Source organism: Miscanthus floridulus, chromosome 13, assembly GCF_019320115.1.
Source record: "Miscanthus floridulus cultivar M001 chromosome 13, ASM1932011v1, whole genome shotgun sequence".
In the NCBI taxonomy this organism is placed as follows: Eukaryota; Viridiplantae; Streptophyta; class Magnoliopsida; order Poales; family Poaceae; genus Miscanthus; species Miscanthus floridulus.
In genome coordinates this window covers 39,492,187-39,563,552 of record NC_089592.1, presented here as the reverse complement: position 1 = coordinate 39,563,552, position 71,366 = coordinate 39,492,187, and the positions used below count along the sequence as shown (strand labels likewise).

The window sequence follows — 71,366 nt, the reverse complement described above, 5'->3', positions numbered from 1 at the left end:
CAGGACTCCGATAGAAGTCGAGTGATTGTCTGTCACTCGCGAGATATAGGAAATATGTTACTATATGATTATCACTTGGAAAATATAAAATGGTGGAAAGGAAAAATGGTGACCGAGCAGGGATATGGTTTGGGTATTGGTGGGTGTAAGAAGTTGTGTCGCCGCGGAGGCGGGTCATAGCTTGGTTACACCGTTTTTCCCTGTCTGGTCGGTTAAGGGCCGATCGTTGCATATGACTCTGGGCAGGTCACAGACTTATTATCCCGAGCACATACTTGTGTATGGGCGCTTGGAAGACTTGTTGCTCTCTTGTCGCGGATCCGGCTCTTTTCGGACCGACTGTCAGGGTTTGTTTTTGGTGGAGGAGGTCCTTGCACCGCACTGAGTCAGGGACTCAGGGGTGGGGGCTTGGAGTCCTAGTTTGGACAGGGACCTAGACACCCGAGATAGGAGAGTGATGGGTTGATCCTACTTGTGCCTGGGGTACAAGCGGGGCATGTGTTTTTAGGGTACCCAGCTGGGGGCATTGATTCACGAATCACCGGGCTATCCGGTACGGCTTGTCTGCGGTTTAGCATCATAGTAAGAACTAAAGATGAAAGATGGAAGATGGAAAATGAAATCTGATTGCTTACTACTTGCTTGAAAGTAGCACAGGTGCTTACATAGAATGGTTAGTTAATGAACCAATGCGGACTATTAATAAAAATCGAATATAAGGACACACGTTTAGTAATGCTTCCTACAAATGCAATGAACCCACAAGACAAATAGCTTTGCATATCCTTGGAGTCTTTTCTTTTCTCCTGTCGGGTAAGTCTTGCTGAGTACAATTGAGTACTCAGGGTTTTATTCCCCCTGTTGCAGGTGACAGGTGGATGCTAAAGCTGACTCTTGTGTGTGGATTCCTCCTGGTGGGCTCAGAGAGAATTTCCTTTACGCTGCAATCGTAGTTTTTATTTATAACTCTCACCAAATGCTTTTATAAATGGAAGTTTAATAATATGTTGTCATAGTCTATATGTCAATACTTTCTCATGTCATGTTTAGATATTTATTTCCGCTGTAGCTCTATTCACATATTTCTATTCTGTTGTTCAAGTAAATTGTTTATAACTCTGATAATATGATTTCATTCCGTTGTCATATTAATAAATATTATACTCTGATATTGTAATAAAAGTGATGTAAGAAATGGTTACGAATGATGTAAGCTTTATTCTCTCATTTGTGATCTTGAGGGAAAAATGTGGATTTTCGGGTTCTCCCCTAGGGTGTGCCCAGCGGAATCGAGTAATTTGGTGTTCTCCCTCGAGTGCTTAGTGTCTAATGGAAGACGAGCACTCCTGTGAGGCATTAGATTAGGCAGTTCTACCACATTATCCATCCAGCAAAATGGTAGAGTTACCATATTGCTGCAAAAAGAACTCATCAGCCATGAAGCAACGGAAGGTTACCTCATAAGGAACATAACAACCCAGTCCTTACAGAAAGAACTTGAAAATCTCATCAACAACTGGGACATCAGGAGAATAAAGAATGACAACTCAGAAGACAAGATTCTTTCCATTATAAATGTTTTCAAAAAATAGAAGATTACACATCTTACAAGACCCAACGAACTCGGTACTACTGACAAGCAAGGTAGCAAAGAGGAACCCGGACACAGCTAGGCTCTAAATGACTACGTGTTCCAAATTGCTACTCGATAGAACAAACCGCAATCGGCTACACTATTTTCTTCAAAGGACGGACACAGTACATCCAAGGCAGAAATCAGCAGCACAGCGGGACAACATGGAGCAGAGAAGGCCAGCAGGCATGTCTACCCAAGTCTGATGTGATGCTAGATATGGTGTTGATCTGCACCGGACAGTCTCAGGGCAGGTGACGAGGATCAACCCAGAACTGCCAGATGAAGGAACGAAGCCCACATCACAAGACTTCCTCCAACTACCACCACGTACATCCTAGTACATTGCTGCTACGGGATTAGTCTACCTCTAACCCCTATCACAAGACTTCCTCTAGCTATGACAAGATATACAAGAACTATAAAATACACCCGAGGGCTGCTCTACTTCACAAACTACCATATTCATGACTACAGAGACTTCAGAACAAGCAACAAAATGCTCAATGAATCAAAACAGCACTCTTGGAGGGTATTTATAGACCGAAGGAGCGGTGCACATGGACCAAGAGCACCAACGAAACAAGCCAAACAAAGGACACAGTGAAAAGACAGAACTCAATAATGGAGGACTCAGAAGTGAAGGAACAGTACCTGAAAGCGAGCATATTCAGAAGAATATACCAACACTGTGCATCCTGTGAACAAATAGCATTTATACTCAACTACCACCATGCAACTACACCTGACAAAAAGCAAACTACCAGAGAATATGCCAAGATGTTGTATCTGAGTTCTTTTTGAATAAAAGAACCCAGAAATGTGCTCCGAGGCTGCAACAGGAAAGGTTTTCAATTCTTCAAACAACCCAGAATCAAGACCCTCCAACTTTTTATTCCAAATAGCAAGAGGCTCTGGGGCTACACTCAGTGAGTGCCCTTTTTCTTCAAAAAGCGCACATCGCTCAGAAGACTTCTTCAGAACAGGAATTTTCAAACAACATAAAGATTCAGGACCCTCCAACTTTTTGTTCCAAATAGCAAGAGGCTCGGGGGCGACACTCAGTGAGTGCACTTTTTCTTCAAAAAAGCGCATGTCACAGAAAAGAGTTCTTCAAGGCAGACCACTTCAAGACCTTAGACAAAAAGAACCCAGAACGAGCCATATCTGAGTTCTTTTTGACCTTCAACGAAGAAACAGAGTAGTTTCAAGACAAGATCCTCCAGCTCCTTGTTCCAAATAGCAAGAGGCTCAGGGGCTACACCCATATGGATGAACTTTTTTCAAAAAGCACACACCACTCGAAGATCCAAAGAAGCACTACACGGTTTCGCTCAAGAAAGCACTCGGACGACGCTTGTTCCTACTCGACAAGACTTGAAGGAACAAGACGAGGCTTCCAGAACTCAACCATGAAGTGTTCGGGGGCTTGTCAGTGTGGGACCCATGGGATACCCCAGTAAGGAAGGGAGAAGATCTAGTCTAATTAGGATTCTTCCCCTATAATCTTAGTAGTAGTAGTATTCTGTAATCCTACTAGGAACTCTCATTATAAACCGACTAGGATTCTGACCTCATGACTATATAAAGGAGGGCAGGGTTCCTAAGGATGGGGGATTTTACATGACACAACACAACACAACACTTCACAATCAATCCAACGTAAAGGCTAATGCCGATTGGACGTAGGGCTATTACTCGATCAAAGATCGAGGGTCCGAACCAGGATAAATCGACTGTCTCTTGCGTTTACCGTCGAGTTCTACATACGCTGAAGCCCGAACATACTGCCCCAGGTACCCTCGTGGTAGGCTATCGATGGTCAAACATTGACAGAAGCCTTAGGCTGGTGATTAAGAAATGAGAAGGGAGAGTGGTGCACTGCCACAGCCATGTCGCGGGAAGCGGCCCTAGCAGACATGGCCCAGCCATGACCCGATGAGGCACAGCAGCGTGGGGATATGACCGCATGAGCGAGGGGTAGGCAGCACATTGGTTAGCGCTTGGGCAGAGCCATTAAAGGTGTGTCCATGTGCGGCCACGCGCACGCATCAGCACGATGTCGCGATGCAGTAGACTACGTACGAAATCAAGGTCGAGCTTGGTAGGTGGGTTGTGCTGCTGGGAACAAATGCTACAGCAGCCAGGTGAGTCGGAGGGCAGTGGGACAGCACCACAAGCAGCGATGCGGCTCAAGACAAGGAGTGTAGTGGGTGGGGCAACGGTGCAGTAGGGTGGCAACGGTGGCCGAGGGGCGAGTGCTGAGGCCATCGGCCAGCAGCAGGCGTCGCAGCCGAAGGTGGCCAAGCCACGACCACGCCGTAGCCAGGTCGAGGGCGGCCACCATCAGCCTGCCCATGCATGCGTGTGGCTAGAGGCAGCCATGGCATGCACCGAACGCGATGACCATGCACTCTCGGCCGAATGGCCAGACACGTGCTAAGCACAAATTTTAAAACGTCAAAACCAACCGCTTAGAGCCCGGTTGAGATTAAAACAAGAGTTCAAGATTCTAGTAGCCACTAAGGGCTTCTCGTCCGAGCAACGAGCATGGCCGAAGAGTGAGCATCGAGGGAGATAGAGAGGTGCCAATAGGAGCTCAGTCGAACTGAACGCCAGTTCACGACCAAAGCCCGAAACAAGATCGACAACACGTTCTAACAAAGTTAGGGCAATTTCTACGATGCCACGACAACTCCAACTCATCCGTGGACTTCACCATGCTAAAGTACTCACTTAGAGGCAACTAACACTATAAAATCATGGAGCTAGTGATTAAGTGTTTTAGCTAGAATTCAATTGCTCAAATATCATTGTCTACAATCCTTTACTGGATTTAGAAAAGGGCAAGGGTTCAGTTAGAACTAAACAACCACTAACACTTTTGCCATAATTTTTTAAAATGTCTAAACCTTATTAATTTCAACCAACAAGTATTTCACACAATAGTCCATACTTCATACTAACCCATAGGAGCAAAATATTTAAGCACCTTTTAACTATTCTGCTTAATATAATTCACCAAAAATGGCATTTGAACATAAGTTCAATTTCTTATCGATTCAACAAAAAGTTCTAGTTTAGATTTCGGATTCGATGTTTTGGGCTTTCGAAAATACTATTGAACAACATCTATTCACCAGAACAAAAGTTGCATTTTTATCTACTAAACTTGTACTTCAAATCTTATTTAAATACTAAATACAAGTTATATTTTATCTTTGTTTATAAAAAATGCTTTCCAGGCTTAATCAAATAAAACAAGTCATTCGCTAGAATTACTATCAGGCATTTTCAAGCACTTTCTTCACTCTTTTTCCAAAACAAACCCTAAACAACCTTTGTTCATAGGATTATTCAAAAGTTTTTAAACCCAAGACAAGTGTATCAATAACACTTAATTGGTTCCTTTATTCACGAAGCGAGTCACACACTAAAAAATGTATTCACAGGGATTTATTAGGCCTTGACCTCTGAGCTAATAAAGGCGGTAACACTAGGGGTGTTACATGTACCTTCCCAGGTGGAGCGTCGAAAGGTAACTCTAGTGGATTGTTCGTGTCATTGAGTTACCTCACTTATGGGTAGGTTCTTACAGTGCCAAGTGTTGGCTAGGTGTGTGATACCTATTGGTCGCCGATCCACCAAGTGTTGGCTGACACAACGAGGACGTAGCTTGTCGGCAAGCAAGTGAACCTCGGGATAAATCTTGGTGTCATCTCTTGGTAGTTCATATTGTGATTGATTGTCTCTTGCCATGAGTGGCATATATCTTCCAACTCACTCTCTTGTATTTACGTTGTTTATATTCTTGCCTAGTCAAGCTCTTTAGTGTAGCTAGTCTTGAGAGCTTGTTAGTTTGGTTAGTGAGGCTCTTTGGTTAGTCGTTGAGAGCTCACTAGCTTAGAGAGTAGTGACTGAGCCTTGTGTGTGCTTAGAGATCATAGCAATTAGAATTGATTGGTATAGGTGGCTTTCAACCCTTGTAGAGCTAGAGCAAAATTGCATTTCGCCATTTAGTGTACTAATCACTTACTCTAGTGAATTTGTAGAGAATTTTTATAGGCTATTCACCCCCTCTAGCCATTTTGGACCTTTTAGTTGGTCATCATGGAAAAGAAGAACCCCCTGTTGCACAGGCCGAGTTGCACCAAATGACAAACTCGCTCTTGAAGGCCATGGAGAGGGTGTTCAATGAACGCATGCCTGTAGACGGACGAAGGGCTCCTCGACTTCAATATGAAGAATCTGGTGGTGAAAATTCTGATGTGGGACATGGCTTTCATGACCGTTGAAGAGATAGTCGTGGTGGTGGTAGGTAGGCTGGTCATCATGGCCAAAATGGAGGATGAGCTCATGGGCATGGTCATGACCACCGTGTGCATTTTGAAGATGCAGAATTGGATGACTTTGATCGAAGAGGGATTTGATGATAATGAAAATCCCTTTGCAAATGATGGGTTGTTTGAGTGGCGCCGAGAACATTGCCAGCGTGCTGATCATGAAGGTAGGAAGCATCATCATGGTCATCATAATAGGGATGACTAGGACAGCATTGCTTGTGTCAAGTTGGGTATCCCAAAATTTACTAGAATAGAAGATTCAGATGCATATCTTGAGTGGGCTGAGAAGTGTGATAAAATTTTTAAAGTACATAATATTTCTAATCAGAAGTGTGTGAATCTTGCTTCAGTTGAGTTCTCTAGTTATGCTCTCACTTGGTGGAACCAAATACAGGAAGAATCAACTTGTGTTGGGGCGTGAATATATCAACACATGGGAAGAGATGAAACAAGTGCTGAGAAGGCGATTTGTACCCTCAAACTATCAGCGTGACCTTCACAACAGGTTGCAAATGTTGAAGCAAGGAAAAAGATCGATTGATGAGTATTATAAGGAGATGGTGTTGCTGTTAGTGCGGGCTGAAATTAGAGAGGATCCGTAGTAAAAAATGACAAGATTTTTGGGTGGTCTCAATGAAGAAATTTCTGGTTTTGTTGAGATGCTTCCATATCATACTTTGCAAGACCTTGTTGATCAAGCTATGCGTAGTGAGAGAAAAATTCAGCAAGAAGGCACATGGAAGATCTTATGCAAGCCATTCCATTGCAGCCCCATGGAGCAAGCAACAGTCCGGTACTTCTTTTCGTGGGGGTCAATCCCAAGGTACTATAGCTAGGCCCTCTCCATCCATTGCTACTTTGAACATGGTGGTTTCTGCAGCGTCATCTCCTGCAAACCAACAATGGCCTGCTGTAAGTGCGGTAACCCAACCGTTGCTTTGGCGACTACTTCCTCTACACGTAGCAGAGAAATTGTGTGCCACAAGTGCCATGGTCGTGGACATGTTGCTACCCAATGTCCAAGTAGGAGGACCATCATTGTGAATGAGCATGGTGAATGGGAATCTGAAAGTGATCTCGAGGAAGATGGTCTAAGATATGATGAAGAACTTGAAAATGATGAGAATAAGATCCAACCCGATGAAGGTGATAATAATTGGTTTATTTCTCTTGGAGTGCTTAGTGTTACTGCTGTGAAAGAAGAGAATGGACAGCGACACAATCTCTTCCATACTCGAGGCATGATCAAAGACAAGTTGTGTAGAATTATTGTTGACAATGGCAGCTGCAACAATATTGCAAGTCAAGAATTGGTTGATAGAATGGGGCTAAAATAGCAGTGCCATCCTAATCCATACAAGATGCAATGGCTTAATGATTGCGGTGCGCTGCATGTGAATCATGTTGTGACAGTTCTTTTCTCTATCGAGAAGTATAATGAACATGTGGAGTGTGATGTGGCACCTATGCAAGCATGCCAACTGCTACTAGGAAGACCATGGTTATATGATCATGATGTTCAGATTTTTGGTAGAACCAACAAGATGGCTTTCATGTATAAAGGAGAGTGAATTTCTTTGCTTCCTTTGACACCGAAGGAGATTTTGAAGGATGATCTAAAAAGAAAATAGTGAGAGAGCGAGAACCAATTACGAGTGACCCACAGATATAGTGAGGGAGGGAAAAGACAACAGGAAAAGAGGAAGGGGGATTTAAAAGAATTGAGTGAACCTAATGCCATGTTCTTTGTACTCCTGTACAAAGAAAAAATTCTTTCCACTAACGACTTATCCTCTACTTTGCCAAGTGTTGTTTTTAATGTGTTACAAGAATATGAGGATGTATTTCCAGATGAAGTACCACCGGGGCTGCCACCTAAGAGAGGGATCGAACATCAAATTGACCTTGTTCCTAGGTGCTTCATTTCCAAACCGAGCTGCATACCACACCAACCTGGAGGAAACAAAAGAAATTCAGCAACAAGTGGAAAAATTAATCAAAAAAGGGTATGTGCAAGAAAGTCTTTCCCCTTGTGCTGTTCCTGTTCTTTTAGTTCCCAAAAAGATGGTTCATGGAGAATGTGTGTTGATTGTAGAGCTATTAATAACATCACCATAAGGTATAGACATCCCATTCCTAGACTAGATGACATGCTTGATGAACTTAGTGGTGCTATGATTTTCACATAAAATGACTTGAGAAGTTGTTATCACCAAATAAGAATGCAAGAAGGGGATGAGTGGAAAACAGCTTTTAAAACTAAGTTTGGATTGTATGAATGGTTGGTAATGCCTTTCGGATTGACTAGTGCACCTAGTATCTTCATGAGATTGATGAATCATGTGCTTAGAGTTTTCATTAGCAAGTTTGTTGTGGTTTACTTTGATGATATATTAATTTATAGCAAGTCCCTTGATGAACATGTTGAGCATATCCGAAGTGTGCTTGCTGTCCTACGTGAGCAAAAATTGTATGCTAACCTTGACAAGTGCACATTTTGCACCGACAAGGTAGTCTTTCTTGGCTTTGTTGTTTCAGGCCAAGGTGTGGAGGTGGATGAGGAAAGATCAAAGATGTTCGTGAGTGGGTGCCTCCACAAAATGTGAGCCAAGTACGGAGCTTTCTCGGACTTGCTGGTTTCTATCGGCTGATTTGTGAAAAATGTCAGCACCATTGCTGCTCCAATCAATGAGTTGACAAAGAAAGAAGTGCCTTTTAAATGGAGAGAATCACAAGAGAATGCATTTTAAGAGTTGAAAATGAAGTTAACAACAGCCCCACTCTTTGCACTCCTAGATTTTGGTAAGACATTTGAAATTGAATGCGATGCCAATGGTGTAGGGATTGGAGGTGTGCTCATGCAAGATAGGAGGCCAATTGCATACTTCAATGAAAGCTAAGTGGTCCAACTCTGAATTACTCAGTTTATGATAAAGAAATATATGCTCTTGTACGAAGTTTGGAAACTTGGCAACACTACCTTCTGCCTAAAGAATTTATGATACATTCAGACCATGAATCTTTGAAATACCTTAAAGGCCAACTAAAACTGAACCAAAGACATGCAAAATGGAGTGAATTCATTGAGTCTTTTCCATACATTGTCAAGTACAAGAAAGGGAAGGATAATGTTGTAGCTAATCCTTTGTCTCAATGTCATACTTTGCTTTCACAACTTGATGCTAAAATTCTTGGTTTGGAAAGTATAAAAGATTTATATGCTACTGACTCATATTTTGCTGAGCCATATTCCAAGTGCTGTGGTGGCAAGGGATGGGAAAAATTACATTTGCATGATGGGTTTTTGTTTCAAGCTAATAAACCTTGCATTCTAGATTATTTTGTTCACATTTTGCTTGTGCAGGAAGCTCATGCGGGTGGACTTATGGGCCATTTTGGTGCCAAAAAACCAAGCAAGTACTTGTTGATCACTTCTTTTGGCCTAAGATGAGAAGAGATGTGGAGAGATATGTTCTTTGCTGCAAAACCTACCACAAAGCTAAGTCCCAGTTTGAACCCTCATGGTTTATACACTCCTCTACCTATTCCTAGTGTACCCTGGGAAGATATCTTTATGGACTTTGTTCTTAGTTTACCTCAAACCAAGAGGGGGAGGGATTCAATCTTTGTTGTGGTTGATAGGTTTAGCAAGAAGGCTCATTTTATTACATGCCATAAGAGCGACGATGCTTCACATATTGCTGAATTGTTTTTCAAGGAAATTATGAGACTTCATGGCATGCCACGAACTATTGTTTTAGATCGTGACACCAAATTCTTGAGCTATTTTTAGAAGACCTTGTGGGGAAAACTTGGAATGAGGCTGCTATTCTCCACAATGTGTCATCCACAAACTGATGGACAAACCGAAGTTGTGAACCACACACTGTCAACATTGTTGCAAGCTGTCCTAAAGAAGAATTTGAAATTGTGGGAAGAAAGCTTGCCTCATGTGAAATTTACGTAAAACAGGGCGGTACACTCGACCACAAAATTTTGTCCATTCAAAATTGTATATAGTTTCAAACCTACTGCTCCCATCGATCTTTTGCCTTTCCTATGCAGGAACGTATGAACTTTGATGCAAGCAAGCGAGCTGAATTTGTCAAGAAGATTCATGATCGAGCTAGAGCAAACATTGAGAAGATGACCAAGGTGTATGAGAAGCGTGCCAACAAGGGTCGCAAGAAGATGTTATTTGAACCAAGAGACTAGGTTTGGGTGCATTTATGCAAGGATTGCTTTCCTGAACAACGCAAGAGCAAGTTGTAGCCCTGAGCCGATGGTCCATTCAAAGTGTTTCGCAAGATCAATGACAATGCATATGAAATTGATCTTCCAAGTACATATGGTGTGAGTACGAGTTTAAATGTCGTCGATCTATCTCCATTCTTTGGATTGGAAGAGTCAAGGATGACTCCTTTTCAAGACAGGGAGGATGATGAGGACATCCCAACCATGCACACTAGCTCATGTCCAAAAGATACAAATCAAGGGCCGCTTACATGAAGCCATGCCAAGAAACTACATGAACAGCTAAATTCATTCCTAATTGACTTTGATTTTAATATTTCTAAGGATGTAATACTACCTAAATGGTCTACCTTGATGTTACTTAGGTGCACACATGAAGAGGTGGAAGATACAAACAATCGAGACCAAGACCAAGGTTTTCATCATCTGTGACGGTCTGATAAAAACGGACCCATGTGATAAATACGGACCAAGTTTTTTCATCATCTGTTTCAGTCTGATAAAAGCGGGTCAATCTGATAAAAACGGACCAATAGTCTTTCCAGGACAGAATGTTAGTTCAACTTCCTGTATAAAACTATACCAATTTACAAAGTTTCGTGGTGCATGCTGCACATGGCTGGAAAGCTCTTCGAGTCTACTTTCACACCCAACAAACGGTTCGTCATTTGGACTTTCCAGTAAGGAGTTATGGCCAGATTAGTAGAGACTGCTCAGGTGGCCAATAGTCACGCGAAGACCACTTCGGGAATCCATCTCGAGGTGACCTTTCACATAGCCTATCTTTAGAAACTCCATTTTGTTTTCACACCTAACTAGGAGGGTTGTTCTAAGTATAAATATCCCCTGCCTCTAAGATATTTAGAACCTTTTGATGAATTGATAAACCCCCTGATATTGAAGCTAAGCTAGTCGAGTGCCTTACTCAAACCTTTGTTCTTCTATGTTCTTCTTGGACTTGTGAAGAGATCCCTCTAGGTTCCCCTAATTTGTGCTCTACGATTTCAAGTACGGCTGCAACGTTTTGTGTGGATTAGTTTCGGATTGTGGTTTTGCGGTTGTTCGTAGATCGAGTCGAAGTCTTTGCGGTTTTGGTGCCTCACTCCCTGTCGCTTGGTCACATCCAACCTTGGACATGCATAAAGCTAGTTACCCCACTATTTGCAGCAAGTTATCTTTGATTCTTCGACCTACTGTCATAAAGGTCAGGCCACCCTCATGGAGGTTCCTTATCAAACACGCATGACTTAGGCAGTACATAATTCTCATTACTATTAAAATGAATTTCACAAAATAGCGCATTCACCTCTTGTTGTAGCTTCTTTGCTCGACTATGTGTAATTGGTCCATCAATGACTTCGGCTGGTGTTGATGTATGTGATACTCGAGTTGGTGAAGCTTGAATTGGAGGCTATAACATGTTACTTGATGGTGTGGTCATACAGTATGGGGTGCCAAGGGAGTGGACATGGCCGGCCACACCATCTATTTATATCCCACACAAGAAAGCCAACCATTACCTCTTGATGGGCAGACTGCGGAGGCACCAGACGTATCTGGTGCAACCCTGATGCCCGCACCAGATACATCTGGTGAGGCCCCAATATAATGACTCCTTTTCAATGGTCAAAAACTAGCCGTTAACTTCTGTCATATGTCCAGTGCGCACACCAGACACATCTAATGAGTGTTAGAGCTCAAACGATCAAATTACATGCTCACTGAAACCCCTGTCCAGTGCGGTGTCCTGTGCCACATCGGACACGTCCGGAGAGTAGAGCGCCTAAAAACCATGACTACAACCTCACTAGAACCCTTGTCCGACTCGAGTGCCATGTTGTCCGGTGCATACTGGACCCTCATATGCTCGGCTAAAAACTGAGCAATGAAAAACCACCTGCTGTCATGTCCGGTGCCATGTTCGGTGGCACACCGAGCACATCTTCGCCTCCTTGCAAACATGCTAACTCTCAAATATTTTGCCAAACATATTAATCAAAGTTAGCATTTTCTAAAGTGTTTTCACAAACATTTTTGCTTGCTCTCCGATGTGTCACTAGGCCTAAATGCATATGCATAGAGTTCTAATGTAGTGGCACTAGATGACCAAATTGTCTAATTAGAGCTCCCCTCTTAATAGTATGACCATCTATCCTAAATTCAATCATGCAATCTATTGTGTCTTGACTGGCAAAACAGAAATCGTTAGGTTATACCTTTGCCTTGAGCCTTACATTTTGTTTTTTGCTTTCTTCTTTTTCCAATATTTGTGACCATCACCAACACCATGTGTGTCATCTTTGCTCAACCTTGGTGTGGACATAACCTATCTCATACACAACACTAGGATAGAGGTTAGTCCACTTGGTTGTCTCAATAATCCAAAAACCAAACATATGGCTTTCAACCATGGGTTGACTAGGATTGACCCCTAGTTGACTTAGGTTGATCGAGAAAGTTGATGGGGTTGATTAGAGAATTTGGAGTCCTTGTCCTTGTAGAGAGTACTAGAAGCCTTTTGGAGAGAGTGATGTGGTGGTTCTTTGGCTAATAAGAGGGCTTGTGCAAGGTTATCAGGGAGGTTTTCAAAAAAGTTTTATTTGAAACGACCATTAGGTTGTGACAGGCTGGAGCTTGGTGCAAACTGCAGAGTAAAGGTGCAGAGCAAGGTAGCAGGTTGTACCCATCAACGCCGCCCAAGCTGGAGGAGAGGTGCAGGGCAAACACTGCAACAGTACCTGGAGCCGCAGTCGGCCGAGCAGGCGAGCAACCGAGATGGAGCCCTGGAGGCTCGAGCAAAGCAACAATCATCGCCCAACAGGTGCGTCGCCCCTAGCCACAGCCTGCAAGCGCCATCGTCGAGCCCACAACTGCCCAATGTGTGGGCCGCCTCTGATAGCTGCCTACGAGCGCTATCGCCCGCAGCCACCCGATGTGTACATCGATGCCCGCCGCAGCCGCCCAATGTGCACGTTGATGCCTGCCGCTATCGCCATCAGCTCCCACCCAGAAACAAGAAAAAGGGGAAATTTCCCTCCCTTAACCGGCCAGACCGCCAGAAGTCCTAAAGGCTACATTGTGACATTTTTCTATCAATAGTGTTAAGTAGATAAGGTTCTCCCGAGCAGAAACCACTCAATTCGTATGGAACCGGTTGGTTCACCGGTTTCCTAACAAACTAGCCGGTTCAACCGGGTTTTAACGGTTCCATTAAACTTGCGATCTTTTAAGTGAACCAGATTGCTATAGGTTGTGGTTCGGTCTTACACCAGTCCAATGCAGTAACCCTGGTGTGTTGAACTGCACTAACACACTCGCGTCACAGCCATCCGTTTCTAATAACCACAAAATCCCCGGATTAGTCTGCTGCGAACAGCGAGTGGGGCCAGCGCTTTTGACCGTTTGACCGTTCGGTCCTCGACGGTGACCCGCCCGTAAGTAATGGCCATTGCCCTTCCGTGCCCGTGCCCGTCCGGCCGCCCCCTTGCTAATCATAACGTCCGTCATTCCTCCGTCCTCCCGTTCCCGTCTCGTTCCGTTTTCCTTCTCCCACTCCCACTCCAGTACTCCACCCACGGCTTTTACTACTACCTCTCTGCTGCGGTCAATGTCAGTCAAAAGCTCCCCTTCCTCTTCCCTTTCTCACCCGGCTCTCGAACTCTCCGGCCCTCCAAACCCTAGCTTTCCCCTCCATGGCCGATGGCGATCCGGAGCCGGCAACGGCACCGGCCAACGAGAAGCTCCCTGCCCCGGCGGCAGCCGACGTGGATGAGACGCGCCCGCCGCCACTTCTGGAGCCCTCCGGGGGTCCGGACGAGGAGAAGCGCCCGCCCGAAGAGGTAGAGTCGGAGGTGGAGACGCACCCGCCGCTGGAACCAACCGGGGCGCCGCCCGTAGATCGCCCGGGGATGGAGGTGGTGGCGGAGGCAGAGGCGGACATGAAGGCGAACGAAGTGGAGAAGGAGAGGGGGAATCGGGCGAAGGAGAAGCGGGAGAAGGATAAGGGGAAGGGGAAGGGGAAGGAGAAGGTGGAGGAAGAGGCGAAGGGAAAAGTGACTGCGGTGGTGAAGGTGGAGGGGACGGAGAAGGAGAAGGAGGTCAAGGCGACCCGGCGGCCGGCTGGGGCCAGCGCGGAGACGCCCATCCTAGCGGTGCCGGTGGTGACCGTGCCTTGCTTCATCGCGCCTCCAGGGTTTGCGGTGAGTCTGCCAATCCTCTCTCACTCGCTCACTCTCTCCCTCTCTCTCTCTTTCTCTCTCACTAAATATATTGATGAGCCCTGGATGAGGTTTCGAGCCACGCATTTCTGAGCTGATTCATTCCTGAACAAAGTGATAATTTCATATCCTAGTCAGACGATCATAGACGATGCTAAATTGATGTATGATATCACCTCTGATGGCCAATTGGCCAGTGCTAGAAATGTTGCCTGAGTTTTTGGGTTGCATTTATGCACACCTTGATATTTTGCTTGATTAGTATTACAAATTTTTGTAGCATACATTCTAGAGGATTGACACTGGAGTGATGCTAGCTGTGACATGCCCTCACTCAATTTAAGTGCAGCTGCGTATTGAAATTTGGTCCCCCTGTGATTAATTCACATGTGACTGATGTAACTCGTTTATGTTCTAGACTTTGTACTGAATCTGAATTATAATAAATTAGAACGCATTGACCTATATATTATAAAATATAGCAATTGAAGTTCCATAATATTCTTGGGTTTGTGCGTGTACCGTTATTAAGGCCGGCCTTGCAATTTTGTTGCAGTTCTTTAGTTGATAGTTTATTGCTAGAGATGAGTGGTCCACTTGCAGCATATTCAGTCTTCCGTATACCATGAATTCAAAATGTTCTTTTTTGGGGGTGGGTTGGATCAGTAGCTCCATTAAGATGACACACATGATGGCCGGATATGCTGCAGGAATTCAGGATAACCACTCCTCAACTATCAGCAATGCATTATTAACTCAGGAGGCAGTTGCTAGAAACATGTTACTCCCTGTTCTGAACATGAGTAACATTTGCAAAGCAACCCCTCTAATTTGATTTTTGTTACATTATGTCATGTTTACACATAAACACATTGAGAGAAGTAACACATGATGTTGACTAAATAATTACAACAAGTTCCATTGGAGTTCTTAATAGTGTAACATAGCAGCAAACCAGGCAGTGCCTCAAAAACGGTTGCACTCAGCTATACAAAGAATGGGTGCTAATTTTAACCATAAAATCATAATCTAGGCCAGATTATTCCCTGACTATACATTTATACCATGTAATCACAACTAGATTGGGTGGGTCGGCCCATAACCAGTTACCGAACTTTAGAACCTGACTCCAGGCATTAATTTTGTAGATATGAGCATGCAATGTGATATTGTAGATGACATTCAAAGTTCTTATGCAATGTAATTATATCTTTGTTATGTTATAATGCAACCTGCAAATTCTAATCCTAGTGGTCCTTGTTAAACATGATGGTAGTACATGAATCAAGGCAAACACATGTCGGACCACTGTTCTATTTCATATGTTAAAGGGTTGGATTAATCTCATTCAACATATTACAGTATCTTGGATCTCATGATTTTTTTCTTTTGGGTATTATTTCACCCAAATTTGAGATTGGCAGATATCTGTCATGTACTTGTACTAGTTAATGGCCCGTGCGTTGCTACGGCTACAAACAAAATAACAATTATTCTAAAATATATATATCATACAAAACAGGCAAAAGCAAGATGGTGGCCAATAAATCAAAATTACACAAGAGAAAAATACAATCTAACTCATGCAAGATGTACTTCAAAGACAACTATCACGGTGCCTTGAATTAATCCTCCGGCTGTGTATTAACTCCTTACAGCTGAAGCCTCAATGTGATGTGAGATTGGAATCACAACTGAAGAGGCATTTGTGCATTATATACAAGACAACCCATATAACGGACTGTTGACGATTCCTCGTTGCTCTTTTTAGTAGTAGAGATAGGGATAGGTTATGAAGCTTTCTTATGTATAACTTGCCACATGCTCCCTCGGTTCTTTTGTATATGACATTATTTAGTTCAATTTTGAACTAGCCAGCATCATATATGAAAGAACGGAAGGAGCAGGATCTTACTATAAATACACTTTATGCATTGTTTTCATGTGTTGTATGGTCTATCATATCTTCCCCAGTTCTATATAGTGGATTCTTTTATTGGATTACTTAGATCTGTAAAAATCTTTTTTTTTTGAATATTAGGGCCAGTTTGCAATGACTCATCAAGCAGCTTTGGCGAGTGTTACAGCACAGGCACAAATGCACTTGCAGTCACCAACTTCATCTGCATGTTCGGAAGTGCCATCAAGTCCATTTTATATGACACCAAGATCTCTAGTGCCACTGCAGCAATCACCATCAGTAACTGAAGGAAATATTTGTAAACCAATTGCTGACAAGTCATTTTCATCTGATTCAAAATCACACCATGTTGTTGTAAATATGGTAGCTGATGGCTTCAACTGGAGGAAATATGGTCAGAAGCAGGTGAAAAGTAGTGATAATTCCAGGAGCTACTATAGATGCACAAACTTAGGTTGTCTGGCTAAAAAGAAGGTCGAGCATTTCCCTGATGGCCGTGTTGTGGAAATCATTTATAGAGGAGCTCATAATCATGAACCACCACAAAAGACCAGATTTGCAAAAGAAAGAGTGACTCCTATCAGTGTTCCCTCTGGAGGCGAAATCTTGAGACTTGTGAACACAGAAATTGTAGAATCCAGTACGCCTACTTGTAAATTGGAACAGAGTGCTATCTCAGAAACTTCTAAGCAGCATCTCTTTTGCTCAAGTGACTGCGAAGGGGATGCTGGTAACAAATCTGAAGATGAACATCCTAGTGCAGAACCCCTGCCAAAGCGAAGGTCATTGTACTGTTGGACTATTTGAATCACAACTGAAGAGGCATTTGTGCATTATATACAAGACAACCCATATAACGGACTGTTGACGATTCCTCGTTGCTCTTTTTAGTAGTAGAGATAGGGATAGGTTATGAAGCTTTCTTATGTATAACTTGCCACATGCTCCCTCGGTTCTTTTGTATATGACATTATTTAGTTCAATTTTGAACTAGCCAGCATCATATATGAAAGAACGGAAGGAGCAGGATCTTACTATAAATACACTTTATGCATTGTTTTCATGTGTTGTATGGTCTATCATATCTTCCCCAGTTCTATATAGTGGATTCTTTTATTGGATTACTTAGATCTGTAAAAATCTTTTTTTTTTGAATATTAGGGCCAGTTTGCAATGACTCATCAAGCAGCTTTGGCGAGTGTTACAGCACAGGCACAAATGCACTTGCAGTCACCAACTTCATCTGCATGTTCGGAAGTGCCATCAAGTCCATTTTATATGACACCAAGATCTCTAGTGCCACTGCAGCAATCACCATCAGTAACTGAAGGAAATATTTGTAAACCAATTGCTGACAAGTCATTTTCATCTGATTCAAAATCACACCATGTTGTTGTAAATATGGTAGCTGATGGCTTCAACTGGAGGAAATATGGTCAGAAGCAGGTGAAAAGTAGTGATAATTCCAGGAGCTACTATAGATGCACAAACTTAGGTTGTCTGGCTAAAAAGAAGGTCGAGCATTTCCCTGATGGCCGTGTTGTGGAAATCATTTATAGAGGAGCTCATAATCATGAACCACCACAAAAGACCAGATTTGCAAAAGAAAGAGTGACTCCTATCAGTGTTCCCTCTGGAGGCGAAATCTTGAGACTTGTGAACACAGAAATTGTAGAATCCAGTACGCCTACTTGTAAATTGGAACAGAGTGCTATCTCAGAAACTTCTAAGCAGCATCTCTTTTGCTCAAGTGACTGCGAAGGGGATGCTGGTAACAAATCTGAAGATGAACATCCTAGTGCAGAACCCCTGCCAAAGCGAAGGTCATTGTACTGTTGGACTATTTGATTCATTCATGTCTATGTTGATTAGTTGTTCTTACCTTTTGTATCCTCTATTGTTGTTCTTTGAGCAGGACACTTGAGACCACAGCGCCTAATTTAACGCCAGTTCTCAGAACTGTTAGAGAGCAAAAGATTATTGTGCAGGCTGGAAAGATGAGTGATGGATACAGATGGCGCAAGTATGGGCAGAAAATCGTGAAGGGAAGTCCAAACCCCAGGTGGGAAGCTGCTCACTTTGTTGTTAGTACATGACAATCACAGAGCAATTTCACACTGTACTAGTACTTAATAACAATATTGTCTACTGCTACTTATGATCCTCAAGGAGGCTTATTATCTCCTCTTATGGTTCATTATTATTTTCATTTAACCTAGCAATACTAAGTGGCTGGTTTTTGTTCTAATCTCCATATCTGGGTTATGGATTTGTCCATTAGGCTTGTGGTTAGTGGGGTGGTTTCGTACATTAGGTGAGCTTTATGTCCCTGATTCTTAAAATTGACCATAAACATTACATCTGATGGTGCTTTTAGAAACTAAATTCCTGATGCAAAAATGAGATATTCACAAGACAAAAAAACAATATTTTTTTAGTGTTCTCATGAATAGTCTTCAAGCATTCTTTTTATTATAATATAGTAGCACATCTGCAAAACTATTATTTTTAGGTGGTCCCGTGAAGGTTGTAGCAAAACCTAGAAACTTGGTTTATGAGATGGAATCAGTATTGCAATTAGCTATTAATGGTGAAAGTTTACCATCTTTGATGTAGAGTCCCTTTCAAGATACAGTAAATTTTACAGAACTACAACTTCTGGGGCTAGTTTCATAGAAATACAATTGTTTGTGCACTTAGGAGCACAAGACTACAAACTTTGTATGGTGAAAAACCGAGAAAATGGTAGTTACATCACAAAGTTGTAGTTTTGTGTTTGCTAGGGGCATAAATTGCTGTAGTTCTGTGAAAGTGGTCCCAAACGTGTTAATTCTTTATAGTAAGGTGCAAATAATTGTAGTTTTGTGAAATTAGTCTTCAGGAAATAAACAAATCCGCTTGCCATCCCTTGTTGTTGGAATATATTTTAAACTGTGGTGTAAGAAGTGAAAGGGCCTTTAGCAACTGGTAGGTATCTTTCATGTGCCGAATTGTTTTACATTCGTTTGGTCCTGTGCCTATGCGTGCGCTGATAGTCCACGAGGCCTTGGTGTTTAGGATGCACAGAGTAATTAATCCCACATGCAATAAGTTCTAGGCTATTGATATGGGTGTTAATGCAATAATGCCAATGATGTCTTAAACTATGTTACTGATTACAGAATTTGTAAAGTGTTTGGTTGCAGTCACCCTTGTTTTCATTTGATCAAAGTGAACAAGCTTTTTATTAAAATAAACCATTATTTGGAGTACATAACTAATAACTCTATGTAGGTACAATGTGTTAGTTCTTACTTAAGAACCCTAATTGTCTAATATCACCAAAGGAAAAGGTGTAATGCTGAGTGCTCCCCTAGTCAACCATCCCATAAAAAAACCTCTGCCTTGGGGAACAGCCTCCCCGTGGCATTATATTGAGAAGCCTCAAGCACATGGGTTGAGAAAACCCCCGAGTTCTAGCTTAGCCCTATAGAGCCACACTGTACCATAGACCGACCATGGCCTCCTGGGCTGAAAGGAGGGTCAGTGCCTGGTCATCTTTTTGGTGCCACCAGGATTTGAACCCTGGCTGGTGTCTCCCTCATCTAGGGTATAATACTACAATGTGAGCGTGGTTAATTAGTAGCAGCATTGGAACTGTGGAAATTGTTAGTGGAGACCTAGTGTGGAACCTCTGTCATGCACACAATGTTCAATGTGACAACTTAACCCAAAAGTGATACTGTTCTGTTGAGTGGTGCTGTTGGTTTGTGTGGTTGCAGATGAAGTCATTTAGTCATTTGGTCCCAATTTGTATTTGTTTCTTTTGGTACATTGATGTGTATACTGGATCAAAAGTACACTTATCTTTGTTGTTACAGGTGTCTTCTATAAATAGCTTTCATGTTTTCAGAATATGTTACAATGTACGTTCCTTTGCAAGCAACGTTGCTATGCTATCTAAATTCTCACTAGCACTATATCAATGGTTGCCAATTCCCAACAAAAACTTGTCAGGGAGTCAAGATATAAGTTGAGCTGATATCTTAAATGTCATTTTTCATGTGAATGAAACAATTACTTCAAGCTTTGCAGTTCAAAATCTTGTTTGTTACATCTGCCCATTTGTTTTGTCTAGGTGCTGTTTTAATTAATTTGCTTTATAAATTGTGAATCGACCTCTGCAGGAGTTATTACCGCTGCACGCATGGTGGATGCCCTGTCCGTAAGCATGTGGAAAAGGCACCAGATGATGTTAACAATATTGTTGTAACTTATGAAGGTAAACACAATCATGATGAACCATTCAGAAGCAGCAGCATACCAGTTTCTGCAATCAGTCCATCAGCGACCACCACTGAGCAACCCAACACATCAACTACATCAGATGAGAAACCTCCAACCATTACTCAGAAGGATGCCAACAGTGAGTCTGATAAGGAGACAACTTTGGAATTTGGAGGTGAGAAGGCACTTGAATCTGCACAAACACTGCTCAGCATCAAAACTAACTCCGATGACATGAAGAACTCTGTCCTGAAAGAAACTTCTGCTGCAGTTCCAGTCCAAAACAGTTGAGCATTCTGAGAGGGGGTGATTCGATTGACATCTTAGGTTGTCATATTTATTGGTTCAGTGATATGTTATTGTGTTAACTTGTGTATGGGTGAGGCTTGGTGTTCGGCGTTCCGTGGAGCACTGGGGAACATTTGAGGAAGCATTAGGTTCAGGAAGCCATGACTGGTCGTCTGCCTGTGTAGATTCCCATTCTCTAGTGTGTATAGGTACTGTACTTTACCTGAGGCTCAGCAACAAGGAGACCAGATAACGTGTGGGGTGGTTCTTCAGAACCTTGTGTGCTGTATTGTTCTAGTTCGATTTATTGCATAGCTGATATGAGATGTGATTTATTTATATATATCGGAATACACATCATGCATGCTGTTTGTAATAGCTGCACCATTGTCTTGTCTCCAGCGTTGGTGTTCACATAAATTCTCTGGAACTACATACAAAGCAATGGAATGATGTTGGCAGCTGCTACTTTTGTGCCAATGCGAAGCTGGGAGCGGGCTCGAATTCCTTCACCGTATTCTTCACTGCGTTGATGTCAATGTCGATCAGCTTCCCTGTCGCCGACGAGATGACGGTGCAGCTGCTCTTGTCCTCCACGTACGGCAGGAACAGCCTCGCCTTCTCTGCCGACGAGAACAAGGCCACACTGGCAAAAAGAAGAAAAGTTGCAGAACCCAAAGCGTGGCATTGCAACTAGGAGCTGAAACGCCGGTGATATGGCGAGTTTACTTACCATGGCTTGTCGCGGGCGTTGGCGAGCTGCACGGCAGTGGTGTTGGTCGCGACGACGCCGGCAGAGTCGTTGATGAGGCAGGTGAGCTTGGAAGTCGGTCAGAAAAGGTATGGTAAGTCATCTTTGAGAGGCTCCATTCTGCAACGTATGGAGATTATCATGTACTCGGACAGAAGAGACAGCCACCTACCTGGCCTGGGGTGGTGATGAACAGGATGTTTGTGTCTTCCCCCACCTCCTCCTCGATCTCATCTCTGTGCTTCTCATGGGGGATCACGAACAGAGGCTTGAGCCCCTGGTCGCCGGAGCTGCCAAATAGACGAACGATGTAAAAACTCAATCACTGTCCATCGCAATGCATTATGCATGCCACGACGAAATAAATAAATGATCATGATAGTCCACCTGATCTCCTTGGCTATCTGAGCCCAGTGCTCGAGGGGAAGAAGGCAGTCGTCGTCGCCTCTGGACTTCATGTTGGCGACGGAGTCTGAGGCGATGCCGTGGATGACGACGTACTTGCCCTTCTCCACGCCGGCGCGGCTGTACTTGTCCTCCACGTACGCCCGCAGCTTCTTGGAGATGGACACCCGCAGCGGCGTCGTCGGCTGCTGGGGCACGTTCTTCGCCGGCCGGCCGATCCACTCCAGCATGTCCTTGTACCTGGCAACAGTACATCAATCGCAATTCGCAATTGAAAAACTAGAAGACAGACTCGTGGGCAATAGACATGGTAGGCTTTGCGCTGCAAGCAAATGCTTGTGCAAATGGAGGGCAACTGGTATCTCACATGTGGTACCCGCCGTCGGCGAGGTTGTTGGTCGGCGGCTTGAACATCTCGTCGAGGAACAGGCCCGCGCCGACGCTGTTGACGTTGGGGTAAACGTAGCCGACCTTGTCGCGCGCCGACGACATGAAGAGGAAGAGCGCGTGCCCGAGCCCGGCCAGCCTCGTCGACACGATCAGATCATAGTACCTATTCTGCCGGTTGCAATAACATGAAGAGATTCAGCCAAAAAATTAGCATGTACAGTGTAGAGCTCATCGAACTTAATTTCTCGCCAGTAGTAGTTGTTAGATTGATCTCAAACCTAACTCAACGGTCCAGTTGGGCCTTTTGATTCGCGCCCTGATCGGGGGCGTCCAGCCCACCATGGCTGGAGGGTCCCTTTCATCCTGCGCTATAAAAAGAGGTGGGGCCGGCGGCTCTAATCACGAGGTTCGCCTAAGCCGAGCTCCCCACCGACAAACCCTAAACCTGATCTAAGTGAGGGGCGCAGCCAGTGACGGGAAGTACCTCCGCCACAGCACTGCGCCGTCGTCATCTTCACCGCCGGCACCGCATCTCCGACACGTCTTCCCCGACCGTCGCTGTCCGTGCACAGACTACATCAACGAACCCGATGGCAGCCTCCGAACCCTCCCCCTCTACCGTGTTAGGTTCGGTACCTTCCCCTTCCCTCTCTGTCTCTTTAGTTTTACCAGCACTAGGATGTACAACGTCTATTTTATCCCGAATAGAATCAGTCTATGGCTAGATCTATGATCCTAGTGTTCCTACAGTTTTAACATTGGTACCAGAGCCTCGTTTAGGTATAGATCTAGCTTATCACTTTAAATCCTTTCGTATCTGAGAAAAGAAGGGGTCTCGGAAGAAAGCCGAACCCTAACCCTAACTGGGTTAAAGAAAGGAGGGTTCGGATGAACCCTAACCCTAACTGGGTTAAAGAAAGAAGGGCTCGGTTTTCATGTTTAAACCAAACCCTAAAACCCGCAATCAATTCGGGAAAAGAACAACAGTGATACCCTAACAATGAACCCGGAACCCTAACCCTAACCCTAACTTCCATCCCCATCCCCAACCCTGAAATCGGATAGATCCGAAAAGAAAATGTAGAAATCGGATAGATCCGAGAAGAAAAGACGAAAGAAATCCAATCAAATAGAAAAAAGGGGAAGGGGAAATGGCAAACTTCACCACTGTACCACCACCGGGCGCGTGCTCGCGAGGCTGAGAGAAAGAAGGTGGAGAAGAGGACGGGAGATCTAGGGTTTCGGGAGCTCCTCGCCGAGGGGAAAAGGGTGTCGCCGCTAGTCCTCTCGACGGCGGCGCGCTCACCCATGTGGGGAGCGCACGCGCCGGTGAAGGGGCCGGCAACGGCACCAGTTGCTCGGTCACCACGGCTGCTTGCTCTCGGTCACCGTCGCTCGGTTACCACAGTGGTGCGCTGAGGAGAGAAGTGTGAGCGGCGAAGAGAGAGAGCAGAGGAGAAAATGAGTTAGGGTTTCGGCTCGGAGGCGCGCGGCGTCGGGGTTTTATTCCGAGCGAAACGCGCGCGTGGCCGTTGGATCTGTGCGGATGTCTCAGATCGAGCGCGCCAGCGATGCGGCCCAGGCGGGCGAGCGCGCGAGGCCGAATTCCCGGCCCAGGCCCAGGTTGCGGCCTGGGCACGGGGGAGCGCGCGGGAAGGGCGCGTGAGGCCGTGGGCCGTGGGCCGTGGGCCGTTTCTGCTGCTATGGGCCGAAATGGCCAAACACAGTGAAACTGAATACCTTTTCGGTTTTTTTTTCCAGAAACCTTTTTGATAAATATTTGATGAATTTCAATTGAATTTTGATGTCCTACTCTACATAATTTTGATCCAACGACAATTTTGTTCAGAGAAAAGTAAAGTTTTATAAAGTTTCTGGAAAAAAATAATGATGAGAATATTTACGCTTTCCGCTGCGTATTTAAAGATGTTATTTTCATTATTAAATTCGAACCAACGGGAGAATTTAATTTTGAAAAATAGATATGTTTTAATTAATTATAATATTGTTATTATTCTGACCAACGTTGATTAATAGCAATATTATGATGTTGTGTCTTGCATTAATTCTATTTCTACCCAACGGTGATGTAGAATTAGTGTAGAGAACAATTGTATGTTTTAATTTTAACCAACGTTGAAACAAAGACATGCAATTGTTATTGTTATTATTTATGTTCTCACACTATTTGAATTGTATTTTCAGGCGGATACAACTTGATAAGTTGTATCAAAGAAATTCCCACTCTCAAAGGTGATAACTACATTAAGTGTAAGAAAAAGATCGACCTGGCCTTCATCTTGGCTGAGGTGGACTGGGCAGTCACCACACCGTGTCCCACAGAGCCTGTGGCGCCGGTGAGGGAGACAAACGAGGCTGATGCCGCTTGGGCAACCAGAGAGAGGGATTTTGCATCCCAAAGAATGTCCTATGACCTTAAACATAGGAAGTGTGTCACTGCCAACAAGAAGTATTTGGCTGTGATAAAGAACACGATTGAGCCTGTAATTGTGGGCTCAATCCCAGAGTATGACACCGTCACCGAGTATCTCGAAAGAATAAAAAGTCAGTTTACTGGCTCTTCAAAGACATATGCTACCCAGCTGATAAAGCAGCTGGTAACAGAGAGGTACTCAGGTAATGGTGGCATAAGAGAGCACATACTAAGGATGAGCAATCTTGCATCCAAGCTAAAACCAATGGATCTGGCTCTCAAGGATGAGTTCCTTATCCATATGATTTTTGCTTCCTTGCCAAAAGAGTTTGACACTTTTGTTGTCAACTACAACATACAGCCCGAGAAGTATGACATGGAGAGGCTCATGGCTATGTGTGTGCAAGAGGAGAGAATGAAAGCTGCCAATGGTGGCTCTATCAATTATTTGAAAGGCAATAAGAAAAAGAATAATAATGCTAACTTCTCAAAGTCAAAGAGGAAAGCGTCCCATGCTGCATCAGCCTCAGCAAAACAAGTTCACAGTAGAGAAAGATCAATGTTTCTACTGCAAGAAGACGGGACATTATAAGAAAGATTGTCCTGATTACCTAAAGATGATCATGGCAAAGAAAGGTGAGAACATTATTACGTTCATAAATGAATCCCTGTACGTACAGTATTCGAAATCTACTTGGTGGATTGACTCAGGTGCAACTGTTCATGTTGCTAATTATTTACAGGGATTCCGTTCGACGAGGACTACGTAAAGAAGCAAAAGACACGTTACAGTCGCAAATGGAGTCCGAGCAGAAGTTGAAGCCGTTGACGATCTTTCTCTAGAGCTTGCTGATGGTTTCAACCTCATACTTAGAGATGTTTTTTATGTTCCCTCATTACAGAGGAACTTGATTAGTGTGTCATATTTAGACAATGATGGTTATGATTGCCATTTTGGAAATGGCAAATGTAAGATAACATTTAATGATGCATGTGTTGGTCTTGCTATCTTACAAAATGAGCTTTATTTGTTATCACTACGTGATGATGTGAATGTTGTATGCGATGATGGGAACGTTGCGTGCAACAATGTGAATGTATCCTCAGTTTACGGATGTAAACAGAAAATGAAAGAGAGCTCACGATACGTTGTCGAAATTATGGCACTGTCGTTTAGGCCATATTTCGAGGGGAGAATAGAAAGACTAGTTAAGAATGATATTCTTCCTCCATTAGAGCTCTCAGATTTAGAACAATGCAGAGATTGCATAAAAGGAAAGTATGTAAAGAAAATTAAGAAAGATGTCAAACGAAGCGCAGAAATTCTACAGATTATTCACACAGACATCTGTGGTCCATTTCCTGTAAAGAGTGTGGATGGTTATGATTCGTTCATAACAATCATAGATGATTACTCCCGTTATGACTATATTTATCCAATCAAAGAAAGAACAAAAGCATTGGATAAATTTAAGATATTTAAGGCAGAAGTTGAAAACCAATACAATTTAAAGATTAAGATAGTCAGGTCCGACCGTGGGGGGGAGTACTACGATCGGCATACCCCATATGGCCAAGTTCTTAGACCTTTTGCAAGGTTCTTACAGGAGAATGGCATATTAGCCCAGTTGTAAGTGCATCTAGCCCTTTAGTGGGTTTTGGTAAATTGAATGACAACACAATTAAAGGTCTAATAAGTTTGCTAAGTGTTGAACAGGAAATTGAATCTATTGCATATACTTGTGGGTTGTGTATTAACAAGTATATACAAGGTTCAACTAGTAGGCAAACTTGATGATATGCCACATTGTGTTAAAATGAATAGCCAAACTGTGTATTGTTGTATTGGAAGTTTTTGGAAGCAATCTAGTTCAAGCAAAAGACAACAATGCAAATGGAATCAATAAAATAGCTTTTATGTTGTGGGATATCATAGGATCATGTGAAAGCAAACATACTTAGTAAATGACAATGTATAGTAGATATAAGTCGGTCTCTACATTGGTTTGCTTACATGGATAAATACATGAAAGATCAATTGGAATGTCAAGCCAAAATCAGAAGGGAATAAGGAATTGTGAATTGGCTTGATCATATTGAGGTTGATCCATGTATGTCTCTATGTGAGACAAACTGAAGCTTGATTGATCTCAACATTCATATCTAGAAAATATTCAAGCAAGGATCAAAATATTGAAGAAATGGTTTTCAATGGATGCTTAATATAATGTGACTTAAGTATGGCTTGATAGGGTGAAGATAGCAAGGAAAGGGCTTCGAGGTACTAAGCGAAGGTGAAGGGCAAGCGACGGCTTGGCGACCGAGGTGCCATGGCTAAGGTGAAGAAGAGAGTACTTGCATTGAGTCGAGGTACTAATCAAGCTATGAGGAGTCATATTGTGTTGAGGATCAAATCATTAGTGGAAGTGACTTGAAGCCATGAAGGTGAACTCATATGTATGGAAATGGTTCAAGTCACATAATCAAGGTATAATGAGAATGAGGAAAACATATTCGATAATAGAAGTCCTCAATTGTCAAATGACGTGGCAACCAGCTTAAAGGCATTTACATTCTTTTATGCTTTGAATTTAAGTTTAGGAAAAGCCGTACTATAAAGAGAGATTCTAGTACAGTTGGTCAACTGTGCAACCAGATGCTCATAACCTCAGATCTACATCCTCTTACCCAGCCAAAGCAGTCAGCCAAAAATCTCCAGATTCTACCTGTTTTGGCTAGGGCGGCACTACCCAGCCAAAGCAGCCAGCCAAAAATCTCCAGATTCTACCTGTTTTGGCTAGGGTGGCAGTGCCGCCCTATGAGGACGGTAGTGCTGCCCATAAACGACCGTTGGGACCCAAAAGGTATAAATACCATTTGGGTCGGCCCACAACAGAGAGCCTTCTTCTCCAACGGTTCAGTTCAAAACTGAACAGACCAAAGCTCACCTCTCTCTCCTCCATTGTTGCTCCTTCAAGCTCCCAAGCAATCCTTGATTTCCACCATCAAAACTTGAGAGAAAAGGCAGCAAAACTCGATTGGAGAGCAGATCCACTGATTCCCAAAGTCTAAGAGCATTTGGTTCACGTTTGGCCGGCGGTTCTAGGGTTTGTTACTCTTGAAGCTTGCTCCTTGCCGGCTAGGCGTCGCTCTTGTGCTTGCCAACTCGTGTGGTAGCCTTGGGAGGTTTGTAACCTCATCCTACAGCTAAGAAATTACCCCTCACTTCAAGAGTTCATTCTCTTGATTTGAGAACGAGGGCAAGGCAAGCCTTGGTGGCGAGCCAATCCTTTTGTGGATGCCTCAACAACGTGGACTTAGGCAAGCTTTGGTGGCGAGCTAAACCACGGGATAAATTTTGTGTCTCGCGTGCTTCACTTTGTGTTCTTGCTGGTTCAGCTCTTTGCTAGCTGTTGTTAGGGTTTGGTAGCTCAATCCTCTCTTGTGTGAGATTTCTGTGGTATCCAGTCTTCGAACTGGATTTTGTCTTTCTGTTGTAGGATTGAGCAGTTGAGAGGGTCAGGTTACTATCTGTGAAATCTCAATACTATCTGCTTTATTTTTGAAGAGCGGCAGTGCCGCCCTCTGTTCTAACAGGTTTTCGAGTTGAATTTTTACAGGCCTATTCACCCCCCCCCCCTCTAGGCCTCCTAAGCGACATCAAGGTCCTTTCAATTGGTATCAGAGCATGGCTCTCAATTTCGGGCTTAACTGCCTTGAGAGAACGATGTCGACAAGTGAGGAGGTATCTCTAGAACTTTTACTTTTAGATGGCTCAAATTATACATCTTGATCTGCTAGTGTGCTTGATGTTTTTAGGACCATGGGTCCTCAAATAGAGTAGATTGTAGATGTGAGCATTTCACCTCCTCATGATGACTTGATCTACTTATCTAGAGAGGAAGTGAAATGCTTACAACTCAATGCTCAAGCTACTAATATCTTATTTAGTGCTTTGAGTGAAGATGTAATTGATGCTGTCATATTTGAAGATGGTAAACCACTTGGTGATGCTCATATCATTTGGACCACGCTCAAGGAAATGTATGGCAACTCCAAATGTGAAGAGAGCAACCTCTCATTGGAAAAACCACTTGAAGAATGCTCAACTTCATCGACAAATGATGAGCCTCAAGTGATTCTCTCAAAAGGCCTATTTGATCATGCCACATCCACTTCCTCACCAACATATGACTTATTGGATGGTAATGAAATAGTTGGTGAGAACAATACTTTTACATGTGGTACTTCTACTTTTTTTAGATCTTGTGAGACTAACATTTTGAAGAAAGAAGAAGCTTGTGATTGGTGGAAGCCAAATGATGAATCCACCTTACCAAGAAGCTCAACTCTCTATTCCACTTTACATATCGGTCTCATGGCAAAGAAAGAGAAGAAAGTGGCAAGTGAGAGTGAGAGTGAGAGTGAGAGTGACAGTGACAGTGGTAGTGATAATGATGAGATCAATCAACACCTTGCACGTCTAAGCAAGAAAGACAAGTTGATAGTGATCAAGTTCATAGAGAAGATTCAAGAGCAAGAAGAAGATCTCTACAAGCAAGAAGAGCTTCTTGTTGAAAAGATCAAATGCTTGGAGAAGTTGACCAAAAAGCATGAAAAGCTTAAGTGCTCTCATGCTAGCTTGGTCCAAAGGTATGAAAACTTGTCAATTGAGCAAACTCATACTATTAACTCTCTATCTTGTGTTGCTCAATTAGAAGATCAGAATTATATGCTCAAAGACAAGTTAGGAAAAGCTTACTAGCAAAAATGAGACTTTGCAAGAAAGTCATGATGGGCTTTTGTGCTCTCATGAGAAGCTTATGGAGTCTCATCTCATGCTAGAAGTTGCTCATGAGGTTGTGGTAACAACGGTAAAATCATACCAACCTCACACTCACAAATGCACATATACACAAGGTTCATCTATTTTATCATGTGCTAACAAGTGTTGCTCTCAAGCAAGCCAACCTTCCGTTGAGCATGTAATTGTAGAAACTTGTGATGATTCCATTGCAAAAGAAAATGAACAGCTCAAGGAAGAAGTTGAAATGCTAAAAAGGGACTTGATTCAATGGAAGGGCAAGTGCAATGCTCAACCTTCTCAAGATAACCATGAAGACATGGTGAAGAAGCTTGAGAAGGGATCAACCGATGCATGCATCAAGCCTTATCAAAAGGGTTACAAGTCCAACAATGGCAAAGTAAAGGGGATACTTAAAGAAGTGCAATCTATCCAGAATGCAGTAGTTCAGCCAGCTGCACAGACTGTGGCAGTGCTGCATCCCAAGGGCGGCAGTGCCGCACCTAGACAGAACAGGAAAGTTCCCAAGGCCAACAAGGTGCAACGTCAATCAAAGAAGACTCTCATCACTTGCTTCAAGTGCAAGAAAGACGGCCACCATGTCAGAGATTGCCCCTTGAAGAAAGAAGAGAAGGGCGTGAGCAAGATCCAAGAGAAGAAGAAGATGGCTCATGTCAAGTTCTCCAACATGGGACACAATGCTTCTATGTGTTCCAACAAGGTCGATGATCAAGCCACACTTCCAAAGAACAAGACAAGAAGAAGCAAGAGGAAGTGTTATGGTTGTCATGAGAAGGGACATGAAATTGGCTCATGCCCTAATAAGAAAAGTGAAGGCTTGTCATCATCAACAAAGAGATTCATTAGCAAGGTAGCAAGCAAAGTGCAAGAAGAAAAGGCTAGAAAGAACAAGAACCGCCTATGCTACACTTGCAAAGGAAAGGGACATTTAAGTAAGGATTGTCCCATGGGTAACACTTCTAAGATCAACTTGTCAATTGATTTAAATATGCTTAGGAGGCCCAAAAATGACACTTGTGCTAGAAAGGTGATTGGTTCACCATGTGCTAGCACACAGGCCATTTGGGTGCCTAAGTCTCTTGTGACTAACCATAATGGACCCAACATAGTTTGGGTACCAAATTGTGCTTAGTAAGTGTTGTAGGTACTTGAAGGTGATATGAAGCTTCGGGGTGCTTGAGCAAGTTGATTGAAAATACTCACTCAAGCTATCGATCAATTCACATTGCATATTCTTATATGGTTGACCTGAAGATGAATCAATGGAAATACTTCAAACTTCATATTCACCTCGGTAACTAGTACCTAACCCTTGCTAGCTAGCCACTTGACATGTGTAGTCTCTAATAGTTCACAAATATATGTGTGTTTGTGAATTATTAAGAGTGGCTAGAGTACTTCAAGTCTAAATGAATCATTTGCCATATGATGCTTTTAATGGCTCTCTAGTAGAGCAAGATCTTATTCATGTTGTAGGCAATGAGGAACCACCTTGTGGGGCAATCAAGAAAATGGCCATTGATGATATAAGACCACAAGAAGTAATGCTACAAAAGTGGAAGCTCCTCAAGTTGCTGTTGTACCAAATTCTGCTGACAACTCTGATGCAGAGGTGCAGCACACCCCTGCTGCAAATTAGCAGGGCGGCAGTGCCGCACCTAAGGGCGGCAGTGCCGTCCCTCCTACATAGTAGCAGCTGACTCCACTCTAGTTCGTGGACAAATCTACAACCTTCATATGTGCAAGATGAAGATGAAAAGACCACCTCATCCATTACAATCAAGAAGGGTGGTAACATCTAAATCTCAAGTGCAATTTATTTGAAACTAAACTCCTTTGTGTCTTGTGTAGCCACTTAGGATAATAGAAGCACTTGAGGATATTCATTGGTTGCTGGTCATAGAATAGAAATATAATCAAAATTGAATTGATCATCCACATCAAGCAACATAGATGACTTGACTTTCCTTTGTGGACTTCAAACCAAGAAAAACAAGATGAAGCAAGTTTATGTTCGTGCACATTATGAGTTAGTTTGATGGATTTGGAATCTTGGTACACATTGGAGGATACAAGTAGATTTCAAAATGGCCAAGAATAAAGAATCAAGCTCAAGTCAAGTAAAGGGACATATTACTCATAAGTCAAGAACTTCCTACTTAATGGAATCTTGTCATATGTTAGATTGTCAAATTCTCATTCTCATCTTATGGGCATCTACATGCTATAATGGTTGTGAGTATCTCTTGGCATAGTTCAAATTGATTACACTATTGTTGCCATGACTAGACATAGAGTGAAAATTTCAAGTTCTTAAATGAATAAAGTGCTATGTGAGAAATTTAAATACTTAGAGCACTTATAAAAGGAGACTTTGATCTATGGCTAGAGTTGTGAGACTAATCTTTCTCTCTAAGTGATTTATGTAGTCTCACTAAATGAGAATGTGTTTCTCAAATAGAGTGTGCTATTATATGAAGGCTATCAATCCAAAGCCATGTGATGTATTTTCTCTCTAGCTAATTTGGATTAGATTTGTCTATGTTAGCCACTCACCATAATATGGGTTAAATCTGCCCTTTGGACTTAAATGACCAACCATGTACATTTACATTTACATTCCACTCAAAAGAATGTGCATGAGACATCAAGGGAGATTTAGTCCATGTTATGAGGTTTCTCCATTTTGGTAACCCCACTTGTCATCCACATATAAATGGTTACTAAATGAAAAACTAGTGCTTGTGTTACTAATGTCTTCTTGTGATTGAGCTTATTCATAGAAAATCAATAAGAAGATGTTGTGCTAATTTAATTCACAAGCTTAAAGGTTATTCTTCACCTAAAGAAAGATGTTGCTGCTAAAGACCATTTAGATCAAAAGTTTTAGTTTTGCTTGAATCAAGTTTGAGGTTGATTTGAATAAGCTATACAAGAAGAATTCACAAGATTATGAGTGTTGATGAGAGGACTGAATGGATATAACATCTTGTATGTATTCTCAACTGAAATCACCTCAAAGATTGGATAGGAAAAGAAGAAGAATCATCGATCATCAAATCTGTCTAGAAAATTGCAAATCTAAGTTGACTGCCTTTAAGCATGGATTTGGAGATTCAGATACTGATAAATTGACCTAAAACTTTGTGAGCATGCTATACACATCTAGTACTTGTTTCTGTATAATTGGTATGAAGATTGGTTTTGAAGAAAATCAGTTTTGAGTTGGTTTCTGTCAGCTTCAACAGTGCAGTTTCAGATTTGAGCAGTTTTGGTAGAAAATTATTTTCATAGACCAAATGGAGTTCAAATGAGCTAAATTTTTTAGAGAAGTTAGAGGACTCATAGATGAAGATCTCTACCAAATTTCATGCATATTGGGCTAGTGGTCTGAGAGATATGGATTTTTTTCTGAGGATGACAGAATCTGAAAACTGACTGAATGGAATTGGATTGCATTGTGGCAACAAGATTGAGTTAGCTCTCAAGTTGGTCATGAAGAATCAGTAAATATGAGAAATATAAATTTGGTCTAAAGGAGTTTCAATGAAAGAAAAGAACTCATTCAAGGGTCCAAATAAGTTGCAATAAGAGTACAAGCAGCAGCAAGTGATTGCAAATAGTTGGAACAAGAAGAATTCAGCTGAGACTATTGAATTGCAAGCAGTTTCAAGGAGTTCAAATCAGTTGAAATATAGTGCAAGTCACTCCCTTGACCTCATATTGTTAATGTGCTTAAGTGAACTTTGTGTACTCTTGTATGCACAAATTTAGGGAGAGCTTAGCCTATATTTTGTGGGATTATTGGTTTCTTTCAAGTGTTTGATGTGCAGTCCCACACATGAAAAAGGAGGATGGGTAGTTCCTTTAGATTCTCTAGGTGTTTTACAATTATTCTAGGAGGTCTCGGTCTTTATAAACCAAGTGCTCCTGGTTTAAATGTTGAATGTCCCAATCCTTTAAATGGACCTAGATTTGAATGAGATGGAGAAAATAATTGAAGAGTGGGCTTTCATTGCTATTTCTCCTCTCTAAGTGCTCATCAAGTACCTATGATCTATCCCATTGATCTCCCAGGATCTTATCAACAAAGAGTGTTTTACCACATTTCATCAAGTGAGAACTATAGCCATCCAAATCATTGAAGTCTCACCTATGATGGTCATATCGATGAAAATTTATGTGGTGATCTATCTACCTTGATGGTGGTATGTTTCCTTGGCATAATTTCAACTGTTGCAAATTTATCATGCCTTGACCAAGATATAGGATGAACTTCCCTCGACTCTTAAACCGATTCTAGTGCATTTCACAAGTAGTTCAAGCACTTGATGCACATATTAAGGGGGAGTCCATCCTATGCCTTGTGTCTTTTAAGACTAACACTTTCTTCTAGTGAATTTGTGTAGTCGCTTGCTAAGAATGAGACTCTCATGAGTATGCTACATTGACTCAATCCAAATTGGTTCTCTCTCATATTAATTTGGATTGCATTTTTATCTCTTAAGTAGCTACTCTCCATAATATAGCTTAAATTCCCTTGTTTGGACTTAATTGACCAAAAGTGCCTATGTTCTTGCCTTCCACATGTATATGTATGCACTATCAAAAAAAAGGGGAATTTAGTCTATGTTATAAGGTTTTGCAATTAGTGATCTACATGCCTTCCACATCCAAAATAATCACTAGTTGTGAAATTCTTTTGTGTAATTTAATGCTATCTCTTGTCTTTATGAGCATTTCCTAAGCAACATCAAATGTCCAGATCCGCTGAGAGTAGTTGTTAGATTGTGAGTTTGAGAGTCGATCAAAACTCTATTTTATGAAATATGCTACTTTGTGACTAAATTTGCTTCGGATATGGACATGTATTCATGGTTACTATTTTAGCTTGTCATATTCTGAGTTTAGATTGTTTTATATTCATATGATCTGCTGTAGGAATCTGATTGCTACATGACTGATATAGTCAGGACGGCAGTGCCGCCCTCTGGGGTCGGCAGTGCCGCCCTATGCTGTATCAGCCAGGATCTTATATGCTTGAACTGATAAAACCTGTCATGTGCATCAAGTTTATACCTGTGACACTTTGTTCAGCACCCCACAGCAGGCATGGATGTAGGGGAAGGTTCCCATCACACCTAAAATGTGAATTGTGGCCTTTCATGCCAAATCGAGAATTCAAATCTCTATTCACATATTTAGGGGGAGGCTCCTACACCCATGGTTCAAGAATCTCAGTTTAGATTTCATATCTTTTGTAAGCTCTAATGAGATTTATCGAGATGACAAGCAGGGAATCGAAAAATGAGGATGATGTACAGGTTGCAGGTATCCTAATTACAAAAGGTGACATTATGAGATACGGGCATTCATTCCAATTGGCATCAACTAGTGAAGATCCTTTCAATAGAACAACACTCGCACTTGTTGATCTTTGGGATTTCTCTTGGTTGGGCTGGATAGCTCTCGAAACAAGCTTTCCAGAAAGTCCAAGATCACTAAAAACGGAGTTCGGAGTAAAGAGATATGACGTTTTCCGTGAGGTGACCTGTGCTGTTTCTGAGAGCTGCGGTAGTGCCGCGCATAAGGGCGGCAGTGCCGCACCTGTATAGGTCTTGATGGCTAGTTTTTGAACTCCAATGGCTAGTTTTGGTTTTGGGTGTATATATACTCATCCCACGGCCCCTGGGCTAGCTGCTGACGACCAAAACATTACAAAGCCTTGTGAAGACTCTCTATTGGTGTCAAAATTATGAAGATCATATTTCAATTGGTATTGATTGATAATCTTTAACTTGGTATATCAAGAAATATGTCTTCAGTTGATATCTCAATATGACAACAAGAGCTAGCAATGGACTTTCAATTGATATCAAGCACAAGTTTATGATATCTCCTTGAAGATGATGATGAGAGATGGGCACAAATGAAATTATCTTGCATAAAGAAGTTCTAGTCCCATCAAAGCACTAAATCCAAGTATTGAAATCATCTTCATAGTGGAGATTATGAGGCTTAGAACAAAGGTATATCGCTCCATAAACTCATGTATTATCTTTGTGCATCTAGGCCTTTACATGCTAGTGTGTGCATGTGTATGCAATTTTTGAGTCACACCATAAGTTTGTTCTTGTGGTGACGATTAGAGAATTCTTTAGATATTTGGTTGATACCTCTTGTGGTGATGGCATGAGTTTGTCTCATGTTATACTGTCATCTAAGTGAGGTATGAGCCAAATATGCTAACCTCTCATGAATCTTGACCTAAAAGTTGCATACTTTGTTTGGTAGAAAATTGGTGAGAAATTCCATATGCTAAACTTTTACCTACTCTTGCCCTCACTTATCGACCAACATTTCTTCCTTTTGGTGGAGAGATCCTTTTTGGAGATTAGTGCCAAAGGGAGAGAAATATTGGGGGAGAATGTAAGGGGAGAGAGATTGATATGAGGATGGAAAGGGGTAAAGGAGAGGCATACATATAAGTTTTAAAAAAATATTATTATGGTGTGTGCAAGGATAATTTAAATTGATGCTCTCGATAAGGACCATTTATGCTAGTGTGTGGCATTCATGCCTTGAATGATGCTTGTTTTCTCTTGTGCTGGTCAGGCAGGTGCGGCAGTGCCGCTCTCTAGTGCGGCAGTGCCGCCCTCTGCTGGTCAGCAATCTTTGAGTGCATGAGCTGTCATGAGTATCACGGTTATCATGTTACACCTTGCACCCCATGGATGCTAAGATATAGGGGAGTTCTCACACTTCATCTTAAATATGTGCATTTAGCGTTTGAGGCCAAAATTTGAATTCCTTCAATGCACACATTTAGGGGGAGCTACTATATAATAGGATTCAAAATCTTAATGTTTATCAATCTCTTGTAAGCTTTAGTTATGTTGTCATCAATCACCAAAAATGGGAAGATTGTAAGTGCATCTAGCCCTTTAGTGGGTTTTGGTAAATTGAATGACAACACAATTAAAGGTCTAATAAGTTTGCTAAGTGTTGAACAGGAAATTGAGTCTATTGCATATACTTGTGGGTTGTGTATTAACAAGTATATACAACAAACTTGATGATATGCCACATTGTGTTAAAGTGAATGCCAAACTATGTATTGTTGTATTGGAAGTTTTTGGAAGCAATCTAGTTCAAGCAAAAGACAACAATGCAAATGGAATCAATGAAATGGCTTTTATGTTATGGGATATCATAGGATCATGTGAAAGCAAACATACTTGGTAAATGACAATGTATAGTGGATATAAGTCGGTCTCTACATTGGTTTGCTTACATGGATAAATATATGAAAGATCAATTGGAATGTCAAACCAAAATGAGAAGAGAATAAGGAATTGTGAATTGGCTTGATCATATTGAGGTTGATCCATGTATGTCTCTATGTGAGACAAACTAAAGCTTGATTGATCTCAACATTCATATCTAGAAAATATTCAAGCAAGGATCAAAATATTAAAGAAATGGTTTTCAATGGATGCTTAATATAATGTGACTTAAATATGGCTTGATAAGGTTGAAGATAGCAAGGAAAGGGCTTCGTGGTACTAAGCGAAGGTGAAGAGCAAGCGACGGCTTGGCGACTGAGGTACCATGGCTAAGGTGAAGAAGAGAGTACTTGCATTGAGTCGAGGTACTAATCAAGCTATGAGGAGTTATATTGTGTTGAGGATCAAATCATTAGTGGAAGTGACTTGAAGCCATGAAGGTGAACTCATATGTATGGAAATGGTTCAAGTCACATAATCAAGGTATAATGAGAATGAGGAAAACATATTCGATAATAGAAGTCCTCAATTGTCAAATGACGTGGCAACCAGCTTAAAGGCATTTACATTCTTTTATGCTTTGAATTTAAGTTTAGAAAAAGCCATACTATAAAGAGGGATTCTAGTACAGTTGGTTAACTGTGCAACCAAATGCTCATAACTTCAGATCTACATCCTCTTACCCAGCCAAAGCAGCCAGCCAAAAATCTCCAGATTCTACCTGTTTTGGCTAGGGCGGCAGTGCCGCCCATAAATGACCGTTGGGACCCAAGAGGTATAAATACCATTTGGGTCGGCCCACAACAGAGAGCCTTCTTCTCCATCGATTCAGTTCGAAACTAAACAGACCAAAGCTCACCTCTCTCTCCTCCATTGTTGCTCCTTCAAGCTCCCAAGCAATCCTTGATTTCCACCATCAAAACTTGAGAGAAATGGCAGCAAAACTCGATTGGAGAGCAGATCCACTGATTTCCAAAGTCTAAGAGCATTTGGTTCACGTTTGGCCGGCGGTTTTAGGGTTTGTTACTCTTGGAGCTTGCTCCTAGCCGGCTAGGCGTCGCCCTTATGCTTGCCAACTCGTGTGGCAGCCTTGAGAGGTTTGTAACCTCATCCTATAGCTAAGAAATTACCCCTCACTTCAAGAGTTCATTCTCTTGATTTGAGAACAAGGGCAAGGCAAGCCTTGGTGGTGAGCCAATCCTTTTGTGGATGCCTCAACAACGTGGACTTAGGCAAGCCTTGGTGGCGAGCTGAACCATGGAATAAATTTTGTGTCTCGCGTGCTTCACTTTGTGTTCTTGCTGGTTCAGCTCTTTGCTAGCTGTTGTTAGGGTTTGGTAGCTCAATCCTCTCTTGTGTGAGATTTCTGTGGTATCTAGTCTTCGAACTGGATTTTATCTTTCTGTTGCAGGATTGAGCAGTTGAGAGGGTCAGGTTACTATCTGTGAAATCTCAACACTATCTGCTTTATTTTTGAAGAGCGGTAGTGCCGCCCTATAAGGCCGGCAGTGCCGCCCTCTGTTCTAATAGGTTTTCGAGTTGAATTTTTACAGGCCTATTCACCCCCCTCTAGGCCTCCTAGGTGACATCAAGGTCCTTTCACCAGTATTCTACACCGGGTGAACCTCAGTAGAATGGAGTAGCTGAAAGACGCAATCGTACACTGATGGATATGGTGCGTAGTATGATAAGTTACTCCACCTTACCATTGAGCCTGTGGACGGAGGCATTAAAAACCGATATTCATATTCTCAATAGAGTACCAAGTAAGTCGGTGCCCAAAACATCATTTGAGTTGTGGACGAGAAGAGTACCCTCATTAAACCACTTGCGTGTGTAGAGGAGCCCTGCTGAGGCTAAAGTATTTAACCCGAACATTGGGAAACTAGATCCCAAAACAGTGAATTGTTATTTTATTGGCTACCTAGAAAAGTCAAAAGGTTTTTGTTTTTACTGTCCAGATAGACATACAAAGTTTGTGAAAACGAGACATGTTGTCTTCCTATAGGATAAAATGATGAGGGGGAGCATGGTAGCTCGAGAAATTGACCTTAAAGAGAAGCGGGTGTATGCACCCACTCCAATGATTTATAAGCCATTTTTCTCACTACCTGCTGTCGCTGCACCGACAGTGTAAGACACTATGGTGCCAGCACCTGTTGTTATCCCGCCTGTGGCAACAATGAATAATGATGAGGGACCTGTTTTTCAGGATCCTATAGAACCTATTGTCACAAATGAGGGGGAGCAACAACAGCCTCAAACAGAGGATGTGCCAAATGTGGAGGCCCCTAGAAGGTCTCAAAGAGTTAGAAAATCAGTTATTCCTGCTGATTATGAAGTGTACAACACTGAAGAATTTTAAATAGAGGATGATCCAACCTCATTTGAAGAAGCCATGAGAAGTGATCATTCATCAAAGTGGCTTGAGGCCATGGAAGATGAAATGAAATCTATAAATGCCAATAAAGTTTAGGATTTAGAGATAATTCCTAAAGGAGCCAAAATAGTAGGCTTGTAAATGGGTCTACAAAATAAAACTTGACTCTCAAGGGAATATAGAGAGATATAAAGCCCTGACTTGTAGCAAAAGGCTTTACGCAAAGAGAAGGGATTGATTACAATGAGACCTTTTCTCCAGTCTCATGTAAGGATTCCTTCAGAATCATAATGGCATTAGTGGCACATTACGATTTAGAATTACATCAGATGGATGTAAAGATGGCATTTCTCAACGGAGATTTAGAGGAAAATATTTAAATGGCACAACCGAAAGGTTTTATCATGAAGGAAAAGAACGAATGGGATGTCGCCTAAAGAAATCTATTTATGGATTAAAACAAGCTTTAAGACAGTGGTACTTGAAGTTTGATCAGACAATAAAGAATTTTGGATTTAAAGAGAATGTAGAGGATAATTGTGTCTACAAAATTTAAGAATGGGAAGTTCATCTTCCTTGTCCTATATGTGGATGATATCTTACTTGCTAGTAGTGATGTCAGTCTACTACTGAAGACAAAGAAGTTTTTGTCCTCAAAATTTGATATGAAAGATCTTGGTGAAGCTTCGTTCGTTCTAGGGATCGAGATCCACCGAGATAGAAGTAAAGGGGTATTAGAACTGTCATAAAATGCATACATAGAGAAAATCTTAAAGAAATTCAGTATGCACAAAAGTAGTTCCTCACCTGCTCCTATAGTCAAGGGCGACAGATATGGGGATTTTCAATGCCCTAGGAACTATTATGAGATCGATCAAATGAAAACGGCTCTATATGCTTCAGCTGTCGGAAGTTTACAATATGCTCAAGTATGTACGCGCCCTGACTTGGCATTTGTTACCGAGTTACTTGGCAGATTCCTAGAGCAATCCTGGAATAGAACACTGAAAATTGGTAAAGAAAGTCTTGCGTTATTGGCAAGGAACGAAAGGCCTCATGATAACGTATAAAAGATCTAATTCACTCTATATAGTGGGGTATTCAGATTTTGATTATATGGGAGATGATAGAAAATCCACATCTAGATATGTATTCACTCTCGCAGGAGAAGCTATTTCATGGAAAAGCTCAAAACAAACCGTCACTACATCGTCTACAATGTATGTCGAGTTTATAGCGTGTTATGAGGCAACGGGGTAGGTGAACTGGCTAAAGAAGTTCATACCCGATTTAAAGGTGGTTGACGACATCTATAGACCACTAAAGTTATACTGCGATAATAATCCGGCAGTACAGTATGCTCATAATAATAAGTCAAGTGGTGCTGCCAAACACATTGACATAAAGTATTATGTTGTGAAAGATAAAGTCCGGGATCAAGTCATAAGTCTTAAGCATATAAGTACAGTAAAGATGCTCGCGGATCCGCTTACAAAAGGCTTACCACCCAACGTGTTCAGATAACATGTAGCCGACATGGGTTTAAGGGAAAGCCTATAATTCCTAAACAAAAGAAGGCCCAAAGATAAGTGTCTATTTCAGAACAGAGTAGTGTGTTGTAGCTGTTAAATCTATCGGCAATGGACCGTGACGATGAGACATGCTCTATGCGCTAATCTGTAATGGAATGAACAAAAGTAAAGAATATGAAAGTGAAAGATGGAAATAGATCAAGGGGGGATTGTTAGATTGATCTCTAATCTAACTGGACCCAACGGCCCAGTTGAGCCTTTTGATTCGCGCCCTGATCGGGGACGCCCAGCCCACCATGGCTGGAAGGCCCCTGTCACCCTGCGCTATAAAAAGAGGTGGGGGCCGGCGGCTCTAATCACGAGGTTCGCCTGAGTCGAGCTCCCCAATGACAAACCCTAAACCCGATCTAAGTAAGGGGCGCAGCCAGTGACAGAAAGTACCTCCGCCACAACATTACGCCGTCATCTTTACCGCCGGCACCGCATCTCTGACACGTCTTCCCCGACCGTCACTACCCGTGCGCAGACTACATTAACGAACCCGATGACGGCCTCCGAACCCTTCCCTCTACCGTGTCAGGTTCGGTACCTTTTCCCTTCTCTCTCTGTCTCTTTAGTTTTACAAGCACTAGGATGTACATCGTCTATTTTATCCCGAATAGAATCAGTTTATGGCTATATCTATGATCCTAGTGTTCCTACAGTTTTGATAGTAGTAGCTCATAAAACAGAGGACATAAATCAGAGGAATTGTTATATATGCAAGCAAGGAATAGCACAAGTATGTACGTACCTTTAGGACGCCGAGCATGTGCGTGTACTCGGTGGGCTCCGGCCAGTCGTCGTCGGGGTCGTAGACGTTGGCGTACCTGACGTTCTTGCACATCTCGTACACCTGCTTGCCCCTGGCCGACGCCACCACGTCGACCAGCACGCCGGGGTACCGGTCCTTGAGCATCTGCACCACGGGGAAGAAGAGCACGTTCTCGTACACGCCGCCCGACACGACGCAGCACGCGCGCCGCACATCGCCGCGGACCTTGGAGGCCAGGCTGTCCAGCTCCGGGTTGTAGCCCTGCGGGAACCGCAGGAACCCGTACGGGTTCGCGGGGTCCTCGGGCGGCCGCGGGTCCTCCTCCTGCTTTCCGCCGGAGAACATGCCCTGGTAGTCGAACTCCTCGTCGGGCCCGTCGTCGAACGGGTCCAGCCACGGGTTCTTCTTCTTCGCAGACCACGCCGCGACGCTGCGGCGGTGCCCGGTGGAAGGGAGGAGGAGGTACCTGCAGCATTGCCGCGGCGCGGGGGGCTTCGCTGGCGCCGTGGCCCTTGCCGTCGTGGGCGTGGTGGCCATGGACGTCGACATGGTCGGCGTCTGCATGGCGCGCTAGCTTAAGCTTCTTGGTGTTGCTATTGGAGACTGCTGGTGGAGTCGCTAGCTTTGGATATTGTTGCTGCTGTGCTAGTATCTGTGTGTGTTGGTTTGTTTTCCATTTTTTCCCCTTCTGATAAGGGAAGAGAGGAGGGAGAAGGGGTTTGGATTTGGGGCTGGATGTGTGGACGAGGAGGGTGCACCCTGATGCTGGCGTACATCTGCCTTTTGGTTTCCTGTGCTCTTTTTTCCCTTTTATGTATGAGAGATGCCTGCTATTTCTCGTATGCCTGATTTTTAAGTTTTTTTTTGTAGACGATGACCAGTAGTCATTAGATTTAATCCAACCATCTAGAAAATCAGCACTATACATCTTCTTTCTCTTTCCTCTCGATATCTCTCTCATGGGGTGTTTGGTTCTTTAGTCGCTCATAAAATTTATATCACGTCAAATGTTTAGATACTAGTAAGGAGCATTAAATATAGATTAATTATAAAATCAATTACATAGATGAAGGCTAATTTGCGAGACGATTTTTTTAAGCCTAATTAATCTATTATTAGCACATGTTTACTGTAGCCCCACGTTATCAAATCATAGACTAATTAGGCTTAAAAGATTCGTCTCATAAATTAGTTACAAGTTGTGCAATTAGTTTCGTAATTAGTCTATATTTAATACTCCATACATGTATCCAAATATTCGATGTGATAGAAATTTTAGGAGCCACTACAGAACCAAACATGACCTCAATTATTGATTCAGACGTATGTGCTATTAGGAAACGTGGCAGCAGATCGGATAAGATGCAGGCAGAGCATTTACTCCCCCCCCCCCCCCCCCCCCCCCCCCCCCTCCTTCGGGTCATATCTGTAACCCTAACTTTTACGCTCTGTTTTTCAGCACTACTTCAGCAGTATTTTTCAGCGAATGAACTGTGTTTTTCCCTCGCAACTAATAAGCATAAGCCTAAATTTCAACGAAACGGACAGGGTTGTATCTGCGGGTAAGATTTCATACCCGCGTCCACACTCGGCAGGTAACGGGTACCTGTCGCGTATATTCAGGAGAGATCAAATAATAAAATCACAATGATGTGAAAATAATAAATTCATGGATAAATGGCACGCAAACATGTCAATCTCCTTACATGGAGTTTATGTATAGGAAACATGTTTATGTATTTGCATACATCTACTTTGCTCGTTGATGGTCATTTTGTGGATGCAGTCACAGGGTGAGTGTGCGGTGCAAGGATATTTGACTCTATGTTTGTATTACAACTCAGAAATTTTAAAAGTATTTGTAACACGTACCAAAAGTATACTATTATAAAATAATTTTATTTAAATATACCTCTATTTTTATATAACTAATATATTGCCCGTGCTAACGCTACGGTAACATCTAGAAAAATAAAGAAATCATAAAACTACATTTAGATAGCAAGTCAGATATGCAGCTCCATGTTGCTTTTGAATACTGGCATAATAGTAATATAACTATGGTACTGATACTTCCAAAAGAAAACTATTGCCTAGAGTAGGAATCTGTAAAGACTTGAAAGCAACCAGCAAACACTAATTCCTTCAGATTCAAACCATGTACAGGAATGAGCCCCTTCACAAACTTGTCACACACACATTGTATTCCAGACATTGACAAAACCTCTAGATGATTATTCTTCTATAGAGCAGGAAGAATCAGCATAGCATCCACGTCTGTGCAGTCATCTATATACAAGGTCTCTAAGAACTGAATGTCGATTCCAGATGAAGTGAGAAGAGAACACTCGCACAGATTTAGGGAACAACCTGATAGCTCTCAACTTGCAAATTTAGGGGCCAGCCTGATAGCTCTCTCTTTTGCTGTTTGTTTTCGATGTGACTCCATAGAAGCAGAAACTGATCCTGAGTTGTGATGAATCTCTTTGGAATCCACAGGATCGAAATCTGGCTCGTCCTCACTTTGAGCTCAGAGATGATAGACTATCTTCTGCAACCATCTTGACCCTAAACATTTTGTATAACAATGGCTAACTAAGTTGATTCAGACATAATAACCTCGCTGATTCAACAAAGGAACCCCACTGAAGCTATTATCAGTTTTCACTCAGATAGTGAAAGAGCAACACCAGTGTTCCTTAATAAGAGTCCACCCATTCAAAATTTCTGCCATCAAACAAAAACTCTGGAGTCACTAATGCATTCAGGGTCTATTTTTATCAAGTCAGTTATTCTCAAATTCTCATACCCAAGTACTAATTTGGAGCAGGGGGAAAGAAAATACCTCACTGCAGTTTGACACTGCATGCAACAAGAAAAGGTAGTATCATCGCCACTGGAATATAAACCTGGGCAATATTGAGAAAATAACAGCAGTGAGCTTTTGTTCTTGTATAAACAATGAAATTGCAATTGTAAAATGGGTTATAAAATAAAATGCAAACTATATCATATAAATATAATTTAGCCCCTTCTTTTGGGAAAGGGCATAGCAAGTTATTTTCATGTGCATCCCTAAAATATTGTTAGCAAAAAAGAATCATACTATGCTCAAGTTATTTCCTTGCGGCTGCAATCTCAAGCCAAACAGTTAAGCATGAGAGAGGAGTTACATCTGGAAACCATGAAGCAATCATGGCAAGCAAAGACCACTGCATTTATTTTGCTTTAATCAGGAGTGCCTCCCCAGTTTTTTTTGCTTTTCACAGAATCCAAGAATGCAGAAAAGTTCCATGGAATTATTGCCATGAACAGTAGCAAAAGATGAATCACTGCTTCTTGGAGGTATATTACCAGATGCTTTCCTTCGAAGTGACATCATATTTTTCATAGTAGTCAGTATGTGAGTCCTCAATCTTGAATCCCTGATCTCTTTGGCTGCCTGAACAGTGAACACAACAACGACAGGAATAAATTAGTTCATGGTATTCGCAACAAGTTATCATCAGAAACCCTAAAATACAAAGCTTAAAAAATTACCACTTCATAACAACTTCAATAGGAGATCCAGCTATCTGAGCTTCTGTTAAAAAACTAACCTGCCAAAAGGCACAATTATAATCAGTGTGTGGACTTATCTAAATAACAAAAAACCTAAATAACATACCAGTAGCTGTAATTAGTAACACACCGATAGAAATTATTAACATCACATATCTACAAGACAAAATTACCAACAATTTTGATATTGCTAAACTGAGCGGAAGGTGCATAGCAACATTACCTACTTGCCTCTGCCAGTAGATTTACCAAGCTCTCCAATTGCTTCTGCTCGATTCGCAAGTCCAGGTACCAATGCAGACACAAAAACAAGTTAGTTCCTCCCTAACCCTCCATCTCTACAGAGGAAACCAACAAACCGAGACCAACTGTAGGGGCAGATCCGATAACTTTTACAACAAAACCGAATTTTGCAGGCAAGATACATGTACACGCTTGTAATTAGATCAGATCCGAGTACACGAAATAGCTTAAGGTAGGGTTTGAGTCCTCGGCATCGCACAACTGGGAGAACAGATAAGGGATGGGCATACCTATTGGTTGGTCGTCGCTGGCGAAGGGTCCGGCGAAGACATGGCGAAGGGCCCGATGAAAACCTGGGCAACTGTCGTTCGATGCCGAGGACGGCGGGGGCGACCAGAGCGGGCGGCGCGCCGGCTTCGAGACGGCAGCAAGCATCGAGTGCACGGAGCCACGGGCGGGCCGGACGGGACGGCCTGTCATCGCCGTGCGTTCCAGGTCCCGGCCCTGCCCCCGCCCCCGCCTCCATCTCCGCCGCGATGCAGCGGCCTCAGACCCAGCCCGCATCGCGGGGCCAGCCACGAAGCCGGCCAGGGGGAGAGGCGCTGATGTGGCTGCACTACGAGGGGCTCGAGAAAGTGGAGAGCGCAGTGGAGGCATCGACGATGCGCACGAGGGAGGACGAGTCGCGGGTCTCAAGCGCCGCGAGGCCCTCAGAGGTTGAAGCGTTGGCGGCGTCTAGGGCTTCCTTGAACTCAGCGACCGCCGCCGCCAGGACTCCAGTCCCCGGATTCTCTCCCTCCCCAAATCATGTTTATTTCGGAAGAGAGAAGAAAATGGGGCGCGGGTTGGGAATCGAACCTGGCTCGAGCGCTGCACGGTGCGGAGGCGGAAGCCTGGCATCACACGTCGTGACCATCCGATTTGGTTTGATGCGCGTGGGCCGCGGGAGGGCGACGGAGGACAGACACAGTAAATACGAGCCGTCGGATCTGGACGAGTAATAGGAGAGAATGGCTGAGAGATAATCTGGTGTATCTATTTTGATGGTGTTATATTTTCTGGATGTATTCATAGGTGTGGATATAGCATAGGTCATGACTGTGGAGCAGACATTTATTATGTGGCTATAGATTTATTATAACTGATGTATTATAGGGTATGGTAGATTAAACTTAATAGAAATATACGTATAATATTAATAAAAATTGAAATCCGTTGACTCCATACAACCAAGAACTTCACTTATTTGTGATGAAAGCATAAGGGGGCCCAAGGGGTATTCAATGAATATCTATTATTTTTTAATCAAAAGTAAGGGTATGGCCAATTATACATGTCAAAATAGGGTAAAATCAATCATTCTTTTTATCTTTTTGAATTATGAATACATGTTCTTTAAATCATAGGCCCACCTCTAAATTGAGGGGACCACAAACATAACACAATTAGTCGCTCTTCTTCACCTTCGATAACACTAAACTTTCTTCACATTGCTATAACATTAATCGTTCTTCACATGGTTGTGCCTTGCATCAGTTAAACAAAGCAAATTGTCAAATCTGGAATTAAAACCTTGTACTACCAGGTTTGACAATATACCCAACCCTTATTCATTAATATAAAAAGAAAAGGGCAGTAAGCCTAACCTTTGATAGTTTGCAATAGCTAAAATATTCAAATACATTGTCAAAATGAATTTAATACATTGACCCAACATCAATGTCATAGGCGAAAAGGTCAATGATCAAATTGGAGCCATGTTCTTTGGATTCATCGATCTAATAGTTTAGTGAAAAATTGACAACCAATAGCGATGAAGTACTTGGCCTAGAACAGGAACATCCACACAGGAACGATGAAATCATAGAAGCCTGCCACACAGAGAAATGCTAACGTAACATATTGTAACACCCCCTGGTGTTACGAGTTTATTTAGCACCGCGATTTAGGCCTCAGTAAAGTTTTTGAAACGAGTTTCTTGAATTTTTAATCTAAACGTACTTGAGGCGATAAGCGAATCCTGTGTGGTTTAGTTCTGTGGGGTAAATAAACGCTCAAGTTAATTTACGCAGTGCATATAAATGTTAGGAGTGTCCGATAATGATTCTAGCAAATAAATAGCGAACGGCTTGTTTAATTGATTAAGCATGAAAAGTAACTTTTGTAAATAAAATAAAATCCATTAATAGATGGAACGATATATATATATATATACTCAATTTAAAACGGGGGATCACATCATCTTCAGTGACTTCTGGCAGCGTCGCCAAGCTCATGACGAGGCTAAACTAAACACGTGTCAATCGAACTCCGTGGAAACCACACCAGTCATCATATTAAACACGTTGAATGCAGACCCACACAAGTCCATGCAGAACTCATATATATTTATACATACTTACGGGTTTATTTTGATAAGCACGAACGGATGAGAGAGAACACTGTAGCTTCGTTATTTTTCTGACGTACAACGTACTCGTTGATTGGCATTTATTACCGTCACCGTTCGACTGCCCGTTTCGTCGCATCATCGCTGCGGCACCATCAATGCGTTGCTCGTCTCCGTTTCTCTGATTGCCTATCTCTGCGGCCTCAGTCGTGTTCATGCCAAATCCTGCCGGACATGCTGGGTCACGTTAGGCCGAACCAGTCCTGCCTCCTTTGTCTCGTCCTCGCTGCTGCCATCATGAACGGCTTTGCTTGCTTTCTCTCACTGCTTGCCACGTCTTCTCCTTGCATTAATACGGCCTGGTTGCGCTGGCTGTTGTTTTGTGCCAAGGTCAAGTTCGCAGTGCCACGACGTGTACCACCATCGTGATGCTGTCCCCTCTTTTTTTTGTATTTCTGCTGCTCGAGCGACTTGCAACTTCCCCAGCGCTGCTCTTCCACGCAGTCAGCCGCTCCTCCTTTTTTCCCTCCGTGGCGCACGCCATGCGCATGCCGAGCGCTGCTCCTCCTCGCTCTCTCTCGCTTGCGTTGCCTCTTCCTTTCTTTTTTTTTCTTCGCTGCTGCCGAAGGAAGCCATCCCAAGGCCGCAGCGCGCCCGTCGGTGCCGCTCTTCCTTCCCCGCTCGTCACCTTGCTCAAGGCCGAAGCTCCGCCCCCTTCTCGGCGTCCGTGCCGCGGCACTCGGCCGTCACTGCAACGCCCTTCCCCTGCTCGCCCATCCGAGCAACCAGTCAGGGCCGTGCTGCCGTCGCCCTGTCTCCCCACGTGCGCGCCTGGGCTCGGGTTGCCGCGCGTCGAGCCGCCTTGCCTGCTCCATGGCGCCGTCATTCTCAGCGTCTACTCTGGCTCCGGACTGCGCCTCGCTGTTGCCCGCGCCGTAACCGCAGCAGCCGCCGTGCCTCGCTGCCTTTTCCACGGTCGGCTGTGCGTGCTATCTTGATGACGTCACCCCCTGCGTCACCTCTAATTTGTGGCCGTTTTCCTGTAGGAAATTAAACCCAGTAATACATTTGGAATACATGTGCGTCCTGTTGGGCTGCGGTCTTGCGCGCTGGGCCGCTCGCACCCCCGTCGTGGGCCGGCCTGGGGCTGTCTGCCGTTGGGCCGTCTGCGTCGCCAGCCTTGCTGGGCCGGCCTTTGCCCCGCTTGCGCCTGGGCCATTCGCCGCATTGTGCCACTATCCTGTGCCGTGTCCGTCTGGGCCACGCGCGCCTGGTGGGCCGCCGGCTCCGCTGGTCTGCTGGCTGGGCGCACCGCCTGGGCCGGTCTGCTGCCGCGCCACGCCGTGCTGGGCCGGCCGGTTGCCGCCTGGCTGGGCTGCCGCCTGCGCCTGGACCTCGCACCCGCTAGGCTGGCCAGTTGCCAACCGCGCTGGGCCGCTCGCGCCTGCCTTGGGCCGCTGGGCCGAGTAGGTGATCACTGGTCCCTTTATTTTTTGAAAGCAATTTCTAATTTCGCTTATAAGGCAAACTTGTACGATCAATATAAATTTGTATAGTTGTCCAAAAATTATGAAACCAGTTTTGTTGAGTTCCTAAAATCATGATCTACATGTTAGCATATTTTGTTCATATAGTGCGATAATATTCTTGGAATCTATATAATTAATTTAAGGTACTTAATATTGTAAAATATAAACTTGTAGGAATTTCCATGATAAATGGGTAATATTGTTGAATCTAAAATTTGTACAGTAGGCTCTTAGCAATATTAACTACTCACTGTAATTTTTGTAGCTCCAGAATAATTAGTTTGCTAAATAGATAATGATGTCTTATTTTGAATAATGATTAAATTGATAGAGTCAAATAAAGAAACACCTTGGTTTATATAACTAAAATTATTGTTGGGAAATGATGCCTTATTCTACAACGTGTATTTGTAGCCTAAGTACAGTCGTCGTTAGAACTAGCCCGTTAACTCGAGAGGCGTACGCCGTATTTTACGAGGCACGATTGCAGTTGATTAATTACATCTTTGCATTGCATCGCATGGATATCATATAGGTACGATGATGGATCAACGGATTAATTGAAGGATGATTAGGAATCCGAAGATGGTGTCATGGTATTCTCTCCAGGAGATGATGCAATGGGCTTGTTATTAAGCTGATGGTGGATGATCTGAAGATACAGACACTAACTCTTTAATATATCTTACCCAGGCAAGCCCCGGTGCACAACCCCTACTTTCTGCAGTTTAAATTATATTTGTGCATTAAGTTTAAGGAGTTGAATGAAACCCACTTGCATATATATCTTTATCCTATGAGTCTTACTAGTATGACAGGATCGTGTAGATTGCTATGCTACAGGACTCCGGTAGAAGTCGAGTGATTGCCTGTCACTCGCGAGAGATAGGAAATATATTATTATCACTTGGAATATATAAAATGGTGGAAAGGAAAATGGTGACCGGGCAGGGATATGGTTTGGGTATTGGTGGGTGTAAGAGTTGTGTCGCCGCGGAGGCGGGTCATAGCTTGGTTACACCGTTTTTCCCTGTCTGGTCGATTAAGGACCGATCGTGCATATGACTCTAGGCAGGTCACAGACTTATTATCCCGAGCACATACTGGTGTATGGGCGCTTGGAAGACTTGTTGCTCTCTTATCGCGGATCCGGCTCTTTCCGGACCGACTGTCAGGGTTTTATTTTGGTGGAGGAGGTCCTTGCACCGCACTGAGTCCGGGACTCAGGGGCGGGGGCTTGGAGTCCCAGTTTGGACGAGGACCTGGACACCCGGGATAGGAGAGTGATGGGTCGGTCCTGCTTGTGCCTGGGGTACAAGCGGGGCGTGTGTTTTCGGGGTACCCAGCTGGGGGCATTGATTCGCGAATCGCCGGGCTATCCGGTACGGCTTGTCTACGGTTTAGCATCGTAGTAAGAACTGAAAGATGAAAGATGGACAGAGGAAATCTGATTGCTTACCACCTGCTTGAAAGTAGCACAGGTGCTTACATAGAATGGTTAGTTAATGAACCAATGCGGCTATTATTAAAAATCAAAGATAAGGACGCACGCTTAGTAATGCTTTCTGCAAATGCAACCCACAAACCAGATAGCCTTGCATATCCTTGGAGTCTTTTCTTTTCTCCTGCCAGGTAAGTCTTGCTGAGTACAATTGAGTACTCAGGGTTTTATTTCCCTCTGTTGCAGGTGACAGGTGGATGCTAGAGCTGACCTTTGTGTGTGGATTCCTCCTGGTGGGCTCAGCGAGGATTTCCTTTACGCTGCGATCGTAGTTGTTATTTATAACTCTCACCAAATGCTTTTATAAATGAAAGTTTAATAATCTGTTGTCGTAGTTTATATATCAATACTTCATCATGTCATTAATAGAGGTTTATTTTCGCTGTAACTCTGATCACATGTTTATATTCCGCTGTTCAATTAAATTGTTTATAACTCTGATAATATGATTTCATTCCACTGTTATATTAATAGATATTACACTCTGACGTTGTATTAAAAGTGATGTAAGAAATGGTTACGAATGATGTGAGCTTTATTCTCTCATTTGTGATCCTGATGGCAAAAATGTGGATTTTCGGGTTCTCCCCTGGGGTGTGTCCGACGGAACCGAGTAATTTAGTGTTCTCCCTCGAGTGCTTAGTGTCTAATGGAAGACAAGCACTCCTGTGAGACATTAAATTAGGCGGTTCTGCCACAGGTGGTATCAGAGCATAAATGAGGAAATAAAGCTTCGAAAACCTTTTCTAAACTAAAATTTGACAACCCATTGTTGCAAAAAGTTAGGGCGTTTGTATGCGAAGTTATATAAGTAGCCCTATTACTATGGTTATGTATCCAGGATAGATGGCACTCTACTGACTTAGGTAGACTTAATCAAGTTTCTGCAGGTACACTGACTCAAGCATAGTTCAATAGTATCGACTAGTTACAGGGAGAGAACGATGTGCCAAAATTCTAAGAACGGTTGCCCTATATGTGGCAACAGTGAAAGGACGTATAGGACGTGCATTCATGCATATCTTGCTTGTGCATTGTAGTACTCGTATTACTTATAGATACGCCATCCATAGGTGTCACGCATGTCGGATGGTGCACGACTGACTCATTCCTGTTTTAGAGTTAGGTCTGCACTGTGGCTTCATGTTTCACGTTCACCGTGGTTCACGCCGGTCGTGACCCACGTCTCCCCATACCCCTTTTCTGTGCTCTTGTCGGACATTTGCCCTGCAGTCGTACTAGTCAGTGATGGCATCGCACGTCGCTCGCCTCGAACGCGCAGAATTTGGTCGATTCATTCGTAGTGATCCCGCGTGGGAACCCTGGTGGACCACGCCAGGACCACTGAACGCTCCGCCTTTATAAGTAGAGCCTGGCTTAGCCATTGGTACCACCACTCAGCGCACTTTAGCTCGCTTAGCTTCTCCTTTGATCCAACTTTTCACTCAGCCTTCCTTGCAACCACCGCCAGAGATGGTAGGAGCCTGGGTTAGCACCTACTGCCTGAATGTTGAGGGGTTTCCCAAAATCCTGCATGCCACCCTGCAAAAGCTCGGAGTCAATGATCGCCCCGAGTATGAGGGCCGTGAGTATGAGGAGCATGGCACCGAGCGGTGTGAGGTTACAGTCTACATCGGGAAGAGTGTAGAGTTCCCTAACCTCACCGAAGCCTGGAGTGTGACCGCAACCGGGTTTAGCTTCATCGACACCTACCAGGTTGTGGCCCGCAAAGCCTTACGGTACCTCTGCCAGATCTATGAGGAGCCCATTGCCCGTACCCCCATGCGGTTCTTTCCACCTTTGGATAGGAACCGGCGGGCATGGAGGGCTCGCATGGAGGCTTTTGCAAGGGCGAGATGTGCATGAGGACAGTCCCACCGTGGTGCACTTGACCACGTACCTGCTCGCTCTGGATGAGCAGTATGACCGGCAAGCCTTGGAGCTGAGGGCGTGCCTTCGGCGCGCCGAGGAAGCCGAGGTCTTCAACCGGATGCTCCAGGTGCAGCTCGCCGAAGCGCATGCCAGCGCTGCAGCTGCTGAGAGCCGAGAGGCTACCATGGAGGAATCTCTGAAGGAGGCTGAAGATCGGCATGTCCATCAGCTGGGTGAGGCCTATCTGTTCACTAGGGCCAGGCGGAGGTCGCTGGTTGATGGAAGGCAGGATGCCCCGATCTTGGAAGGGATCCCTCTCCACCAGCCAGAGAGAAGAAGAACCGGTGATGCAGAACCGCCAGCACCTCCACCGTCGGAAGTGTTAGAAGCAGAGCCCTTGATTCCTCTCACTCAGCCATTGCCACAAGAAGATGTAGAGTAGTTGCCTTGGGATGCTATATCCGTAGTAGTAGTGCAGTTCGTCGCTGTCCCTCGGTATTGTACTCTTGCCGTTGTTGTCGTCCGTAGTTGTTGAGATCGTCCGACCATAGGTGAATGCTATGCCGTGAATGTGAGCCTGAATGCCTGTACGTTGTACCCAGATAAGACCGTTGGAACATGAATTTTATTTATTCGTTGTGTTTATTACGTTCATCTACCTTAAGTTTGTTAGGTGTGCTTAAGAGTTTCATGGGTGATATTAAGCGGGTTACAAGAGAAGTTGCCATTCAGATGCCAAGCAGATCAGCCGTGATTGGATGTTATTGGACACTGTATCGACTAACTTTGGATGTCCCAACAGAACACTTGAATCTTTTTAAAACAAATCCGTTGTTGGATTTGAATTCCTTGTCCCTGGTTGTGAAGGGAACTTTTGTTGTTTGAATTTTTTCCCTTGCGATACCCCCTTACTCTATGGTCTATGACCCCACTGCCTTCATGGCATGTAAGTTGGTGATAGTTGCCTGGTTAAAAGCTTATGGTGCCACGACGAAACCGAGGGCTCCGTGTGGAACAGCTGCCACATGTGACGCTGCTCGGCACGCGCTGGTATCGAGGTTGTTAACCAAGTACCTTTACCAAGTTACACCGCCGTACTATTTTGTTTTAAAGTTTTCTCCTTGAAAATGTTCGAGTGTTCAAACGGGAAATCCATAATGGGGATGCAAAAGTGTCTTTCAAGGTAAAAAGGAGATGGTTTGGAGAAAGGAAGTATGACATGATCTGGGTTTACAGAAAAGACGGATGTGGTCGAGGAAGGTCAACAGTGGATAGTCGGGAGTAGTTGCAAAAGTCAGAATGGACGTTTTGTCCCAAGCCCTGTGCTTAGTTGACCGTGCTACGCATGCCGGGTTATTTCGCTGCGTGCCCTGCGAATGCCATCGATGTCGGGTCCATTATCGTCCCGTTTTCGCGTGACCGCGACATCGTGCAGTGCTCGTCGTCCTTGTGCACTGTGCACTTTTCCTTTCCTGGCGTCCGGTCGGCTCTCTGCCCCGCACCGTCGTTCCCCATACCGGACCCCTCCCCTTCCCCTCCCTCTTTTCTTCTTTTGTGAACATGGTCGCCCGCACGCCTGTCTCGTCGAGCGGACCCCCTCTACTCTCCTTTATTTCCCCCTCCGCCGCTCGCACAGGAAGCGCATCATGTTTTTGATCTTATCTCCGCAGCATGCACCGTCTGTGTATCCTATCCCCGCCGCATCCGCCTCCGGTGTGTTGTTTTCCCCTCTCCGTTTGCCTATATAAGACCCCTTGGTTTTCGCTCATCTTCTTCATCCACCTTCCTCTCACATTCACAGCAGAGCTACGAAATTCATTTGACGTTGTAATGCTAGATTCATCAGTTTGAGGTCTGAGAAGAAGAAAGGATCCGGTTCGTCGAAGAAGTTCAAGTTCCCTTTGGTAGTCAATCTTAGGGTTCACGATGTTTTACTTCTCAGTCGACTGTTTCTGGATTTGTTGGTGCTACGCCATGTTTTGGATAATCATTATCTTGTTGTTTCTCCATTGTCCTCGTCTATCTCGACTTCTAGATTAAGTCTCGGTTGTACCAAGTTGCTCTTCACCATGCATCCCTAGATCTCCGTGTGGTTTAGTATTCGAAGCCGTGTAATCTTTCGTGTAATCCCTAATATACGAAATGTAATCGCGTTTTCCCCTTTTAGTTCTTGCTTCGAATCTCGGGACGAGATTCTTTTTAAGGGGGGTTGGTTGTAACACCCCTGGTGTTACGAGTTTATTTAGCACCGCGATTTAGGCCTCAGTAAAGTTTTTGAAACGAGTTTCTTGAATTTTTAATCTAAACGTACTTGAGGCGATAAGCGAATCCTGTGTGGTTTAGTTCTGTGGGGTAAATAAATGCTCAAGTTAATTTACGCAGTGCATATAAATGTTAGGAGTGTCCGATAACGATTCTAGCAAATAAATAGCGAACGACTTGTTTAATTGATTAAGCATGAAAAGTAACTTTTATAAATAAAATAAAATCCATTAATAGATGGAACGATATATATATATACTCAATTTAAAATGGGGGATCACATCATCTTCAGTGACTTCTGGCAGCGTCGCCAAGCTCATGACGAGGCTAAACTAAACACGTGTCAATCGAACTCCGTGGAAACCACACCAGTCATCATATTAAACACGTCGAATGCAGACCCACACAAGTCCATGCAGAACTCATATATATTTATACATACTTACGGGTTTATTTTGATAAGCACGAACGGATGAGAGAGAACACTGTAGCTTCGTTATTTTTCTGACGTACAACGTACTCGTTGATTGGCATTTATTACCGTCACCGTTCGACTGCCCGTTTCGTCGCATCATCGCTGCGGCACCATCAATGCGTTGCTCGTCTCCGTTTCTCTGATTGCCTATCTCTGCGGCCTCAGTCGTGTTCATGCCAAATCCTGCCGGACATGCTGGGTCACGTTAGGCCGAACCAGTCCTGCCTCCTTTGTCTCGTCCTCGCTGCTGCCATCATGAACGGCTTTGCTTGCTTTCTCTCACTGCTTGCCACGTCTTCTCCTTGCATTAATACGGCCTGGTTGCGCTGGCTGTTGTTTTGTGCCAAGGTCAAGTTCGCAGTGCCACGACGTGTACCACCATCGTGATGCTGTCCCCTCTTTTTTTGTATTTCTGCTGCTCGAGCGACTTGCAACTTCCCCAGCGCTGCTCTTCCACGCAGTCAGCCGCTCCTCCTTTTTCCCTCCGTGGCGCACGCCATGCGCATGCCGAGCGCTGCTCCTCCTCGCTCTCTCTCGCTTGCGTTGCCTCTTCCTTTCTTTTTTTTTCTTCGCTGCTGCCGAAGGAAGCCATCCCAAGGCCGCAGCGCGCCCGTCGGTGCCGCTCTTCCTTCCCCGCTCGTCACCTTGCTCAAGGCCGAAGCTCCGCCCCCTTCTCGCCGTCCGTGCCGCGGCACTCGGCCGTCACTGCAACGCCCTTCCCCTGCTCGCCCATCCGAGCAACCAGTCAGGGCCGTGCTGCCGTCGCCCTGTCTCCCCACGTGCGCGCCTGGGCTCGGGTTGCCGCGCATCGAGCCGCCTTGCCTGCTCCATGGCGCCGTCATTCTCAGCGTCTACTCTGGCTCCGGACTGCGCCTCGCTGTTGCCCGCGCCGTAACCGCAGCAGCCGCCGTGCCTCGCTGCCTTTTCCACGGTCGGCTGTGCGTGCTATCTTGATGACGTCACCCCCTGCATCACCTCTAATTTGTGGCCGTTTTCCTGTAGGAAATTAAACCCAGTAATACATTTGGAATACATGTGCGTCCTGTTGGGCTGCGGTCTTGCGCGCTGGGCCGCTCGCACCCCCGTCGTGGGCCGGCCTGGGGCTGTCTGCCGTTGGGCCGTCTGCGTCGCCAGCCTTGCTGGGCCGGCCTTTGCCCCGCTTGCGCCTGGGCCATTCGCCGCATTGTGCCACTATCCTGTGCCGTGTCCGTCTGGGCCACGCGCGCCTGGTGGGCCGCCGGCTCCGCTGGTCTGCTGGCTGGGCGCACCGCCTGGGCCGGTCTGCTGCCGCGCCACGCCGTGCTGGGCCGGCCGGTTGCCGCCTGGCTGGGCTGCCGCCTGCGCCTGGACCTCGCACCCGCTAGGCTGGCCAGTTGCCAACCGCGCTGGGCCGCTCGCGCCTGCCTTGGGCCGCTGGGCCGAGTAGGTGATCACTGGTCCCTTTATTTTTTGAAAGCAATTTCTAATTTCGCTTATAAGGCAAACTTGTACGATCAATATAAATTTGTATAGTTGTCCAAAAATTATGAAACCAGTTTTGTTGAGTTCCTAAAATCATGATCTACATGTTAGCATATTTTGTTCATATAGTGCGATAATATTCTTGGAATCTATATAATTAATTTAAGGTACTTAATATTGTAAAATATAAACTTGTAGGAATTTCCATGATAAATGGGTAATATTGTTGAATCTAAAATTTGTACAGTAGGCTCTTAGCAATATTAACTACTCACTGTAATTTTTGTAGCTCCAGAATAATTAGTTTGCTAAATAGATAATGATGTCTTATTTTGAATAATGATTAAATTGATAGAGTCAAATAAAGAAACACCTTGGTTTATATAACTAAAATTATTGTTGGGAAATGATGCCTTATTCTACAACGTGTATTTGTAGCCTAAGTACAGTCGTCGTTAGAACTAGCCCGTTAACTCGAGAGGCGTACGCCGTATTTTACGAGGCTACGATTGCAGTTGATTAATTACATCTTTGCATTGCATCGCATGGATATCATATAGGTACGATGATAGATCAACGGATTAATTGAAGGATGATTAGGAATCCGAAGATGGTGTCATGGTATTCTCTCCAGGAGATGATGCAATGGGCTTGTTATTCAGCTGATGGTGGATGATCTGAAGATACAGACACTAACTCTTTAATATATCTTACCCAGGACAAGCCCCGGTGCATAACCCCTACTTTCTGCAGTTTAAATTATATTTGTGCATTAAGTTTAAGGAGTTGAATGAAACCCACTTGCATATATATCTTTATCCTATGAGTCTTACTAGTATGACAGGATCGTGTAGATTGCTATGCTACAGGACTCCGGTAGAAGTCGAGTGATTGCCTGTCACTCGCGAGAGATAGGAAATATATTATTATTACTTGGAATATATAAAATGGTGGAAAGGAAAATGGTGACCGGGCAGGGATATGGTTTGGGTATTGGTGGGTGTAAGAGTTGTGTCGCCGCGGAGGCGGGTCATAGCTTGGTTACACCGTTTTTCCCTGTCTGGTCGATTAAGGACCGATCGTGCATATGACTCTAGGCAGGTCACAGACTTATTATCCCGAGCACATACTGGTGTATGGGCTGCTTGGAAGACTTGTTGCTCTCTTGTCACGGATCCGGCTCTTTCCGGACCGACTGTCAGGGTTTTATTTTGGTGGAGGAGGTCCTTGCACCGCACTGAGTCCGGGACTCAGGGGCGGGGGCTTGGAGTCCCAATTTGGACGGGGACCTGGACACCCGGGACAGGAGAGTGATGGGTCGGTCCTGCTTGTGCCTGGGGTACAAGCGGGGCGTGTGTTTTCGGGGTACCCAGCTGGGGGCATTGATTCGCTGAATCGCCGGGCTATCCGGTACGGCTTATCTACGGTTTAGCATCGTAGTAAGAACTGAAAGATGAAAGATGGAAGATGGACAAAGGAAATCTGATTGCTTACCACCTGCTTGAAAGTAGCACAGATGCTTACATAGAATGGTTAGTTAATGAACCAATGCGGCTATTATTAAAAATCAAAGATAAGGACGCACGCTTAGTAATGCTTTCTGCAAATGCAACCCACAAACCAGATAGCCTTGCATATCCTTGGAGTCTTTTCTTTTCTCCTGCCGGGTAAGTCTTGCTGAGTACAATTGAGTACTCAGGGTTTTATTTCCCCCTGTTGCAGGTGACAGGTGGATGCTAGAGCTGACCTTTGTGTGTGGATTCCTCCTGGTGGGCTCAGCGAGGATTTCCTTTACGCTGCGATCGTAGTTGTTATTTATAACTCTCACCAAATGCTTTTATAAATGAAAGTTTAATAATCTGTTGTCGTAGTTTATATATCAATACTTCATCATGTCATTAATAGAGGTTTATTTTCGCTGTAACTCTGATCACATGTTTATATTCCGCTGTTCAATTAAATTGTTTATAACTCTGATAATATGATTTCATTCCACTGTTATATTAATAGATATTACACTCTGACGTTGTATTAAAAGTGATGTAAGAAATGGTTACGAATGATGTGAGCTTTATTCTCTCATTTGTGATCCTGATGGCAAAAATGTGGATTTTTGGGTTCTCCCCTGGGGTGTGTCCGACGGAACCGAGTAATTTAGTGTTCTCCCTCGAGTGCTTAGTGTCTAATGGAAGACAAGCACTCCTGTGAGACATTAAATTAGGCGGTTCTGCCACACATATGGTTTTAAATCATTGTCATGACTATTTACATTTCTCTAATAATCCTATTTAAACAAACTACTCTTGCTTTGTATGTCTCTTAAAATTTATGCTTTTATTTTTGAAAATTACATAACTTTTTTGTTAGTGACTACTACAAGTCTACAACTCTAGCTCACACTCTGTCTATGTATATGTTGGAGTGCTTCCATCAGCGTTGGCGTGGGAAAGATACTTCCACAACGACTCATAACTTGTAAGACCTAAGCTACTGCTTAACATCCTAGTGCACTCATTTGAGCTGACTGATTTGAGTCCTCTAAATCAATGAATAAATATATTGTATAGTTGCCTATTAGATGTACAATATTCTCAACTCTCAACACCAACACACATCGTTTTTTTAGGACTACAAACACGCATCATCGACTAATATGAATAATTTGTCTATTTTCATGTGCTTCCTGATTTCTTTGTACAATCTATGATTATTAATCATATGAACGAGAGAGAACAAAAGAACGATATGCCACCCATATTTGAAACTTGATTGCCCCTTTTGTTCTCTAAGATGTCCTAAAAGGTAATGCAATGCTGAGGAAGTGAGAAGTGAAGACAACTTTTTTTTTTGAAGTTATAAGCTGGCTCTAGGGCCTTGGTATTGAACTCGGTCTCAACAACATAGCGAGACACCAAACATTTTATAAACTCTGGAGGGGGTTTGTCTAAACACATGACTCACCCGGATCCCATCTCATCTCCAATCTAGCTAGATCATGCGCAGCGTATGGAGTAAGGACAACTGATGACCTAGACTCAGAGTCTTCTTTAAAAAACAACTTTCTAATTTAGGCCTTGTTTAGTTCCAAAAAGTTTTCCCAAAAAATGCTACAGTACCCATCCCATCGAATCTTGTGATACGCGCATGGAGCATTAAATGTAGACGAAAAAAACTAATTGCACAGTTTGATTGGAAATCGCAAGACGAACGTTTTGAGCCCAATTAGTCCATGATTGAATACTAATTGCCAAATAAAAACGAAAGTGCTACAGTAGCCAAATTCCCAAATTTCACCCAACTAAACACAGCCTTAGGGGGTATTTGGTTCTTTAGTCGCTCATAAAATTTATGTCATATCAAATATTTAGATACTAATAAGGAGCATTAAATATAGATTAATTACAAAACCAATTACATAGACGGTGGCTAATTTGCGAGATGATTTTTAAGCTTAATTAATCTGTCATTAGCACATGTTTACTGTAGCACCATGTTGTCAAATCATGGACTAATTAGGCTTAAAAGATTCGTCTCGCAAATTAGTCGCAAGTTGTGCATTTAGTTTCATAATTAGTCTATATTTAATACTCCATGCATGTGTCTAAACATTCTATGTGACATAAATTTTAGAAGGCACTGCAGGAACTGAACAGGGCCTTAATTGAAAAAAAGAAAAACAAAGCAACAACTTGAGTCTTGAGTTGGAGTAACTAGATGTGCAGCCAGAGTCATTTCCACTATCGAAGTCAATGCATCGCGAAATGGTTGGATTCGATCTGCAGCATTTGGGTCTTTTGGGAAGCCGGCTCTGACCTCTCGGATACAGGCTTGCACTTACCTGCAGGGAAGACGCTGGTCCTACCTGTCATGGGGCGCGTAGCCAGTCTCAATTCTCAAAGGTCGATCGGAGTGGCCGAGTGGGTCGTCACCAATGGCCACCGACAGAGTCCGTCCCCATATTCAACGTGCACTAAAAAGGACACTTTGTACGGTGTAGCCGACAGGTGGGCTCCTGGTGCCGGGCCCGTGCGTCAGTTGCCGATGCTGGGTGATTGTAGGGGCACCAGCAGTGGTTCACGTCGGCCGGCTGCTGTGCTCTTCTTCCAGTCGTGCCCGTGCGTGCTCCCCCCACCACCCCAACAAACACACATACTACACAACCAAACTCACTTTTCTTTCCGTGGCGCGCACCTAACATACCCGCTGACGCGTGGGCCCTCCCTTGACCTCTTTTCGTGCGCGGGCCCCACCTGACCGAATCGTTTGGCACGAACGCAAGCAAAGCTCGAGTTGTCACGTAGGTGAGACGTTCCAGTCCCACGACACTGCTTGCTACACCAACCAACTCCTGTACAGCGCTCCACTGAAAATAGGGGACCAGGACCGTCGGGCCCTGGTGTCAGTGTAAGGTTCTCCGTTAAGATCATGTGGGCACTAAAATGTGTACTTTACTGACAGGTAGGACCACCTGAAGTGCACCTGGAGGTAAGTCGTGGAACCAAGTTTATCCGTTATCGAAATTCACCGAGCCGGTAAAAAAGGGCAACGTGGAACTAGGCGCACGGGCTGTCTCGCCACAAAACTTTTCTACTCTCACTGAATGATGGGACCACGCGACCAGATTGCAGGTAACGGGTCCACCTGGCGGCGACAGTACAAATAGTCTGGGTTGGCCGCGCAACGCTCGTGCGGCTGCGGCTCGACGCCCGTGTATGCCCCTGCGCCCACCTCCATTAAACCACCATCACCTCTTCGCGCAACGCAGCGGAAAAGCGCCATCTCATTCTTCTTCCTCCGTCTCGTCTCTACTCTGCGCCCGCGCCGCGCCCGGGGGAGCCGCGAGCGTCGTGCCACTCCCCTCGCCCCGCCTGCCCACAACGCCGACATGGCGCCGTCGGCGTGGGCCGTCGCCCTCGCCGCACTCTGCATCGTCGCGCTCGCGCCGCCGGCCACAGGGTTCTACCTCCCCGGCGTCGCGCCCAATGACTTCGAGAAGGTACGCGTAAGACAGCCAACCCCTTTGCCTCACCTCGCCTCCGCTTCTCCCTCATGGCTCGAGATCTCCTTCCCTACCGCTTTGTGTGTTTGGGGATCGCGTGCGGTTAGGATCTGCTGTCGGCCGCCCCAGATCTGCGAACGCGAGGGCCGGCCGCATCGAGACTGGGTGCGCGTGTTCGCGACGATTCTCGCTCTCCGCGCAATGCGTGGCCCTGGGAATGTTTCGGTCCTATATGAGCCGTGCAAAAAGCTGCGTATGTGTTTCTCCCTTCACGTTCTCCGCGTGAGATTCTCATCGCGGGTGGATGTGTGATGGAGACTAAAACTACGGAGATGTGCTTTCACCGGGAAAGGCCCAGAGTGTGCACCTAGGAGACTGCAAAATTTTACATTAGCGAGTGTCTGAGTCCTTCGGCGACAACATCCAGAGAAGGATCATGTTAGGTTGTTACTACATTTTTAATATTAGTCGTTGTTGATTACGATATACTAGTTATGGCAACTGTTCTGTTCTGGAATCTAGTTTTCATTGATTTTGTAGCATTAAACCCATGTACCTGTGAAGAACCTAGTTTTCACACTGCGATCGTGACAGTAGTTGCATTTTCTTTTACCCTTTATCTGTAAGATTTTTTGAACATATTTTATGTTTCGTTGTATGTTTTATTTGTCTGTTTGTCAGTATCTGACCTATTGTCTTCCTACTTGTTATCAGCATTTGTCTTTAGTTGATAGATTCATGTTAGTGTTGTTTGAAGTATTCAATAGCATGCGAGGCCTCATGCTGTCTTATTCCTTAAAATGTTGGAGACATGTTTCTACTACATTAATCGATGTTTATAAGAATTATTGCATATTATATATCATTACAGAAAGATCCACTTCCTGTGAAAGTCAACAAGCTGACCTCAATCAAGACACAACTTCCCTACTCCTACTATTCTCTCCCATTCTGCAAGCCGGATACCATAGTTGACAGTGCGGAAAATCTCGGTGAAGTTCTTCGTGGAGATCGCATTGAAAACTCTCCCTATACGGTTTGTTCTTTCACTGTGCATTGGTTTATCTGATCAGTGTTTGACACCTTAGGCACTAGTTTGACTGTTGAGCATATTTTTGTTCAGTTTGAAATGAGGGAGCCTCAGATGTGTCAAATAGTCTGCAAGATATCTGTTGGGGAGAAAGAAGCAAAGCTTCTCAAGGAGAAGATTGAAGATGAGTACCGTGTTAACATGTACGTCAATACTTTTTCTGCTTGATTCATGACCAGTTATTCATGTCTATCAATTGTTGAAACATAATTTCTCTAAATTGACAGGATTCTTGACAACCTACCTTTAGTTGTTCCTATTCAAAGAGTGGATCAAGAAGGTGCTTATTTCTATCAACATGGATTCCATGTTGGGGCCAAAGGAAAATATTCAGGGGTAAGTGGCTATGACACATTGTTGCCCAAATGTTGTATTAATGCATAATCTCATGTGATGCACTTCTCATGTATTTGGCAGAGCAAGGATGAAAAATACTTCATCCACAACCATCTATCTTTTACGGTGAAATATCACAGGGATGAGCAAAGAGATGTTTCCAGGATTGTGGCCTTTGAAGTGAAACCATACAGGTACATTGTTTGGAATGAAATAGCTGTAGTTCAATGTAGACATTATCCTCCTTGTTAATATCTAATCATAGAACTATGACGCATGCTGCAGCGTTAAGCATGAATATGAAGGGCAATGGAATGATAAGAAGACCCGCCTGACAACGTGTGATCCGCATGCTCAACATATAATTACCTCATCTGAGTCTCCTCAGGAGGTTGAAGTTGGCAAGGATATCATATTTACTTGTGATGTGGATTTCAAGGTCAGAACTGTGCTTGATTCTTTTTGTATTCCAAAAGTGATTGTAGTAGCTGTAGTACTAAGTGTCCTCTAAGTGGAGCATGAATATTGTGTGTTTGCTCATTTCTGAGAGCTACTGTGAATTTGTAGGAGAGTGACATCAAGTGGGCATCTCGGTGGGACAGCTATCTATTGATGACAGATGATCAGATCCACTGGTTCTCAATTGTGAATTCTCTCATGATTGTTCTCTTCCTCTCTGGAATGGTTGCAATGATCATGCTCCGTACCCTTTACCGGGATATCTCCAAGTATAACCAACTTGAGACTCAGGAAGAGGCCCAGGAGGAGACTGGATGGAAGCTTGTTCACGGTGATGTTTTCAGGCCTCCATCAAACTCAGACTGGCTCTGTGTTTATGTCGGCACCGGTGTCCAATTCTTTGGCATGCTGCTTGTCACTATGGTATTTGCGGTTCTTGGCTTCCTTTCTCCATCGAACAGGGGTGGACTGATGACAGCCATGCTCCTGCTCTGGGTGTTCATGGGGTTGCTTACTGGCTACTCTTCTTCACGTCTTTACAAGTTGTTCAAGGGCTCAGAATGGAAGAACATTGCCTTGAGGACAGCCTTCACTTTCCCTGGCAGTGTGTTTGCTATTTTCTTCTTCTTGAATGCTCTTATCTGGGGGCAAAAGTCCTCAGGTGCTGTTCCATTCACCACCATGTTTGCCCTTGTCCTCCTTTGGTTCGGTATCTCAGTACCGTTGGTTTTCGTTGGAAGCTTCCTTGGCTTCAAGAAACCTACCATTGAAGATCCAGTGAAGACAAACAAGATACCAAGGCAGATCCCTGAGCAGGCCTGGTACATGAACCCAATCTTCTCGATTCTAATCGGAGGGATCCTTCCATTTGGTGCTGTGTTCATCGAACTCTTCTTTATCCTTACCTCCATCTGGCTGCACCAGTTCTACTACATCTTTGGGTTCCTCTTTCTTGTGTTCCTGATTCTCATCGTAACATGTGCTGAGATCTCGATTGTGCTATGTTACTTCCAGCTCTGCAGCGAGGATTACTTGTGGTGGTGGAGGTCGTACTTGACATCTGGTTCCTCTGCACTCTACCTCTTCTTGTATGCAACCTTCTACTTCTTCACAAAGCTTGAGATCACCAAGTTTGTCTCAGCTGTTCTGTACTTTGGTTACATGCTCATTGCCTCGTATGCCTTCTTCACCTTGACCGGCACAATCGGATTCTACGCGTGCTTCCTGTTCATAAGGCTGATTTACTCATCGGTCAAGATCGAGTAAGGTGAAGTGCACTCGTGCCTAATTCTTTGTTGCCACGAAGAAAGAAGTGTTCTGTGGATAATGAATTCTACAGGACCACTGAGTTTAGCTGCAAGTGGCCTCGTTGAGTTTCAAAGCTGGTAGTTATGATGAAGTTGCGATTCATTACCGTATGATTCAGGTATTATAGCTAGCTCAGTAATTTTCTTTTTGTTTTCTCTTTTGTTTTATGTTTTTGGGCTGTGCCTTTGGACCGTGAGGATATATGCTTATCAAGCGCTCGACGCTGAGCGAATTGTATACGGATGCTGAGTAATCTATCTCTTATTCCTGTCAGAATTTATGTACTTGTTGATGTGCACTGTGACTTACATGATATACGATTGTAGCTACAAAGTCCGGCTCCTGTTTCTTTTGTATCGGAGTCCAGACAAATGGATTCTTAGATATGTTTTTCAAACTTTCTGACCTTGGGGAGCTTTGGCATTTGTCATGTGTTCGTGGAGATAGCGCCTATTCAACACGTCGACCGCGAGTCGCGTACGTGACGGCTAGCAGCGCTTGGCTCCATTTTTCCCGGTCGCACATCATTTTTCCCGTGCGCGACGGTCTTCCTTAGGATGCGGTATAGTAGATGTGCCCGCTGTCGGACTCGGACAAGAGAAGGAAACTCTTCAGCGTGGCAGATGCAGATCCCTGATGGACGGGGGGGGGGGGGGGGGGGGGGGGGGGGGGGGGGGGGGGTGGGTGCTGCACAAAATTCGACGGCGCCCCGTATCAGCGACCGGACCCGGACGGAGGCCGAGTCCGAGCAAACTTTGGAGTTAGAGAGGACGAGTCCGACTCGACCACGACGAACGTGTACGATTCTCGATTCCACTATCGTCGTCACCACATCATCTCGCATATAAATATACGATGCGAAGGAGGTCCTCCATTGCATTGGTCCTGTACTGTATCATCCAAAAGCAGTTTCCTTCTCCATCCCCACTCAGCGTCGCCGGCTCATCAAGCCTCTTGTCTGCCTGCCCCGCAGTTCATCACCGAATTCGGCCCATCCGGAACCGTAAACCCCGCCGCGGCGCCCGCTCCCCAACTTCCACCTGTTTCGTCGCGAACCCTGCGATGGACCGTCACGTAAGCCTGCGATCATCAAGGAAGAAGGTATCGTCTTCACCAGGGAGGCCGACGACAACCCTCGCTCCTCCAGCCACGCCGCCTACGGCCTCAACCTGCCAAGCGCCACCGCCGCCGCCACAGACAAAAAGGAATCCGACAAGGCACCGCCTCATCATCAGGTCACCGTCACCAGCAGCGAGCTCTTGCGGCGGCGGTTCAAGCAGGACATTGCCGCCCTTTCCGACCACCGTGAGACGGAGGAGTACCCCAAGTTTTCTGCAAAGGCGTTTGCTGCTGCGGTCCTCCGTCCGGGTGAGCAAACTTTGGAGTTGAGAGGGAGTTTTGTGTGTGTGTGCGCGCGCGCGGGGGGGGGGGGGGGGGGGGGGGGCGCGCGGAAGGAAGGTCAATATGGTGCTAATGTGCATCCCATTAGTCGCTATAGTCTTAATTAAGAACACATGTCGCCAGCTATTCCTTGCAATGATTCCCCATGTACAAAAATGTAATACCGATCAATCAATGAAGCAATCTGATTCAGTCTCTTGTCTCATTTACATTTGAGCATTCGATTTACAACAAATCGAGCATTCGATTTACAATATGTTATCAACACTATTGCGCACACCGCCAAGAACATGAGAGAAGCACAAGAATAGAAGCAATATGGACAATGAAAACACGGCCTCTAGCTCGATTTGACGGACGATGAAAGGGACCGTCTAAGAGAGAGGTGAATTAGTCAACTTAAAAGTCTAACTCTAAATTATGACATCTTTTTCAATTTTTAGCAAAACCTATGCAAAATATAAACTATCTAAATATGCAACTGCGGTTTTACTAGAGTGTTGCTATCTCTACCGCAAAAGGAGTTATGCAAACAATGTAAATGCGAAAGCTAAAGAGTAAGGTAGAGATATGCAAACTCCCGTCGACGACTCCGATATTTTTACCGAGGTATCGAGAAGCGCGCAAATTTTCCCCTAGTCCTCGTTGGAGCCCCTCGTAAGGAATCCCTTGTAAGGGCCAAGCTCTCGGTCCGGTAACTCCGTGGATAGCCCCGGACCTTCCCCACGCGCAAGTGGGTCTCCGGTGTGCCTTCCGGCAAGCCTCTCACGGACCGCTCTTTGCCGTCTTCACTATCAAGCTTCTGGCCGAACCACCGCGGGCCTTGCTCCCTTCGGTACACGGTGGCGGCCACACCACAAACGCAGTTGGTGTGATCTCGCAAGACTACAAGCCCTTCCAATGTACAACAATGGTGCGCGCAAGCACCGAGTGGTGAGAGGTATACAAACCTCACTAAATACTAGGCCTTAACCTAGAGCAAGCGCATAAGCGGTGGTCTAATTAACCTAAGCACTTCGTAAAAGCACCTACGCTAATCACCTAATGAATTACTAAGCACTATGCAAGTGAAGATCACTAAAATAGTGTATTAATACCCTTGGTATGTTTTCTTAGCTCTACTATCTCAAATGGCCGATTGGGGGTCTATTTATAAGTCCCACTGTGAAAGTAGCTGTTGGGGACGAAACCCACTGTGACAGAACCGCCCAATTTATACAAGATCAAGTACGGCTGTCCCCGCTTAACACATTGACACGCGCATACTCTCACTTATATAAACCCGGTAGTCCGCCGAGTGTCACGCAGGACCTCGGTAAATCAACATCACAACCAAGATCGCGTGATTAAGCAAATACACATCACATACACAGAGTTGCAGCGGAAATAATATTACAATGAGTTCACAATTAATAGTACAAGTTTGGGGTTTCAAAATCGATTGGTGAAAACAAGATAGCTTTCAAATGATTACATTAATATAAGTTCCAAATACATTGCTAGCATAAGTGACATCCTCAGATAAAAGCATATAGATGAGAATAAATATAGAGTCACCGAGCCCACCGGCGGTTAGCCACCATCTTCAACAGGCCAAAACCTCACCTGCAACATGGTGGGATAAACCCTGAGTACTCGAATATACTCAGCTAGACTTACCCGTCATAACCAGAAATAAAATTGACTCCAAGGAGTATGCAAGGCTTTATAAGTGGAGGTAGCTTGACAACATTTTGCATAAACAGCGATTAACTCAATTATACAATTATGATTCTGTCATCAAGTTTATTAGAACTATCCATCTCTAGATTAGCAACTATCCTGTGCCAAACATGTGGTATATCTTTTTAGAGCATACAATAGTAACCATAGCAGGTGTAGTAATTCCATATTTATCCGAACCATCATGTTCCATACATAGTTACTACGATGTTGGAGCTAGCCAAGTTTCTCACTATCCGGGAGAGACGGCGATTCGAATCGATTTCAACCAGCTGGGAATTTATTCCTAACACAAACCCAGGCAGACCAGATCAACGGTCACCTTAGGTCACCTTTGGTACAACTCAGGTACACATTTCGCGGGTCCGTACTGCGCCGCACAATCTGGAACACCAGATGCCAGGATGCTCAGGCCAAGCCTGCCCTTGGGCTCAGTCTGATCGTTCCCCGGAAGGAGCGCACAACAAAACGGTTCCCGGCCTGAGTTGAATTACTCGGCTTCGCGGTCGGAACGAGTTATCCGGCCAGCTAAGTGATAGACATGCGTTCAATCTTGTCAGAAGTTCCAACAACGGTACGGTCCTTGATCGGCACAGACGGGATCACATGAGTCAACCTATACATAGACTCCGCCCGGCCTCGATTTACTTTTACCCCATGGTTCTTTTCCACGATAGCAAATATAGCCAACCGTGCTTCGGTATCCACCTATATCTCGCAGGTGACAGGATATCACCCGACTTCTACCGGTCTAAGCATGGCTAAGCATATATTCGATCCTGGACCTATACCGGTTAAAGGTGTAATATCTGGACAAGGAATTTATATGCATCAAGTGGTTCCATTCAACTCTTATAACCTAATGCATCAATCATAAGTACTTAAGTAATCATTTGTAAAATACTAGGAGACTTAAAATGCTCCGGGGCTTGCCTGGGATCCGACACAAATCAGTCAAGTTAGCTTGCTCCGTCTTGACGACGTCTCCACTCTAGGCATGCACTCCAGGGTCCTTCCATCCTCGGGATGGATCCACCAACACCATCTTCGGGTTTGGCTCCAACATCTCGTCCTTCACGTGGTGCATCTAGCGTACCTAGATGAGATGCAAGTGCATGAATATGAAGAATAGTACCAGGAGACGCATCACAAATAGCAAGCAAGACAAGCATCGTTTACACTAAACACACTTAAGTACTTTGCGATGCTTAACTTAACATCACACAATCTATCATGCTAAGCTAACAAAGAATATTATACATGGCACATAAGTCTCACAAGATCTCAGGTGTATCTAACTTAATTACCAAGGACGTGAACCACACCTAGCAACATGCAAAGCAAGTCAAGGTGAAGCAACAACTATAACCGGAATATGCCAATTTCTGGACTTGCAAGCAGCAGCTTCATAAATCAATCATATCTGGAGTTTTATAAATCCAATGATATGAAACAAGACATTCTGAAAAGCTTAGGAAATTATCTACATTTCATCTTCAATCATCTCAGCATGATTCCCACGTTATCATGACCAAACATGCTAATCTTTTAAGTCTGCGCAGAATGTAATCAAAATCTAACAGTAGACTTATTAAGCATGCAACTCCTAAACTATCAGACCTAGGATCATGAAAATTTAACACAAGCAAGATAAGATAATCATCTACAACTTTTGTATTTACCAAAACTACAGTAAACATCATTTACACCATGAAACTAGTTGCACAAGTAACACTTGCACCAGCAGCCTAAACAGCAGAGGCACAGCTATGGACAGAAAACTTATAGGAACTTTAGAGAAGCATAAATGGAGTTCTAGACCTCTGACAAACATGATTCTTAACTTTATGGAAAGCTTATAAAGTTACCTACAACTTTCTTATTATCATCTTAAGATGATTTCATAGCTAACAAGGTCAATTAAACCAAGGAAGACGTCTCTATCCAAAACATGAACAGAAACTGATATGCTACTTTAAACAGCTATAAGTTGAGTTCCACATGTCCAATAAATATGGTTCTGGAATTTTTGGAAAGATTAATAAATTGTGAACAACTTTGCTATAAACATCTAGAACTAATTCTGCTACTAACAAGGTCACACATGGCACACAAAGCAACCCTGTCTGGGTTTGGCAGAAACTGCCACAGTACTTTAAACAACTATAGCTAAACACATACTTAACCAAAAATTGTGCTCTTTAGCTTTTTGAAAAGCTTATGAAAATTACTACAACTCATTTATTATCAACAAGGCATGATTCATAACTTAACTGAGCCAAACAATGCATACATGCAGAACTGTCCAGAATAGAAGCAAAGCATTATAGGGCATTTGTTATTTTTATAACTCTTAAAATATAAATCCTAAACTCATGAAATTTTTACCAGACAACAACAATCATCTTAGTAGCACTCCACAAAAATTTCACAATTATTTGAGAACAACAACTGCAGTTATAAAAAAAACAAATAAGACTAGCATTCAAACCCTAACTGCACAAATCCATTTTTACAGCTACAACTTTAAACTAAAACCTGACATATTATAGATCTAGTGCATAGAGAATTTCACAAGGATTCCAAAAAGTCCTCATTTGCTAATTTACGAATTTCCTATGATTTACTATGAAGTTTCAAAGTTTTACCCGATTTACAACAAATAAGTCCTCGGAAGCACTATTCACTTGAGTCTACGGTTCTGCAGAAAACCCCCTTGACTTGTTTCAATTGTTACCTGAGGTCCTCGGTCGCGATTTACAGAGGGGTATGCACAGGAGCTCGCCGGAGGAGGCGCGTCGGCGGTGAGAGGGAGGGCCACTGCAAGCCATGCACTGTGCCTGGCCCTAGCTTGGCTGGTGGTAGCGGCAGGAGGAAGGAGGAGGAGAGGGAGAGAAACATCAGCAGCAGCGGCGTCTTGCCCACTCGGCCATGGCGCTGGCAGGGAGAGGCAGAGAAGAGAGGGAGAGGGAGAATGGAGAGGGAGTGAGTGGAGAGGACAGGGGAAACTCGGTTCTGC

The 71,366-nt window shown here is 43.9% G+C and overlaps 3 protein-coding genes and 2 long non-coding RNA genes across 6 annotated transcripts; 3 read left to right on the top strand and 2 right to left on the bottom strand.

Annotated features, from left to right (window-relative positions):
- The first annotated feature begins 13,808 nt into the window (after positions 1-13,808).
- On the top strand, positions 13,809-21,282 carry LOC136498849 (probable WRKY transcription factor 32). The gene is made up of 4 exons (XM_066494565.1): positions 13,809-14,429; positions 16,489-17,150; positions 18,284-18,430; positions 20,535-21,282. The coding sequence occupies exons 1-4, from the start codon at positions 13,923-13,925 to the stop codon at positions 20,923-20,925; spliced, it is 1,707 nt and encodes a 568-aa protein (XP_066350662.1). The 5' UTR covers positions 13,809-13,922; the 3' UTR covers positions 20,926-21,282.
- LOC136498848 (photosynthetic NDH subunit of subcomplex B 1, chloroplastic-like) lies at positions 21,226-42,440 on the bottom strand. The gene is made up of 6 exons (XM_066494564.1): positions 41,719-42,440; positions 22,446-22,636; positions 22,061-22,318; positions 21,846-21,963; positions 21,656-21,741; positions 21,226-21,568 (listed from the first exon to the last, which is right to left on the bottom strand). The coding sequence occupies exons 1-6, from the start codon at positions 42,301-42,303 to the stop codon at positions 21,388-21,390; spliced, it is 1,419 nt and encodes a 472-aa protein (XP_066350661.1). The 5' UTR covers positions 42,304-42,440; the 3' UTR covers positions 21,226-21,387.
- On the top strand, positions 22,644-25,724 carry LOC136498850 (uncharacterized). Its single transcript, XR_010769804.1, has 3 exons — positions 22,644-23,095; positions 24,674-25,538; positions 25,646-25,724. It is a non-coding gene; the product is annotated as an uncharacterized lncRNA (long non-coding RNA).
- A 1,292-nt stretch (positions 42,441-43,732) lies between the features above and the next one.
- LOC136501161 (uncharacterized) lies at positions 43,733-46,414 on the bottom strand. 2 transcript variants are annotated; one of them, XR_010770189.1, is made up of 6 exons: positions 45,834-46,414; positions 45,524-45,567; positions 45,280-45,338; positions 45,094-45,181; positions 44,585-44,648; positions 43,733-44,466 (listed from the first exon to the last, which is right to left on the bottom strand). It is a non-coding gene; the product is annotated as an uncharacterized lncRNA (long non-coding RNA). The 2 variants fall into 2 exon arrangements; XR_010770188.1 differs by having other exon boundaries at positions 45,524-46,412.
- Positions 46,415-61,752: 15,338 nt separating this feature from the next.
- Positions 61,753-65,500, top strand: LOC136500869 (transmembrane 9 superfamily member 9-like). Its single transcript, XM_066496333.1, has 7 exons — positions 61,753-62,028; positions 62,903-63,067; positions 63,155-63,264; positions 63,349-63,457; positions 63,539-63,651; positions 63,743-63,896; positions 64,025-65,500. Exons 1-7 carry the CDS (start codon positions 61,918-61,920, stop codon positions 65,180-65,182), a joined length of 1,920 nt encoding a protein of 639 aa, XP_066352430.1. The 5' UTR covers positions 61,753-61,917; the 3' UTR covers positions 65,183-65,500.
- The last annotated feature ends 5,866 nt before the right edge of the window (positions 65,501-71,366 follow it).

What these genes read in the sequence shown, in the direction of transcription:
- LOC136498849 (XM_066494565.1), top strand. Translation starts at nt 13,923, where the DNA reads ATGGCCGATGGCGATCCGGAGCCGGCAACGGCACCGGCCAACGAGAAG. An exon ending in GAACCCCTGCCAAAGCGAAG is followed by an intron (nt 17,151 to 18,283) that starts GTCATTGTACTG and finishes TTCTTTGAGCAG; the next exon opens with GACACTTGAGACCACAGCGC. An exon ending in AAGGGAAGTCCAAACCCCAG is followed by an intron (nt 18,431 to 20,534) that starts GTGGGAAGCTGC and finishes CGACCTCTGCAG; the next exon opens with GAGTTATTACCGCTGCACGC.
- LOC136498848 (XM_066494564.1), bottom strand. Translation starts at nt 42,303, where the DNA reads ATGCAGACGCCGACCATGTCGACGTCCATGGCCACCACGCCCACGACG. An exon ending in ACATGCTCGGCGTCCTAAAG is followed by an intron (nt 22,637 to 41,718) that starts GTACGTACATAC and finishes TGCAACCGGCAG; the next exon opens with AATAGGTACTATGATCTGAT. An exon ending in CAGATAGCCAAGGAGATCAG is followed by an intron (nt 21,964 to 22,060) that starts GTGGACTATCAT and finishes TCTATTTGGCAG; the next exon opens with CTCCGGCGACCAGGGGCTCA.
- LOC136500869 (XM_066496333.1), top strand. Translation starts at nt 61,918, where the DNA reads ATGGCGCCGTCGGCGTGGGCCGTCGCCCTCGCCGCACTCTGCATCGTC. An exon ending in TTGAAAACTCTCCCTATACG is followed by an intron (nt 63,068 to 63,154) that starts GTTTGTTCTTTC and finishes ATTTTTGTTCAG; the next exon opens with TTTGAAATGAGGGAGCCTCA. An exon ending in CCAAAGGAAAATATTCAGGG is followed by an intron (nt 63,458 to 63,538) that starts GTAAGTGGCTAT and finishes TGTATTTGGCAG; the next exon opens with AGCAAGGATGAAAAATACTT.